We start from the raw sequence: 72,089 nt of genomic DNA, 5'->3' as shown, positions 1-72,089 counted from the left end.
GTTTTCATGGCTGGATTAATGGAAATGTCTGTCAAAATCTTACTACGAAGTGGCTGACTTCTTGGTCAATCATTTTAAGCACTACAGTGTGTTGTCATAAAACTGACGTCAATATAAGCCAGTTGAAGACATTTTTGTTAGCGCCCATGTTTGCATCCGTCTCTTGTTCTGTCCGTGTCGCTACTGCGCTGTAGTCTCCGAAATCTTAGCTTCCGCTTTTACTTACCTTTCCGCTTTTACGTCGCCTAAACGTCGCTGACATGGGAGGTAAAAGTATTCCATGCCTAATAGCAAAAGCTCTTGCCGAGGCGCCTTCATACGCTAACAGCATTATAGGCAGGGTACTTTTGGCGCCATTACCCCGAAAGTCAAAATCGGACTGACCTGTTTCGCTTCATTTATTGAGCAGGGAACACCCGCCGCAGCCGACATAGCCTAGCGCCGCCAGGCTATATTGTGATTTTGAATGCGAATCTCTTCTTCGCTGAACGTGGCGACCATTTTATAGGCCGGATACATCAGTGACAGTGACGAAGAAGTGGTTGATGGCACATTACGTCGCTACAAAATCAACAAATTACGGTAATGGTAAATGTGTGCCGGGCGGCTTCATACGCTAGAGCAGTCGCAAGCAGAATATCTTCAGCGCTACTGCCACGGAAGCCAAATTCAGACTGACCTGTCTGGCACCTTTCAGTGAGCAGTGGAGAGGATCAACCGCCGCAGCCGATGTGGCCCAGCGCCGCCAGGATCGAACGAACGCAACGGGTTTCATAGTGATGTTGGATGTAAACTTGCTCGCTGAACGCGGGAACAGTTTATAGCCGGGGAACAACAGTGACGCAGATAGAGAAGTGGTTCGTGGCAGATGACGTTGCTGCAGAATCAAAAAAGGTTTGTAATCGTAAAATGTCGCCCGGTAGGCTTGATACGCTAGCAAGGCCGTAAACAGAATATATCCGGCGCTACTGCAACCGTAGTCAAATTCGGACTTACCCGTTTGGTGCTGTCCAGTGATCAGTGAAGGGGAACCCCACCGCAACCGACGCGGCCTAGCGCTGCCAGGGTTGAAAGAAGGCAGCTGGCTCCATTGTGATTTTGACTGTGAACCTCTCTTTCGCAGAACGTGGCGACAGTTTCAAGCCTGCGTAAAGCAGTGACACTGACGGAGAAGTGGTTCGTGGCATAAGACGTTGCTACAAAGTCAATACAGGCCGGTAACGGTAAAATGTTGCCCAGGTGCATCCATAGGCTATAGGAGAGCCGTAAGTAGAATACCTTCGGCGCCACTGCAACCGAAGTCAAATTCGGGCTTACCTGTTTGGGGCCGTCCAGTTATCAGTACAAGCGAGCACCCGAAGCAACATATGTGGCCTAGCGCAGCCACGGGCGAACGAACGCAGCCCGCACCCTCGCGATTCTGTTTCTTCTTCTACCTTGATAAATGGCGCACACCCACGAAGGGGGATTTACCAGGGTTCAGTGTGGACTGCCAAATGTCCACATATATTGAATTAGTTTATTAAATAATTACCAACTAAACAAAAAACTTAAGATTTAGGATCACAGAATTGAATGAAAGGAAAAAAATATGGAGCAAAAATTTGGAAGTTTGTAAATTTGGAATACAATTAGGAAGGGAATTTGTCCGTAGCTGTGATGGTAGGTATGTAAATAGTGACAATTTGAGGCAACGCAAATCTTTTTTGCACTCGCACCGAATAAGAGTAGAAACGGGACCGACGACGTATATCCTAATTGTGCTATTGGAATTTATAAAAGTACCCTTCTGTGACGTGGAAACCTTCGGCAAGCGAGAAGGAAATGTTCAATATTTTCAATCTCACCGCAAGTCTCTCAAAGGGTTGTAGGGGTGAAACCGCATCTACAAAAGTAGAGATTTAGGCGGGGAATCCTGCATCGCATGAGAGTCAACGTTACCTCACACTGCCGCGATTGATATCAACGAACTTTCTATCAGTGCATTAGATGTTCGTATCCTGCTGTAGATAGCAAGGGATCATTCCATGAGGCTGCTATGTATTGATAACGCTGAAAACGGGACATTCCAAGAATGATGATATTAGGGATGGTACATGGAACAGATGCATCAAGAGCTGATTTAGCTCTTTCCGAGCCTTTTGCTATTGCCTCCTGAGCCAATTTTTACAGAATTGTCTCAAATAAAGATGAAAGAAAGAAAGAAAGTCGGCCGCTTCATTCTGGAAAATACCGCACTGACCGGGGGGCCCAGATGAAGCGTATTTCTTTCACCCATCCCGGTATGAAATACTACAGTACTTCATACCGGGATGGGTGAAGGTTACAGATACGGTCACAGGGGTTGGCCGTAGATTATCGTTGGTAGTATGGCTTCAGCCGCTGTGCTCTTTTGAGCACAGCGGCTCAAAAAAGCATCCTGTGCTGACTGCAGTAACAATAAAACAGAAAGAGAGTCGGATAGAAAAATTATTTTTTGCTGATCGCAAAGGCTTTTTAAAAGTGCAAGCCCAATTGCCATAAACTCTGCTAAAAACATGGGTGTGTAATCGGATATGCGCTCCGAAAAACTCCATGAAACAAACTGAAAAAATTCCAATCGCTGTTTTCTGCGCAGTCACCAACACATCAGGGGTGATTAGAGTGTGATCAGGGACCTTTTCAAGGTGACCGGGTAGAAGAGATATTAGACTTGAAGGTAAGTGCTTCATATTAGATGGAAATATAGAATCAAAATTGACATCCACAATGAACATTGTGTAACCAATAGGATTTATAGAACCGAGGTTCATACCAATACCTGTCTCCTGTCAGATGAAGTCTTTTAGCCTGCTGTATTTGCTTGTTTGAAATCGCGCATTGGCCTCTTCGTTTTTCAAAAGTAAGACTTTTTCAAAAGTGAGACTTTGGCCATTGAAGCTTCAGTAAGGATCGCATTCCTGAAGAGGTATCACTTGTCAGCTAAGGCGTACATTGAGTTGCATGAGCTTGAGTGAGTACACCTTCAGGCCTTTACAGAAGAAATCAATTATGTTAAAGCAGACCTTCAACAATTAAAGACTGAGAAATATAAGTTGACCTTAATAAAATTTCCAATAGGTTTCTAGAAGAACAGTCCTCTTGACGGGCCCTAGGTGATGACAGATAGACTGCTCTTTCCAAGAAGATATGGGAAATTCGGTATGACGGTTTCACCTTCAGTGTTGCACCTGTAATTCTGGATTCTTTCTTCGGCTATTATCGTAAGCTCTTTGGGAGCTGTGAGGGCCAAAAGAAGAGATCATATATCAATCGCCTGTTCGAAGCTTTTCATAAACTTATGATGAGCAGCATGCTGTAGTAGACGGACCTCTCACTTTAGAAGAGGTTATATCTGCTATTTCTGAATTTAAGGTTCAGAAATGCCCTGGAGAGGATGATATTACTGGCGAGTTTTATAAAACATTTTCTTCTTGCCGTGCACCTGTTTTGCTGAACGTTTTCCAAGCATCTTATGATGGTAGTTTTCTGCCTCCCACTTTCTATTCTGAATATACTATATTTGTGTCTGAAAGCAGACAGTAATAGCTTGAAAACTGTTGAAAGGTATCGTCCAATTTTCATCTGTAATCTAGACTACAATGTTTTCGTTAAGACTGTTTGTGGCCTTAATATGAATGCAGCAGGTCTGTTGCAGTAGAGGCCGCTGTATACAAACCCATATCCATACTTCTCGTTTGGTATTAGAGTATCAGATGAAACTGGCCAGGTACCTGTAATTCATATTGGCTTTGCTACTGCGTTTGATAAAGGCGGTAACGATTTCTTGTTCGCGATCTTGCAGCATGCAAATGTGTGTCTTTTACTCAGAAGCATAAGACTGTGCTATAAGAAGCCCAACACAAGGCTAATCGTAAACCGAAAGCTAACCAAACAAATTCCACTGAAATCATGTGTACGCCAAGGGTGTCCATTGTCACCTTTGCTGTTCGTCCTATATCTTCAACCCCTTTGTCTGAGCATTATCACTAATAATGCTCAATGCAGGGCTGCTATTCGAGGTTCGTCCCAGGGTCAATATGAAATTAGGATTTTCCTTGTGCTAGTGACGTCGTTTCTTTGTTGTGACGATAAGGGTGTGCTTGAAGCTCGGCTTTTACCTGAAAAGCTCTTGCGCGGTATTGGAGTGGCACTTTGGACAAATCTAAAAGATTCTGGTTTGATCAATGGGGCACGAGATCTAGTCTTTAGGGACATAATTTTGGCCACGTACACTACCTAGGGGTTCCTCTGCATCAGGTCCGTAACAGTGGGGCATATTGGTTTGGTTTGTGGAGTTTAACGTCCCAAAGCAACTCAGGCTATGAGAGACGCCGTAGTGGAGGACTCCGGAAATTTCGACCATCTGGGGTTCTTTAACGCGCACTGACATCGCACAGCACACGGGCGTCTTGCTTTTCGCCCCCATCAAAAAGCGGCTGCCGAGGCCAGGATTCGATCCCGCGTCCTTCGGCACAGTAGTCGAACGTCGTGACCACTGCGCCACTCCGGCGGGGCGTGGGACATATTGAGATTCACAAATCGTAGCTATTATGTGACTAACTCTGGCGTGAATACATCGGGAACTTTCGATGTTTGCTCGCACGCAAATTTGTACAACATTCTTGTTTGCAAAGCTCGCCTGCGTCCTACAAGTTCTGCACTTCGCGAGACAGAAGGGGCAGGCAATACACAGAATATTCATAACTTTCGTATGGTGTTCTCAGTGAGAACCCATGCGTCGTAATAACCTGTCACTTCCAAAAAAGTTTGGCGGTTTTGGTCTCGTTCACGTATTCGTAGCCAGCTAGTTTCGCGTTGTTTTTCTTTTTGAAATTAGCAAACCATATAAAATATCGTACATAATGTATGATGATGTTCAAGAAATTATCAGACCTTATGCAATTATATGCGAGTTGTATGTGATTTCGTATGTGAATTGAGTGAGATTCTGTGAGAAAATGTGAGCTTATTGACTCATACAATTTTTTCAGTAGGGTAGTATTGACGTCGGGTTAGTGCCACAGCCTTTCACCAAAAGTTATATTGTGCAAATACCAAACATTGATGATAAAGAACTCCGGTTTATGGACAGACCTATCACGGTTTGAAATGTTGATTATAAGTATTTCGCTAAAATAATCTCCAATCGGCTATAGATTATAATGTATATTTTTACTGGACATCATCAAACATGCGGCTTGAGAGGCCGGTCAATAGTCTAATCTACATGTGGCGCGTACGGTGTTGCAAAATTGCAGTGGCGCTCACGAGCAGCTGGCACTGCTGAAAATTGATCTGGCAAAGGCGTTTGATCGTGTGGCTCATTCTCTCCCCCCCCCCCCCCCCCACCCCCATCCTTCTTTTCTCTCTTAGATCGCGCCATCCTCGGTTCAATTTCTTCTACTAGGGTACGCCTCTGTTACAAAAAGAATCTTCCGCACGATTGATTGCAAATTATTGTCGATCACAACCTGGCCCATCGAGTCCTCTGTTAAACAAAGATGCCCATTGTCATCGCCCTTGTTCGCTCTATACTTGCAGCTTCTTCGAATAAGTCTCATAAACAGCAGAAAAGTTAGTGGTTTTGAAATTATGGGTCACGAACTAAATTTTTTACCTTATGCAGATGACCTCGTATTTTTCTGCGTTGACAAATCAAGTATTGATGACGTTATTTGCTTAACGGGAGACTTCGGTTCAGTGTCAGGTGTTCGAATCAACCGATCAAAGTGTCGCGGTCTCTGGTTAGGAATCTGGGGATCGATGCCCGCTGAATATGCTGGTGTGGCAAGTACATCTAGGCCCCTCAAGTACATTGGAGTTTCTTTGAGTGCCTATAAGAATAGTACACCTTACTGGAAAGACTGCGTGCTGACTCTTCAGCTCTACGCTCTAACTTTTATCCCTCATGGACTCTAGTTTTGGCAGAGCTACCGCCTCTTTCTCTGGTTCTGGGCAATAAAATTTATTATGTACAGCAAAGTAATTCTCTTTGCAAGTCTATATCCAGCGTTTCCACAAAGTGTTCGCTACTTTTGTGTGGGATTCATCTGTTGAACCAATGAGGCGTGATAACCTCTTCCGGCCTGTATACGCGCCGGCGGCCTTGTCCACCTGTATGTCCGGCAGATAGTTTGCGTTTCATGTTTTTATTGCGAAAGCAATACTACGCGCATTTTCAAGCCCTTCGCGTGACACGGCCGTTGACACGCGCTGCGCTTAGCCCGCCGCTCACCAGTGGCGCTACTGTCGGTGTGACATCATACGAGGCGCAGAGATAAGGGGCCTCAGCCAACACCACCTAGACTACTACAAGGCTGTGCAAGCTTATGTAACGTCATCGTAGAGAGATCATACTGAAAGTCGGCTTCACCCTACGCGGTTGCGTTTTTTTTTATTCAACGTTGCTCTGGAGCTACCTATTGAAATTTTTAGTGCTAGCGATGAAGAGCGTTATACTTGCGCTATCTGTGTTATCTAATATTGCCTATCTTTTGAAGTATATGAGAAGTTTGACACAATACACCTGGCATTTATTTCAATGGCAGAAATGAAGTTGCGAGAAAATTTTCACATTTAAGACAGGCACGAAATTAATCTGAGAGCACATTTATTGTTAGATGGATAGATAAAGCTAAGAATTGTAGGCAGAGATATTACTCAGAACGGTGACCTTGACGACACTCCGTGTAGCTTGTCGTGAATACGAGGTCAATTTCACAGACGTGCTGGTCACAAAGCTGTAACCTAAATATAACAAAGCTGCTTAATCTGGGAGCAGCGATTCCCATGACTATATTAACGCAGCGAGCAGTTAACTTGGCTTTAAACCAGTCATTTACTACGGCAACTATGATCACGTGGCCACTAGCCAAATAAAATTGTTTCCATAAAAAAATAATTTAGACTGCAAAACTATTTTGTTCCGGACACAAAAACAGGGCGAATGCTACTCGATTATTAGTAGCTGTGCTGCCCAAAATGTGTGCTCGATATGGGCGCGCCTACGCTTTAATACACTGTGCTCAATCAAATTGTGGTGAATAGCAGCACGAGTATAGGAAGCAAACAAGAACGCTTTCTTACCACAGTGCACTTCATCGGTAATAAGTTTTTCCACGACACAGCATTTGTCCTCGCTGCATTTTGAGCCGAGTCCGACGGAAACTTGTACACTTGTGCTTTGCATCCTTTGGCATAGTTAGAGCGACGGTTTAGCGCACAACACCCAGACATTGTAGATACCTTGCTTGCAAGCGCTATGCAGCGCGGATTAGGAACGAAGCAAACATAGGGTCAAAACAAGCACACTCAGGCCGAGTCGTTCCAGACCGCCTTGCTTTCGTACGCTTGCGCTCGGTTCCGCCGATCTATCCCCAGATCTCACTGTCGTGACGTAGGACTAGTGGAAAGGGGGACTTGCGCCCGCCTTATCTTAGTCTAGGGGATGTTGCCCCAGCTCGGCTCGTCGGAGAACGCCGCACGCCAGTGGGGCTACTGTTGGTGTGACGTCGTACCAGTTACAGAGAAAAGGCATAGAGCTCAGCTCGGCTCGTCGGAGAACACGGGAGGGGACACAGGCCGCGCTTGGTCATGCCATCGACTAGTAAGCAGAAGGAGAAGACTGCTCGCCAATGCAAGGCCAGGAAGAGACGAAGGACTGCGGAAACTGCTGAAGAAGGGGAACGACGGCTTTCTGAACGCCGGGCGCAAGATGCAGCTCGTCGAACGCTTTGTAGCTCTGGGGAGTCGGAAACCAGTTTAATGAGTGCACTTAACGCTCGTGAGGACCCAAGTCTTTCCAGTGCTGAACGTTGGAATGAAACTAAGCGGTTGCGACGCGCTCAAGACACTTCACAAGAACGAGAGAAACGTCTCGAAAAGGAGCACGTACATTGGACCAAGTTTGCTGTGGCTCAACTTGAGTAAGCCCGAGGAAATGCGAAATCAATAGCGCCTGGCTACGCTTGGCACAACTAGGCATAGCTTGAATGTTTAGCTGAACTGTTTGGTCTATGTATAAGCAGGACCAATTGCTTTCGCAATTCCCTGGGCTTAACCAAGCTGAGCGACATAAAACTTTTTTTTTTTTGTGACATTTTCCATCCGATAGTACGTGCATTTTTGCAAGGTAATCTCGTTCGTGTTTTACCAAATGTTTGTGTGTCTTATAACGTTTCTGAACGCCCGTGCTCATGTGGTGTAATGCATAAGGCGTATTTATCTCCTCGATTTCAACTTGTTGGTTTCTCCCCTGAGTTTCTGTTTTTCTGTATCGTGGAAGCGTATGTAGAAAGATTTAATTTCTATGCTCTTTCCTCCTCCCATACACGTTATATGTATTTTGGTTCACCGGGACATGATGTACTGAAAAGAGTACGGAAAATGCCGCTTTCGCCGTATACGAATGCTTTGTTTTTATAAGTTACACGCTGAGACCCTGCCTGTTAAAACGTGGTTAAGGAAAAGGGCATTTTCGTTACAGTAAATTGGCGCCTTTGTGATCCTCCGGAAACCAATGAACACTGTTTTATCAATTGTGAAGATGCAATATTGTTGTGGGATATTTGCATTGGACATTTAAAAAAAGACTAGATTTGACACCGCATTCTCTACGATATCTCATTGTATTGCCATTTGTTGATAAGTCTCTAGACACGTTATTTCTTACTGGGTTACACAGCCTCTGAAAAAAGCGCATGATAGAAAGTGTCAGCCTGTTGTTTCGACAAAACACCATTTCTGTAGCATGATTGTCCTTTTAATGGAATTGTATGCACAGGGTGACTTTGAACTGAAGTGGCACTCACTATTCGTGAATGTGCTTTACATTGACTCTTGTTTAGAATTCTGTTGAATTGGTGCATCAATTGCGTATCGTGTTGATTTGATGCTCTTTTCTAAACCATTTGTATATAGTCCATGTATATAGGACATTGTTTCAATGTAATCAGTATCATGTTAAAAAAAATATGTTACAGCGGTCAGAACACTTCGACTCTAAGTTCTTGACATCGGTAAACCTTTACTGACTTTCGTGCAAAGCCGTGTAGCGCATACTGCAGATGAGTCGAGTTGTGTCGGCATACATTTGAAAAAAAAAAATACCTGCATAGCTGAAGATTATGTGGGGCCACCTGGCGATTGGAACAAGCTTCACGCGCTCAACGTAATCTCCGGGATCTGCGGCCCCACCAAGGCGCCAGAGTCAAAGACGCCGTCTGCGTACTGCGTGAAGTTATTGCTCTAGCAACCTTTTAAACTTGAATACAGCAATAGTGGAGGAGGGAGGAGGAGGAGGAGAAAAAAAGGAGGGCGCAAGGCAGGGATGTTAACCAGAAAGATTGAATTCCGGTTGGCTACCCTGCACTGGGGAAGGGAAATGGGGGAATGAAGGGGGAGGGTAGAAGAGGAGAGGAGGTGAGAAAGCAATAGTGGACCAATGAACTATCATTACGGATTGCATGTCCATGGCACTACTTCTCGTCTGTTCCGCTTTGAGGAGGGAGTGAAAGCAAGCGCATGGTGTCTTTTTGACGGCTCGTTTTATTCGCATTTTGGCAATGGTTGCGAAGCCATATTTTCCTGGGCCACATGTTAAACAGGGCGGCCGAGTGATGCACTGGCTGCATGACTGTGAAGCATGAATCGATTTCCACCTCGTTTTTTTGTACGTCAGGGAAATTTCGGAGTATCACTGTGTAATAATTCCAATCAACACCAGCTAACCCGACCCACCAAAGAGGTCGACTAAGTGGAGACGAAGCCCGGCTGACACTTGAGAGCTGATTCGAGTGACAGTCACACGGTACACAGTCATCGTATACCGTGCTGACGTTCTAATAAACACCTTGCAACTGCTCCATTCTTTTCAACTTACTCAGAAGCAGTGTGGGCTATGATAGAAGGGTAAGCACTTGCGTAGTTCACCTAGCGCCAATGCATATCCAATGTATATCGGTAGTAAGGATATAGGTGGTTTTCTGAAACACGGGGCGTACACATGCCTATGCCCAGTAGGAATGGGAGAATATGAGCTGCAAATAGATATCGTTCACAGCTCGAAATTCTACACTAAGGGTGACGTACATAAATGTTATTTATTGTTTTTCTCAGAACCGTCAATAGCAGGAAGGAAAAATTGCCCGGGGCAATCTCTATAGGACATATGCCACGTGAGAAAAGATTTTTTTGGCGAGTAACAAGCAGCGCTTTTAATAAAAGCCAAACTTCATGCGTAACTAAAAAGAAAATCATTTGTTTGTAATGTCATCCCGTAATTTTATATGTGTAAATGTTAGAAGCCAAGATTGCATTCTGATCCTTTTTTCGTGTCAACATTGTGCGTGTAATTGAAAGGGTATCGGTGTCTATCTTAGTCGCTTAGCTGGTGCGTTGGCTCCAAAGCAGAGCTTGTATGGTAGATATTGTAAATATGTCGTATGGTAGATACGCTAAATGGCAGTAACCGCACGGCCATTCGGCAAATGGGGCAACTGCATAGCTGCAGGAACGCATTACCATATCGTCCATGCTACACTGAACTCTTATGATAGCCACACTGGCACACATCTGTTTTGGTGTATGACGCCAATGCAAAGCTGCACTTCAAAAAATGAAGTATAACGCAACTTCTTTCCTTTGTTTTATTTCTGTTTTTCTGAAAACGATCTAACGTTCCTGAAGATATTAGGAAATGTTTATTGGTCACAATTTTTTTTGCATTCGATGTGCATGCTTCTCGTTTCATTTCAGACACCATCATGCAGTGGGTCGACTAAACGCAGCCCCAAGCTATCGTTGACCTTTTGCTTTCCTTTGACAACAACGAAGCACTCTAAAAGCGAACATTAGGTGACATTTCAACACTGGCAATAGCCATCACCATAAAACCACAAGACAGCCAAAGAAGTCATCACACGTAGTGACGGACTCCCAACCAGCCTGCAGGGACTACCTGGCCGGAAAACCTCACAAATAAGCGTGTGCAATATTACGTTCCATCTCCCAGACGCACACAATTACATGGAGACCTGGACACGAAGGCCAAGAAGGAAATGAGGTAGCGAATGATCTAGCCCGAGCTCTCACAAACCGGGCGGGTCCCCATCCCTACCTCACCCCTCTCCTAGGACCCTACGGCGACAGGCTGGAACACCTACGGTTAGAAAGAAGAATTTTCTCACCACCACACAAACAACTTCCTTCCTCGGACGCTATAGACTGGAGAAAAATACAAACACATTCCCTAATCTTCAAATTTTAAATACGATAAGCCCAACAAAATACACGAGTTACTGTCCTTGGTGCGGTGCAAGCCCCACACTCTATCGCATCTCTTCGGAATGCCAGGGCAAACCTGACCCAACGTTAATAGTGCCATGCCCGACACACGAGCAGTGGGACGCGGCCCTGACCAGCGACAACCTGGACCAGCAAGCCTGGATTATCCAGCTAGTCCGCAAGTCAGCTGCTGCCAGCGGAGCCCTGGAATAGGGCCACCGACCACCCAGCTCCTGCGAATTTTTACTGATTATATGCTCATTAAAAGTTTTCTCTCTCTCTCTCTCTCAACACTTATAAAAAACACCTGTTGAGAGACATTGGCATCTCAATCATCAGGAATTATTTTGAGCTTTGTTAATAAAAAAAGGAGTCAGTATAGTCATTACATAAGACATTTTTGCTCAGAAAAGGCAGTCACCGTTTTGTGCCAATTCCCCAAACATTACAAACTCTGCTTTCAAAAAAAGGAAAATACTGATCTATTTCGGACGATACGCAAGAGTTCGCTAAAAATAGAACATCGTGTGAAATTTCGCCTCGGTGTGCAAGGCAAATAGTTTAAATTTGAGGTCAAGGGGGCATACAAAAGTGCATAACTTTCCGTTTATTCACTGGAATATCGGCCCGTGGGATAGGATAGCACAAAATAAAAACGCTAATTAGAGCAGTAATATTGCAAATTGTGTATACGTGGCGTCATCAAACTTGTTCCGTCACACGTACACTGTTGCACCGCTGAAACCAAACTGAACAAAAGAGGTATTTTAATAAATAAGCGTTTGTTTGTTTTTTATATAGGTGCAGGGAAGGTAGCTTGGAGCCGATATATGCCAATTGAATGCTCTAGGTGTGGCCAATAAGGCAGCAGGCCGAACGTCGATCCCCTTCCCTTTTCGCATCTTCGCTCTAACAGTCTTGCTCATGTCTTTAAAATGTTCTGGATGACATCGGGAGCTGCCCAGGAGAAACGTCACCTCCACGAGAGTGGTAGGGTTTAATGCGAACCACATGGGCGACTGCTTGCAGTTCTAGTATGGCTACGCCCAGAACACTGCCATCGAGTCAGGCTAGTCTATATACTCGCTGACTTCTTCGGTACATAGACAACAAGGTACCTAAGGTGCAGAGTTGCGCCGCAACATTTTCTGGCCACACTTCCTGTGTGTTCGCAGAAACTACGCTAAAGCATCTGGATGGATCTCGCGATGTGCTGGGCTAGTGTGTTGTGTCTTGTGCCCTGAACCACCTAAGCCCCCAACCACGTAACCATATCCCCTGTGTAATCCTAGTTAGTGCCGGTAAAAATATTCTCTTCATATAACCTCTCTCCTTCGCGGCTGTTGGAAGTAAACACGAGGTAGAGGTTTGGCAGTCGGTCCAGTGCCATCAGTGCACGTCCAGCACCTTTCATGACATATAATTCGAATAGTGGTCTCCGGCTTCAAACTAAACAAATGATGCCGGAAAATTTACGGAAATGTTACGCTAGCAACGTTTCCCAAATCAATCCACAAAAGCAGATAATTTAAATGAGTTTCGACATAGTCTTGGCCGGTGCCTGCTCTCCGCGCTCGCTGAGATTGGTGCGTATGACACGGGGCTTGCCGCCGTGAGGTTTTCCCGGACGATGGTGAGTAATTCGGGAATGACTGCATGAGAGGCGTCCCAGCATGAGTGACGGCAATAAAGGGCAATCCACATTCAGGTCATGGAATACGAACTCGACCATGGCACTGACAGTCTTAGACGACGATGCCTGAACTGTGTGCTGCTGCTGCGTACTGCGTCGCAGGGTATATAATGCCCGAGACCCCATTATTTTTGTTGCTCCGCCGACGTTGGGTACTCAGCGCATTGGTTTCGTTCGTGTGACGGCTGAGAAATTGTTCTGCATAGTGAATTCAATGCAGTCACTTTCTGCTTCGTGCTGCGATGTAAGAATCAATGATTCGTACTCAGTGCACTTCAACGGCATGACACATTTTGGCAACGTAGCCACTTTTATAACGAAGTAGTCTGCAGTCGCTCCTCGTTGAGGTATAGTCGAGATCACTTCCAGCGAAAAGCTGGGTGTGCTCTGTGCCCTCAGCTGCTGCTTCTCTCTTTAATTCACTAAGCATTTGCCTCTGAGATACCGCTTCAGTGGATGTCCCTGGATAGCAGCGCTGCCTTGTCGAATAGACTTGCCTTCAGAAACGCTGATGAATGTAACTAGGCTCTCATTGAGCATCAGGAAGCCCTCAAATATAAACAATATATGCATGGCATATTCATCCAGGTTGTTCCCGGCCGTCCAATGTGACCGACGGGGCTTGATTTTAGAAGCAGCCCTGCATCGGCGCTCTGCACGAATAATTAAAATCGCTGAGCACGTAACTTTGTGGACGGAATGAGTGCTCCATTGCGTTCGTGAATCCGTGAGCGAATTCAGCGTTGCATAGGACAAGGAGCACGTATCACGAGCGTGTCAGCTTATCATTCTCAATGAGTGTGTGACACGTAGGACATTGCGCTAGACGAGAAATCCACGTGCCTCGTGGTTAAGACTTTCTCGTCCCTTCATTATGTCTCGTACAATCCAATATCACCAATTATATCATGGATATGCCAGAAAGAGCTACGAGTTTGCACGCTCAGTGACAAAAGAGTATCGGGCTTGTTGACAAGCGATGCCTGCAAATGTACTGAGTGGAATATTTTGACAAAGCGTTATGTTAAACTAGCGCTAGAACAGGGGCAGATATAAAGAGACAAACACCTATCTATCCGTGTTCTGGCGCTGTTTTAACATAACTTTCAACCAACTCGCCCAACAAACCAATCTGCTTGACAAAGCGGTTGAGTGAAATAAAAAAAACTGTAGTAGTACGACAAAGGCGTTAGAGGATGCATATGAAAGCTGGAAGAGCATAGCAAGTTCGTGAGGAATAAGGTCAAGCCTTCACTACTAGGTATCGCACCAGGCATAGTTAAGCAATTCTGAACAATAGGGTGTGTTATTTGAGGCCTAATTGCAAGCAAGCGACACCTTAGGCTTTAACGATGAGATCTACGTGCCCAGACACGTCCCATCCCTGAATTTCCGAATTGAACATGGTTGCGATGCAGACATGTAGTGAATTCAGTAAAGCCTCAGGTGTAGAACGCATTTTTCACTACAGCCGATCCCAAACGAAACACACGTGCTTGCGTCAGGGCGTCCGGAGAGGTCGTATGGTAGAGCTTCATGCTGAATCAGGCTGTGCAGACAGTAATCCCTATGAGCATCTGCTGATTTTTTTGTACTGCGCTGACTCGCGCCTAGACACTCTTTGGCGATTGATTGACTTCACAAAAAAGTAGAGCCTTGGGATAATATAAAAACACATGACGTGCGTAGTGAGCTCGTAGTGGTGCTCCTCACATCCAACTGAGCTTCCTTTCTTCGTTTTCAAGAGGCCTATGAGATCTATCATGCTGTCGTGATGATGAAGTCTGCCACTGAAGCATTCGCACCCTCAAGAAAGGAAACGAAGTTAAAAGCTGCAGCGATGGGTATAAATCAGCCAAAATTGTTCTGCATTGTGAATTCAACGCAGTCACTTTCTGCTTCGTGCTGCCATGTAAGAATCAATGATTCGTACTCAGTGCACTTCAACGGCATGACTCACATTTTGGCAACGTAGCCACTTTTATAACTAGTAGTCTGCAGTCGCTCCTCGTTGAGGCATAGTCGAGATCACTTCCAGCGAAAAGCTGGGTGTGCTCTGTGCCCTCAGCTGCTGCTTCTCTCTTTAATTCACTAAGCATTTGCCTCTGAGATAACGCTGCAGCGAATGTCCCTGGATTCAAGAGAGTATTCAAGGTTGCTTCAACCGGGTTCCTCTTATCTGGTGAGCGAACTGAAAAAAACTTATCCAACTCATGGTCGCAAGGAACTGCTTAGGGGTTGGGTGGTCATTGCAAGCGCTGCACAACTATCCCAAATATGTTCTCCAGGAACTCTTGACTTAACCGTGCTGCCATTAGGTACCTGTAGCCTAAGGTTGTTGTGATGTAGTCCAACAAAAGGATAGGGCTTTTGATAGTAACCTTTAGCCTAATGGCAGTAGACTGCCCTAGAAACCCTATATCAGACAGTTTGTGTGCGCCTTCCATTCTCCAAGGTAAGCGAGGAATGCCGAAAGACAGTCAGCAGCCAGTGAGTTGCTCCGCTGCGCGTCCCTTGAGTGACGCGCAGACATGACTGCGACGACGGTGTTGACCATCCTGCATGGAGAAGGAAAACAGAAGTGCGTCATTATGTCTATTCGAAAAGTGTCCTTCGAAGAATATGCCTTTTGCAATATCGAAAACTGAGCTGTGCCTATTACCTACATATATGTCCCTCTAGAGCGTTTGGCGCAAATGAGGCCAAAAGTCTTCCTTTTTGCCTGTATACGGACTTAAGCATATATATATATATATATATATATATATATATATATATATATATATATATATATATATATATATATATATATATATATATATATATATATATATATATATATATATATATATATATATGTATATGAGAACGTCGAAGTGCTCTCAGTTTTATCCTGACCAGTGTCGTGTCGTATCCGTCATTTCACGTGTTGTGACACGGTCTGCTATGACGCGTAAACTGCCTGGCTTGTTTTGAAAACAAAAAATCTCACCAAGCTTCACTAAGCTCATTCTGTATCCCACGAATGCGCAAACCTCAGGCGAAGACCGAGATGTTTCGTCGCATGCATTCAAAAACGTATTCCCGATTTGCTTAAAACTACGGTCACTGCATTTATTTTATATATTTAATCGAAAACTGCAGGATGTGGCGAATACTGTCTTTCTTTCTCTGAAGAAACAAAGCCCATGTATGACTTGTGGGCCGAACAGCTGGTAGGCCATGCGCATCTTCTCGAAGTTGTTCGGGTTTAGATGGGTTTCGGTTATGCCCTGCATGACTCTCAGGGTCACCGCGCTACCGTCTATCTCGTGCACCCTCCTGCGTTTATCTTTGCGTACACGAGTTCACATCATTTTGACTGTAATGCATTTTCCCAGGCGTTCTTATCGAAAGAATAAAGAGCACAAAATCCTTATCAGCTGCGGAATGTTCTAATTAAGGTCGGCCGTACAGAACAACCACGTACGCACACAAAAAAAAACATGGTGTATATATATGAGGTTAACTTCCCCAAGGGACTCAGGCTACATGGGACACGTCGTAGTAGAGGGCTCCGGAAGTTTCGGCGACATGGGGTTCTTTAACATGCAATAACATCGCACAACTGGGCGCGTTGCGGTAAAAACATATGACTGACGGAGGTCAACTTCAGTGATCTTAGCAGAACTCGAAAGTACAGAATTTTATCCTGCTCAGACCTCTACGGCTCCTAATATATTCTAACTTCTCTTATTTCAGACAAACGTAACTGTATGTTTTCCCCACAGCAATTGCATAGCAATCGTGCATGCCCGGCACCTTTTTGTTTTGTAACGAGGCCCCGTCCTTTTTCCTCCGATGAGAAACAAATCTATAGTTAGGAAAGAAATACAGATATCAAAACACAACCAAGCCATCGTGTGTATTGCAATGATGTGAGAGGGGGTTGTTGCGCGTGCACTTCACCAAGTGGGGGAAATCGGACACGAAGTGCAGGAAGCGACCGCTGTCTTTTGGATGCCGGATCCTACCTGTAATTGAGGTAGCCGTCATGCAGATTCACAGAAATGTTCACGATCTTTCGATTCCACGATGCCCCGTCACACGTGACGAAGTCAACGTCGAGGCCTGCCTCATCTGCAAGTATCACGGCTTCGGCAAGAATCTTTACCAGAACTTCCCCTTTCACATTTCCATGTGTGCCAAACACAACAATCACTTGCGTTCACTTTCCCGCGAGCGGTAAAAACATAATAACCATGCCGTGGTCACGCAGCTGCTCTCGTTCACTGAGTGGCTTAAAGGGACCTAAATAAACCATGCCTTCGACGCGGCCTAATGACTTGGTCGACAACTGCTCTCAAAGTTTGAGTTCGTCCACAAAAAGGCCTCAATGTCTTCGAAAAACCTGCATCGTTCTTGTTTTTTCCTTCAAGGCGCTAAAAACATTATTCGATAAATCCTAAACTATATTTCTAGCACACTAATACTTCCGCAATGTGTTTTCACATTTCAAAACCAAAGGTTGGTTTCTTCTCATATTGTTATATAATTTAGGACTTGATTTTCCTAACAACTCACTCGAGTAGCGAATTCTTACTGAACTCCATCTCACGAGTGCTTTTCCTTTTTGCTGCTCTGTAGAAATGCAGCGCGGCTTCGCGGGAAGACCCACCATCCTGTTTTGAAATATCTTTTCGCTTAGGTTGCGGGCCTTTTCCGACATTGTTCTGACTTTCTTCCCCAAATTCAAATCCTGAGGCCTGAGCCTTCGCTGTTGCTGATGGAAGTTTTTCTTTTGCTGTTGCTGTTTAGGGCGCTCTATACGGCGGCGGATGCTATCTTAATTCAGCTTGTACTTCTTTCTTATCAGAGTCTTGCCTCTCTGCATGGGTGACACTGGGCACGTGCAAAAGAAACGCAACAGTTACGGCCACGTTTACAACACTTTGTAAAACCTACTTTGTAGATCCGTAAATACTATGGCAGGCACATGTACTTCACTTGCTGTTTTCTATATCAAATAAAAGCATTGCAATAGGCAGCAGTACCAGAAGCGTGTACGAAAGCAGATGACAGCGAATTTGCACCGTAGTAAATATGAAAATATTGATATGGGAGACAAAAAATATGTTTCCTCAACGAATTAGTAACGCCGGTAAAGAAGCTATAAGGAAGCTGCATGAACTCGGCTACTTCGATCGTTGTTGCTGCGTCATCAATTACGTGTATCTGGTTTCTGCAGAAATGCACATCGAATCTGCCTGCATATCCATTAAGACTAGTCGGGCACGTCCATAAGCGTAGGGGGGGAGGGGGGGACGCGGGCCGCCTAATATCAAACTCTCCATTGTTCAGTCGTGTGGCTGTGCGCTAAGCTATACAAATCCGCGGCGCTTCGAACTATAACATATGCAGCCTCATTAATATCCCCCCCCCCTTCACCCAAAGAAACAAAAACACAAAGTCGTGGCTACGTGCATGACAGCCGACAAATTTTGGGGGTTGGAGGTGGCGGCTCAATGAAGACCAATAGTTTTGCTAAATCAGTGTTAGAAATTCGGTAAAAAGCCGAGTATTCTTGCTATCCAGAGCATAACTAGCTGGGTGCTGAGCACCGCGTGGTTCCACTCGGTGAAAAAAGGAAGGAAGAAAATACAGCAGCCAGTGGAGAGATGTGGTGGTGGTATTGTTGCATAAGCCGTGCAAATGTATGATTTCAGGCAGGCCTTTTGACTCTTGTAGTCAGGGATGACCCCCTCTCGTTCTCTTGGCTAAGCACTTTTTTTTTTAAATTATCAAAGCATAGCGAATTTAGCCGGCTCAGTGGAGGCTTATGAACTGCCTATATTGGTGGCCGACACGAAATTGCGTATAAGCGTCACAAAAACGTATCACGACCTTGCTACTACGACGACTTGTACGTCTCCCCAATACATGCGTTTCTCCACATGGATACACCCTTCGTCTGGTCTCCTGCTCTGACTTCGAGTCTCGTCCTCTCCCATTCTGTCAATAAAAGCTCCAACCATTTTGCACACAGATAGTCACGGCATTGGCGCTGTTCTTCTGCAACGCCAAGACAGCTCTACGGAAAACGATGTTGCCTATGCAAGCCGCGCTCTGAGTCCCGCGGACTAAACCTATACTATTATGTAGCAGGAATGTCTGGCCGTTAAGACGTTTTGTCCATACCTGTACGGTCCTCACTGACCACCACACCCTATGTTGGTTATCCTCAATGGAAAACTTGTCTGGACGTCTCGGGCGTTGGATTCTCCATCTTCAAGAGTACAACTTCACAATTACTTACAAATCGGGCAAGCAGCACAAAGACGCCAACGCTCTCTCTTGTTGCCCACTGCTTCGCCATCAAAATATATGCCTTCGCCTTCCTCACCTGCGCCTTTGAGCCGCGCCATTCAGAGCCTACAGTCATGCAGCTTTTTATCTCCGCCTCCGTTACTCCCGCGCCAGCAATAGGCTGTCATCACCCTCACCACCTATGTGCTGACCCATACTGTCGCAAGCTGATCGATCGTCTGAGTGGCATTATCAGAACTCCAAATGCATGTCTCCGTCTACAGCTCCAAAATTTAAAGCTATGGAATGGCAAACTATTTTGGCACAACTACAGCCCGCTAGGCCACGCCTGGGTTTCCGTAATTCCCCGCTCTCCACCTTCTAAAATTCTGCAAGCCTTTCACGACGATCTCAGCGCTGGCCATCTTGGCTACATGAGAACCTACGACCGCATCCAGATCCTTTTCGTATATCCTGGCCTCTCAACCTCTGTATTGAAGTACGTCGCGTCTTGCATCCCTTGCTAACGATCCAAATGGTCCACGTCACTTCCGGCCGGTCTCTTGCTGTCTCCCCCGTGTCCTTTCACGCCTTTCGAAACGGTTGGAATCGACTTGTATGGACCTCTGCCTTTGACACTAGCGGTCAACCGCTGTGTCATTACTGCGGTCGACCACCTCACCTGATCCGTTTAAACCACAGCTCTTTCTTCCGGCTCTGCTTCTCAGATCGCCAACTTTTTTCTCCCCACCAGACTTCTTCGCCATGGCGCCCCGCGTCTCCTCCTCAGTGATAGTGGAAAGTGGTTCCTCTCCTCAGTGCTCGCAGCAGTGCTTCATGCTATGGCACGGTGCACAAACGTACATCCACTTACTAGCCACAGACCAATGGCCTCACCGAACGCTTTCATCACACGCTTTCCGACAAGCTGTCCCCATACATTCACCCCCGTCACAACAACTGGACCCTACTCCCCAGTCACCTTTGCCTACAAAACTGCCGTTCAACGAACCACCACCTATTTTCAGTTTTGGTTTTGTTTATGGCCGCACCTACTTTCTCGCTCGAAGCATCTTTCTTCTCAGCTACGACACCTTCTGACGCACCTTCTCCCGAATAATTCGTTTCTCACATTACTCACTGCCGTGAGTTTGCCCGCCTCCAAACTTAAGCCACTCAAGCTAAGAGAAAATGGCCTTAATATTCGACCCCCCTCTGAGTGCCCTCGCATCGGTGGCTTTTGTGCGGAAAATTGATTAGCCGATTTATTACGACGAAATGCATCGAAATGCCTTTAATGCCTCATCGTTGTCGACAGAAGGTTGTCAGCAGAGGTGTCACGCTTTTGAGAGCGAGAGTTAAAAATAAATTAATAAACCTTGTCGCCGCCGGAATCAAACCTCCGTTCCTTAGATACCCAGCCGGGCGCTTTACCAATAGCGCCGCGCTAGGATTTTTTTTTCAACATTCGAACACATTTTTTATTCGCTCAGTGCTGAGGTAAGTAGTGTCAATCCATTGCGCCACTGATGGTTTTTTTTTTCTTGCCACCGTTTTAGTGAAGTTGTGCTAAGTCGTATTTATAGTTATGTTGTGTTGTATGTTCCAAATGGACTTTTCGCCTACAGGCTGATTACTCTGTAAATAATGTATATAACTCTACGCCGAATTTAAAAGCATGTAATAAATACCATGCTGAAAAAAAAATGCGCCACGCTCGGATAGTACAGCGCTCTTCATAATTCTCCTTGTCTACCGTGAGGATGAACGCGGGGTTCCGCGAGTGACAGATGCTTCTGCGACTTTCCTTTCCTGTAAACGAATTATAGAGCGCCGGTGAACTTTGATGCGCTTCATTAAATGCTGGTTGTGTTCGACAAGGGAGCGATCGACGTACTGTCACGACAGGTCATGACGTCACCGGGTGATTCAAGCATATGCAAAGCTGATCCCGCCGGGCGTCCAATCCAGGCGTCCGTGTGGCGCCTTTTATTTGTCACTTTTTCGAACGCAGCACCACAATGCTAATAGAAGCAGACCAAGATGTTTAGGAGGCCTTAGTACAGCAGGCATGAGCGACGTTTGAAATTGATTTACAGGATTTAAAAGGCGCAGTATCTGTCACAACTCTCCGCTGACACATGTACGACGCCATAAAGGAACGGTGAAGGTGGGAGTGAAAGAAGAGAGGGAGATAGAGGTGTCGTAGTGGAGGGCTACGATCCACCGCGCAATAATGGATTTCGCCTCATCGCATTTTATTGGTCCAAAGTGCCCTCTAGAATTGCTTTGGTCCTTACACGGTTCTAAAGCAAGCATCACGTGTGAACTATCTAAACGCCCCTGCATCGCCTGTTCGTGACCGTCGTCTCTAACCGCTCACCATCTGTAACCTGCGACCACAATGATCGCTTTCGTCCGGGAGGTTGAAGATTGTAAGCACTGTGCGTGCACGTCATCTTCATCTGTACATATTCATCATCATCGTTGGTCATCTCGTCGGAGAGAAGACGAAGTGTGAATGAAACGCTGCTGGTTTGTAGCTGCTGCTTCAGCTGGGCTGGCAATAGAAAAGAGATCCTGCCGGTGCTTCCTGCTATCTCAGAATGTAATAAATATATGTGGTATATATTTTGAAATCATGCACATTTACAAAATAAATAAAAATGACGAAAAAATAAAAAAAGCCGCTGTTGGCTCTATGGAAGCTTCATGCTTCGCTGGTAGACGAGGAAGACATTGCACAGCGCGTGAGGACAGCTTTGGATTCTTGGTTCGCCTTGAGTCTGCAGTCATTTGCAGCTTGGGAGTTCTTTAAGCAACAAGTTTGGAACATAGCTATAGAGATTGGTTGAGTCAGGTCTTCAAATTTGGTGAAGGAAAACGGCTGCTGCTTAGCCTTCGTAATTATCAAGAGCTTGAATGTGAGGCTCCTGGCTTATACACTGAGGAAATTCCTATTGTAAATTACCACCTTAAAGAGTTCGATGCAGAGCGCTTTCGAGCGGGCCGTGTGCGGCCTCGTAGCGATCATGCTTTGCAGTCTAAGGAGGCAACTAGACAACCATTGTTTAATGAGCGTCGCCATGCAGCTGTCAAACCAGTATCTGAATTCTATTGTAGTGGTGGTGGTTGTTTGTGGGCTTTAACGTCCCAAAGCGACTCATGCTATCAGAGACGCCGTAATGAAGGAATCCGGAAATTTCGACCACCCGGGGTTCTTTAACGTGCACTGACATCATGCAGCGCACGGGCGCCTTGCTTTTCGCCCCCATCGAAAAGTGGTCGCCGAGGCCGGAATTCGATCCCGCGTCCTTGGGAACAGTAGTCGAGTGCCGTAACCACTGCGCCACCCCGGCGGGGGTTATTGTAGCGGTGCCTTGCTCACTAATTTTGATGCAATAGTAACCGAGTTTGCAAGTCGCTACACCTGTGTTTCTTCTGCCACTACAGGTAATGCTGTTGATGTTCATGTAGAGTGTCTTGTTTTAATGATTAAGCCGCTTCATGAGGATGAATGAAGGCAATAAGTCCTCCATTAACCTTAACTAAAATGGAAGACGCACTTGACCGTTTGCTGCTTTCCAAAGCTCCGGGTCCTGATTGTCTATCCGGTGAATTTTAGAAAACAAAATCTGCTCTATGCCCTGCCCTACTCCAAATTTTTGAGACTACCCTACTGATAAGCCAAAAGTTCTACGTGGGAATAACCTCATAAAATCTCATCGAATCGCATAGACTCTCATACGGTGCACATCGTTATCATAAAATATCGTACATAATTTATGATAATGTACAAAAAGTTATGAGACCTTATGCAATTATATGCTACTAGTATGTGATTTCTTTTGAGAATTGAGTGAGATAGTGTGAGAAAACGTGGTTATTGTCTCATACAATTTTTTCAGTAGGGCAGTAATCACCCAAACTTTAAAGATGCTATTTATAATACAAGGATAGGCCACAGTACACATCAAACGGGATCACACCTGCTGGCGAAGTCGGGCGATTCGTGCTTGCGTCGGATCAAAGTTGACAACAGGCTTGTTTTTGATCCTCCTAGCCCTGCCCGCGTAGCGTAATGTGCTGAGGGTCTCCGCCAGGTTGCTGTCTGCCGGGCTGATGCAGGCAATCATCACAGTGTGGCTGTTGCCCCCCAACGGATCTAGAGAAATAAAAATGATCGCGGAAGAGGAAACTCAGTGCTAGGAAGTGATGCATCTGTAAAGTAGTTACCATAAACCACGTATAATGCTACCTCCAATCGATAGGTTGCCTAGTCCACGAACATACAAGGGAGATCAAGAACAACGTTTTTAAATTACTTTTTAGTAAATATTGGTCCTCCAAGTCTTTCTGGCTATATTGGCAATAGTACAGTGGCAAAAATATAACTGTCGCTCTGAAAGCTAAACCTAGAAATATCCCATAAAAAGCGTCCTTGGAAAACAAAGAACAGACCGCCGCCGTCTAGAACTGAATTTCAGCGCACCATGACCTCGCGTATTCGTTTCTGAATTGTTTATTCACGAATGCATTTTGCTCGTAAAATTGGCTGGCACTGTAGTTTCACCGATATCCCTTTTCTTGTCTTCTAGTTTTAGAAATCTCCGAATTTGGCAAGGCTCGCCTCAGTGTCACTAGAATTTGGAATTATTTCGACGCAGACCAGTACGTACTCAGCGTCCTTTTAATCACTGTAGAGCTTCCCCAGTTTGTAGTCACCTTATTTTAGTTAAACCCTCGTAGAAATTAAATGCTTCTTATCAGAAATGATTCCCATTTTTGAGCCAGCTAGGATTTACTTATACATCCAAACTTACAATGTGCAAAATGAAGGGGCATAAACAATAAAATATGCTTTATCAGCCATAGTCTAAATCTCACAGCACCTTGTTAGAGGGTCAGAAAACTTTCTGCATATTTCGTACAGTCCCTAATAGATCGAGGGAAACATACGTGGTGATCCCATAAAAATGTTACTTGTCCCGTATCAGCCGAAATTTACGGTTGTTTAATGGTACTCAGAGACTCAGACGGCACTACCAAAATGTCTTATCACTGTGTTCTCACCATGGCACGGGTGATGCTGCACAGTTTTCCTCCTGAGTGTACTGTCACAGACATTAGAGCGTAGCTGATGTGTATACCATGTTTAAGCAACAGCGCAAAAGGACAGAGACGAGTGGAAGGAGGTACACAACGATGGCGGAGGTGCACAAAGCATTTGTGTACATCCTCTCACTCGTCTCTCTCCTTTTGTACTGTTACTTAAACATGGATGATCACCAACTAGCCCAAACCTCCGTTCTTCTACAGCTGATGTGTAACCCGTCCCACATTGGTCGCGTGCTCAGACTCGCATGATTTTACCATTGCTGTTCGTCGTCTGAAAATTTCTAACACCGGCTTCAACCCTTTCAGAATATAGTGTCCCATCTTTCTCCGTATACTCAGTCACTGGCAAAACCCTTCCCTGTTACCCTGGTACTTTCGTAATATGCATCTTCTAAGAATGCAATTGCACAAACGCCAAGAGTAGATCGGTGAGCTTTCACCAAGGCGCAGCTTTTAGACACACACACAGACAGGCAGCTGTCACTTCTAAAAAGAGCACATGGTGGGCGCATGGTAAATCCCGCCTAATCTGGAGCAGAACAGTGCAGTTTGCACTGGCGGGTCTCTCATGGACAACACTACCCAGCTGACGTCTCGCACCAGTCAACTGCTATGCCACTTTGAGAAATACTGTACGCCCACTAATTTAGTATGGGTACTGCCACTTCATTCACGGCGGAGTGTGAACAATTATAGACCTTTAGTATAGTAAACTATTGATTGCGGATCTAAGAGAAAATAGGTCAGTGTCCCGTAACTAATCATCCGAGTTGCATCATCCACAATCCCGCTATTGTAAACTGGAATATATTAAAGTGAAACTCAGCTCTTATTTTTTATTGCATAAGCGACTCTACATTTTTTCATTTATGCTAAAGCCGTTTGTATTTAGACATGAGTATAGTAAAAGGGCACCAAAACATAAATACCTCAGGAGATAGGACACCAGGCCTCCAGGGGAGCCCCAAATAACAAAATTTTATTCACCAATATCACGTCAATGTCGTAGGATAAACTTCTGTCTTCCATATTTCCCATGTATGTGTAGCCCTGTCTGTACGGTGAATATGTTGCTCTCGTCATTCTTACTCTGATTTAGCAATGTGCACACATAAAAATCACTAACAAATCAAATACGCTAAGAGTATGGTGCGGTACAATATAGTCGTAAGCAGCAGAGGTGCAGATTGATTGTTTCCTAATATCATGTGTGTGTATATTAACACCGTTCGAGGAAAATAAAAAGGTTGGGCATTACTATTAGGACACCCTTACTAAACACTGACTAACAATACCTCAATCTCACAACACGTAATTCTCGAAATACGTTTGAAAATTTTAGATCAAATGTCATTCTAAATTACAAAAACAAAGCTCTATGAGAAAACCTGACACCGACAATATTAAATTCTGGGTAGTTCAATGCGGTTGCAGCGCAGCTGATTGCTGCAGAATTGAGAGCTTCTCAATACCTGGGCCAAAGGACACAGCGAAAGGGAATAACATCAGTAGTCGCTAGTATAAGTCAAGTTATTTGAAATGAAAGACGTGAACTGGGATAAAAATATCCGTTAGCAGTTAGTGAACTTTACTTAACGATGTTTAAGTGGACTGAGAAAAACAACGTGAAAAATAAAAATTTTTGTGAACCTCGTTAAGGCACCCACGTTTGTCCTGCACAATTTTGTGGATGGAGCCATGACAGACAAAGGAAGTCGAAAATGTAGTCGTTAAATGCAAACCGCATTATTAACTCCAAGTATTGGTCAAAGCTGCGCTCTCTAAAACTTGAGATGTGGTGAAGAATGCAATTATTGTGCGCTTAGGAGTATACACTCATTCATCTTTTGACACTGATAATGAAATGTCAGGTAAGGGCCAACCAAACAGCTGAACCCTAGAACACGATATGATTTGATATCAAGCGCTGTATCTTTGAAAATGAAGTACTAAATTACAACCGTGTGCTGTGAGCGCAATGAATAATTTGCTATTACACGTAATTCACTTATCACAAAAGCCATGTAGGACACTGGTTAAGACGTCCTGAGTCCCTTGCGTGAGCAATGAAGCAAAGTATTGAACCTCGTAGAGAAATATTCAACCCTACATGTAGTGTATGAAATCTGGCTTTCAAACCAAATTATCGAAACGTCGACTATAAAAGCTGCATGGAGAACATGGCGGACTACAAGCTGCACAAAAACTGTACATTCTCGTCCAAAAAATTCGAAATCACTGGATATGTTACGGAGCGTAACAGTAGCGCACCCTCATTTGAACTATTCTGCAGCAGTTTGACTACTGTGCCTTTTTACCTTCCAGCTGCTCGCCCTTTCCCAGCATTAGAGCTATCCACCAACAACTAGCAGCTTAAACATTGAAGCAGTGGCAACAAACCTTCCTTGAGCCTTTCGCCAACTGCCTTAGTTTTTTAGCTCGTTCAGATCCAGCGAGATCCACTATATGGAACTTGGCTAGCCTTGTGGAGCCACCATCTCCTTTGTCCCTCTGCTCTACAATCATGGTGAAGATTGCGTGAGACCGAGATGACCGCAAGTTCATGTTGGTCGAAGCTGTGCTTCGAGATGCAGAGGCATTCTCGAGGAGCTGGATTGTCTCTTCGGGAGTTGTCACACTTACTTCCGTCAGGTTGGTCACCTGTTCATACAAGTTGAAACAAAAGCACAGACAGTGTATCAGGAAGCGTTCGCGCTCAACGTGAAAGCTGAAAATGGGATCAAAAGAAAGAGCGAACATTTCTAGTACCACCTTTTTTTCATCTGAGAATAAGCATGCAAGGAACATTGCACTGTTCAAAAATACCAAGGATAGAGATTTCATCATAAGTTCAAGGCGCGAAACCAAACACGGGCACAAGAAAGGCAACGGGAAGGAGCGCTTCGCCCCGTTGAATTTCTTGTGTCCATGTGCGTTTTCGCGCCTTGAACATGAACTCTCACCAACTAGCCCGACAAAACGTTATTTCAAGGTAGATATTTGGTCACAGTCCTTTTATGAGTTTAGGAGAAGGAAGAGAATACATTTATTGTGAGGCTCAAAATGATTTGTGAACGCAAAGTGGGGATGGCTATGGCGCTGGGTGGCAGACCCCATTCCAAGACGCCAATCGCCGCTGCCACTGCTCGAGCTCTCTGGACCCGGGCTGGCTCCTCCAGGTCCGAGCTGGACGGGCCGCCTTCCAGCCCTCCCTAGTTGGATGTTATAACTGCTATATTTGTGTTTTTCTGGCAAGCCTAGACCATGTGGGATAGGTCAGCATACTGCCCGCAGAATTTTCACCTACCAGTGAATGCCGTATCTACGTACGTATTTTAGTATGGCGAGATTTATAAAACACCCGGTTTGAAGCCGTCTAAGGTGGCATTCCTTATATCTGTCGAGAACCTTGGCGGGTCACGGGAGCTCCCCTCTGCAGAGGCGGAAATGAGTTTCCATCTTCGCATAAATTATGAGCGGGATTGTTATAGTTGCTGCGGTGGAACCGGATTATTTTAGCGGAACCACGGGTAGGAAAGCTCGGGAACCGCGTGAGTGGTCTCGTTCCCCTCCACCATCTGGCGACCGCACACCCACATCATGTTTTTTTTTTTTTTACAAGTAGCTGAATCTGAATTGCTCGTATGTGCCAATAATATTCTGCAGGTGAGTGGCGCTATCTTGCCCCGCACGTAATTTCGGCAAACCTGTTGCGAGTCCGACATTATATACGCTGCGTCGGAGTGGTGCGGACGCCAGTGCAATCGCCACTTCCTCCAACATCAGCGCGTCACTAGTTTTTACCGAGAGCCCGTTCACCTGTCTTTATTCGCGCACAACAGTGATGGTGCAGATGTCGTCCTCGCGGGGGACCCGCTGCATCCACGTAATATATGTGCCTCTCTTACTGCCATAGTTATTTTGCATAAATGTTGCTCTGCAGGCTTGCAGCTTCCCCTTATTATGCTCCCAATTCATGTTTTTAGAAAGCGGCTTAACCTTCCAAATAGTTTCCACATATCCGAGATGTCCACTATGTTTTCGATGACGGGGAGATGATGGGGAGAAGCCCGAGAATTAGGTCTCAGAGGTTTCGCCTGCCGATGCTGGTCACGGACAGCTTAGAAATATGCTTTGTTCTGCGGGCCTCTATCTGCTCCCGTATGCTATTATGGATCGCGATTTGGAGCAGGCACTCCGCATAGGTTCTGGCCGGGAGTTCTAGCGCCTTTTTAACCGCCGCCCGAATCACCGCGTCAAGGGTGCCACGGTCGCTCTTCCACAGCTTGAGATAGGGCGCCACGTACTCCCCACGAGTGACGCCGAACGCCTAGACCAGGCAAACGGTTTCTTTTTCAAGACGTACACCGCTCTTGCCGGAGATCCTGCCAATCATCCTACTAATTTCTCCGAAGGTGGACTTTCATTTTTCAGGGTCTTGTAAGTGTTACCCAGGTTATCAATTTGCAATCCCAATACCCAAAGTATGTCCATTTCTGGTATCGGATTGCCATTAACGTGAATGTGTATGTTTTGTCCTAGATCTTTAGGTTTTGCAATGTGCAAGAGTTCTGATTTATTCGGAGCGCACTCCTCTCTGAAGGCTCCCACCATCTGCCCTAAGTTACCCATGGAACGACCAGATGGTAACGTCGTACGCGTAGATGGCGTGGCGTACGCCATTCACTGGCGTTGAGCCTCTCTGGGATCGCTATGAGGGCAACGTTAAAGAGCAGCGGAAAAAAACAGCTCCTTGAGGCGTTCCCCGTGTTCCCATAACGATTGGCCCGAATTTTTATTGCCTAAGCAATACTACGCCAGGTTTCAGCCTGTAGCGTAAACCTAGCCGGTAGCCACTTTTGACATTTACAGCGACCGTAGATGGGGACCCTCTTCAAGCCGTCGGGTAAACCCGGTCGGTAGCCCCGCCGCGCCGCGGAAGCAGAAGAAGAAGAAAGAAGGAAGAAGAATAAGAACGGAAAGAGAAGCTACGTCGGCTTTGCTTACGCAACCTACCGGATTAAACAAAAGCTAAACCTCAGCAAATTTTTTTTATTGGCCATTCTGATATAAGATTTCGAATTTTCAAAGTTTTTATGTAGCTAAAATATTTCTCGCCGCAATTGTTGACGTTTGAAATTTTCACTTTTACAATATTTAACGTTTTCAAAGACCATCATCAGGTCCAGGGTCGAAATCGCCCTGTCTCTGAACTCCCTAAAAGGGGATGAATAACTTCCCCATTGCATTGATGCAGTACATCCTGAGCTGATAAATGTGGCCGGAAGCCGAACATGGAGGGCGGCAGCAGCCTATGCTGTTCCAAATAGTCGGACAGCCTTTGCCTTACTGCCACCTTCATGAGCTTACCGGTGCAGAACGTGAGAGTGATTGGTCTTACATTTTCTTTTTTATCTTTATGCCCGGCTTTGGGATGAACATTACTATGGATGTTTTCCAGTCATTTGGTAACATCCCCGAGTCCCAGCAATCACTACTGGCCGTAAACTCTTCCAGGGTTTGATCGTTGAGGTTGGCCAGAAGGCCGACCGTTATCAGGTCGTCTTCCGGTGTCGTATCTCGCCTCATACTCATTAATGCGGTTTTTATTTCTACGACGGGGAGTTCTACATCCTAATTATGGTGTTTTTTCTCTAGTGTATGTTCTAAATCCCTCATCTTCATCTACGGCCGTACATGAGTATGTTTCTTTTAGTTTGACGGCGAGCTGTGATCTGTGCCTTTGAAGTCATTGAGTACTCTCCTCAAGTTACTGCTTTGTTTGCCTTTGGATTTATCAGGTTCAATGAAGCACCTCCCTACCCTACTGAAATAACTTTATGGGGCAATAACCTCACATTTTCTCACACAATCTCATTCTGTTCACATAAGAAATCACATACAAGTCGTATATATTTGCATAAGGTCTCACAGCTTCTTCTACATTATCATAAATTATGTAAGATATTTTTTGATAATTATGTGAACCGTATGAGAGCCGATGTGATTAGATGAGATTTTAGGAGGTTATTGCCACGTAGAATTTTTAGTTTTTCAGTAGGGTACTGAAAACATGTGAGGCAATATCCTCACATTTTCCCACAGGATCTCACTTAATTCGCATAAACAATCGCATACAAGTCGCATATAATTGCATAAGGTCTCATAGTCTCTTGTATATTATTATAAATTATGCGAAATATTTCATGATAATGATGTCCACCGTATGAGAGTCTATGCGATTAGGCGAGATTGTGTGAAGTTATTGCCTCGTAGAACTTTTGGTTTTTAGGGTAGCTCAGATGGATTCGCATCTGGATATACAGATGGTTTTTGCTTGAGATCACGCTTATGTTTCTGCCTGTTTGGTTAGCTGGGAAATTATAATTTTAAGCTTACAGTTCTGTATTAAGGTTTAGGAGCGCAGCACAATGCAAAAGCACTACATCATTGCTAATGCGGGTACCCCAAAATAGGAGCAGCCTATTATAATCACGTAACTATATAATCATAGCCGACGTACTTCGAGCTGCACGCTCCTAATCATGCTGTTAGCCCAAAACAATTTAATGCACTAGTGAAGTCTTACCCTTATCGTGCCAGCGTGATCCTCCCGTATCGTCAATGGTTCTCGGAATGAACTTTTGGAGAATAAATCAAAAATATTTTCCTTGCATATCTGCGAGAAAGTAGAAATGACATTAAATCCATGACAAGCCAGTTGTACAACTACAAACCTGATGCCTCCTACGTTTAGGTTCAGTTTGTATCTCAAAGGCATGAAAGAAAATTCAGTTGCACTCGAATATTCGCCTGCTTATTCAAGGAATTTGCAGTAAAATAAAGAAAAAACCCTTGATGTAGGTATAACATACAGGGTTACTTCAAGAGAAATAGGCATATACACACAGAGCAGAGCATAGACAAGTAAAAGCTTGAAGGGTTAAGACTTCAAGCAAATGATTCATAAGCCAGAAGTTGACGACCGTGCTTGGTTTTCCCACAAAGTCTACTACGATCGCACTCGAGTCGAAACAGAGCTGGATCTTTTTGCCGCTCAGATTGCTAAAATAAAATAAACGCCGCTTATTCCGCCTATGTGGTGGTTGTGTAAAAGGTTAAAATCAATAATTCCTTCAGAAGCAGCATTCATGTCTTTTGACGACAAGCGCAATGGCGCAATCTCGTTGTGCGATGCTTAGGAAATGGTCGAATTGTGCAACACATTAGGGAACAAAGCTTCTCTATTTATAGGGGAACTCGTTCAAGAAGCACCACTTGGGAATGAAGTCTTCATCTCAACAAATATATCGGTGGCGTTTCACTCATGACCTGATTATCGACAGTGATATATACATACAGCAGAATAGCTCTCACAGCTTGGCTCTTTAAACTTTATTGGCCATATTTAGTACATTTTCGCGAATTACACGTCTCGTATTTGCTGTCTTCCATACAATGCACTCACCTCGAGGAAAGTAGCTCGCACAAGGAATATTTTCTCTGTGCTTGTCGTGATATGCTAGAAAATATTGTCAACTATCCTGGCGATAATGCCCGCATCGTCACAGCCGGTGTCATTGGACGACTAGCGCGTTCCCATAGTGAACGTTTTTCCAGAGCCCGTTTGGCCATAGGCGAGAACGGTGCCGTTGTAGCCTTGAACATAGAAGATACATTCTTCGTTTCAAACATAATCGCTGACGTGACTCATTGAAAATGTAAAATTGGATCTAGCAAGTATAAGCGGACGGGGGCCTCATAGAAAATTACCAAACGCACAAACTACACCTTCAACTAGGAGATGCAAGGGGGGCGCCTCATTTCCTGACAAATTTGGGTATGCCGACAATAAGAACACGAAGTTAAAAAATCTATAACGTGAATCTGCTCAAAATCAAAGGCCGAGACAGCCACTGCCTTAGCTTAGGCGTGCATGCGACGTGTGATGGATGTGCACGGTCTGGATGCGATGTAGAGGGCTTGGAAACAATGGCAGCAGTAAGGCTTTCTCTTTTCTTTGACAGCACTCCTGATGCAAAAATGATTACAGAAAGCGCACTCTTCAAAGAAAGCCCCAAAAAGAATAGAAAATCACTTTTGCCTAGGCCCTCTTGGTTTTCAATGCCATACGTCTTCTCTCGTGCACACACCTCGATCACTGCGATTTCAGCTTACAGACGCCTAAGAGAAATGTGCAACACGTACTAAACTGTTCAGTTTTGGTGCACAATATGATGCATATTGTTGCTACTTGAGAAGTGCATTACAGTGCCAGTGTTTTTGCTGTCTCCAGTTTGAACTCTTGCTGCATGTTGCACTTACGGTAGTTCAACAACTATAGGCAAATTAAACAGTTATATGGGCAGAGGAAAAAAGGTATTCAATCCTTTATGACTTTTTTGTGTCTGCTGTAATTTCAATTCTGACATGAGAGAAATCGAACATTTTTATTGCAAACGCTTAACCACACGCACTCTTCAAATTTGCCGGGCTGGCTCAATACCTCGCTACGTGTGGCTTTCAAACCAGCCCCAGGACAAGCTTTGCACGCCATCTCGGTAGCCGGTTTCTTCTAATGCTAAGTTGCCAGACTTTCGTGCAGCGCTTCGGATGTCGCCGCCTTCATACGTTTTGACAAGGTTGGACTCATCATCATCATCATTATCAGCCTGATTATACCCACTGCAGGGCGAAGGCCTCTCCCATATTTCTCCACTTAACCCGCTTCTGTGCTAGCTGCATCCACTTGACCCCTGCGAACTTCTTAATCTCATCCGCCCACCTAACTTTCTGCCGCCCCCTGCTACGGTTTCCTTCCCTTGGAATCCAGTTTGTTACCCTCAGCGACCATCGGTTATCCTCTCTTCGCACTACATGTCCTGCCCATGTCCATTTCTTCTTCTTAATTTCTACTAGAATGTCGGTAACTTGAGTTATTTCTCTGACCCACTCTGCACGCTTTCTATCTCTTAATGTTACCCCTGCCATTTTTCGTTCCATAGCCCTCTGGGTTGTCCTCAACTTAAGTAGAACTCTCTTGGTTAGCCTCCACGTTTCAGCCCCATAGGTGAGTACAGGCAAGATGCAACTGTTGTATACTTTCCTCTTGAGCGATACCGGTAAGCTGCTAGTCATAATCTGCGAGTGCTTGCCAAATGCGCTCCATCCCAATCGTATTCTTCTTGTTATTTCCTTTTCGTGGTCCGGACCTGCGGTTACTACCTGTCCTAAGTAGACATATTCGCCTACTACTTCCATTATTTCGCTACCTAATGTAAACTGCTGTTCCTTCCCGAGGCTGTTGAACATTACCTTAGTCTTCTGCATATTGATTTTCAAGCCTACCTTTCTACTTTTCCTGTCTAGGTCATCAATCATTACTTGCAGTTCATCCCCCGAGTTGCTTAGCAAGGCAGTGTCATCAGCAAATCGCAGATTTCTGAGCTGTTCTCCATCTACCCTTATCCCTAACTGATCCCATTCCAAGTCTCTGAATACTGCCTCTAAACAAGCTGTGAATAGTACTGGGGAGATTGTGTCTCCTTGCCTAACACCTTTCTTTATGGGAATTTTGTTACTTTCTTTATGCAGAACTATGGTTGCTGTGCAGCCACTATATATATCTTCCAGCACTTTCACGTACGGCTCGTCTACCCCCTGATTTCGCAATGCCTGCATCACCGCCGAGGTTTCAACTGAGTCGAATGCTTTTTCGTAATCAATGAATGCTATGTATAAGGGCTGGTTATATTTCGAGCATTTTTCTATCACCTGATTGATGGTATGGATATGATCGATAGTAGAGTACCGTTTCCGAAACCCTGCTTGATCCTTTGCTTGATTGCAGTCTAAGGTTGTCCCGATTCTATTAGCGATTACCTTAGTAAATACCTTATACGTAACAGACAGTAAGCTGATTGGTGTGTAATTTTTAAGGTCCTTAGAGTCCCCTTTCTTGTGAATGAGGATAATGTTTGCATTCTTCCATGGTTCCGGTACCGTCGATGACACCAGGCACTGCGTATACAGGGTGGCCAGTTTTTCTAGCACGATATCCCCCCGTCCTTTAGCAAACCTGTAGTTATCTGATCCTCTCCAGCTGATTTCCCCCTTTTCATAGTTTCTAGTGCTTTCTTGACCTCGTCCTTCGTCACTGGTGGAACGTCTGACTTTTTCCCTACCGCCAATCTCATTACGGTCCTGACTACTTTGGCTACTGTAGAGATCTGTATAGAACTCCTCGGCTGCTTTGACTATCTTTTCCATATTAGTGATGACGTTGCCCACCTTGTCCCTTATCACATACATCTGGTTTTTGCCTATGCTTAATTTCATCTTTACCGCTTTAAGGCTTCCTCCGTTCTTTACAGCATGCTCAATTTTGTCCATGTTATACTTCCTTATATCGGCCACCTTGCGCTTATTGATTAGCTTTGATATCTCGGCCAATTCGATCTGGTCTGTTGGATTGGAAGCTTTATTACTCTGGCGTTTCTTAATCAAATCTTTCGTCTCCTTAGACAGCTTGCCGGTATCCTCTCTAACTATCCTACCGCCTACTTCTACCGCGCATTCAGTAATGATATCTCTGAAATTATTGTTCCTTGCCTCTAGGGTAATGTCGCCATCCTCAGTTAGAGCTGAAAACCTATTCTGTAGCGAGATCCTGAACTCTTCTGCCCTCTCCATCACCGCTAATTCGTTTATGGGTTTCTTTCTTACTAATCTGTTGCGTTCCTTCTTCAGATTTAGGCTAATTCGGGACCTCACCATCCTGTGGTCACTGCATCGCACTTTTCCGATTACCTCTACATCTTGCATTATGGCGGGGGTTGAACACATTATGAAGTCGATTTCATTTTTAGTCTCTCCGTTAGGACTTTCCCATGTCCATTTCCGGTTCTTCCGTTTGCTGAAGAAGGTATTCATGATTCGTAAGTTATTGCGCTCTGCAAACTCAACTAGTAACTCCCCCCTGCTATTCCTAGAACCAATGCCATAGTCACCTGCTGCCTTGTCTCCTGCCTGTTTTTTCCCTACCTTGGCATTGAAATCGCCCATTAGTACAGTATACTGCGTCTTTACTTTTCGCATTGCCCATTCTACATCTTCATAGAAGCTTTCAACTGCCTGGTCGTCATAACTACATGTAGGTGCATAGGCCTGTACAACCTTCAGTTTATACCGCTTATTAAGCCTAATTACGATGCCTGCAACCCTCTCATTAATACTATAGTATTCATCTATATTACCCGCTATATAATTATTGAAGGTTGGACTAAATACGTTAATTAGGCCTCCATCCTAAGCAAATCCTAAATCACCCGTTACATACTTCGCTAAACCTAAACATACGTACAAAATACGCGAATTAAAATTTAATTCAATGAACGCTAGATCATATATTTATATCCATTTATGCTCTGAGCCAAGCTAAATCACCACTAAATGCTTTAGCTGCTACGCAGAACGTCACCTGAATGAACGAATCTGGCTCCAAGACCACACCAGGGGCCCTCCTTTTGGCATGGATTGAGAGAAAATGTAACTACATAATTTATAGGCTTAGTTTAACATTGGATGACACTAGAGAAGCAGATAAATGACGCTGTTCAGCAGATAATATGCGGCAGCGATATAGTGCCATGGCAAGTCTTACACCGTAAAATCCACCAAAGGTATTTATAGTGAGTTATAATCCTGGCATGCAGGACATTTACTCTTCCGTTCGCCTGCCAAGGCCTGCTAAAGTACAGAATATGACTCGTTTGGAATGTTTCAGCTATCAAAGAGCCCATTCCATCTCTCCCATTAATAGATGGGTTTATTGATAGAGAAGGCAGAGAGGCTGGCCGGAATGATTAAAATCTGGCCTGCTACTCTGCCCTGAGGAAGGGAAGAAGTGAGAGGATCACGATGGGTGACGATGTGGGAAAAGGCCTATGGAAAAATTATACAGGCACTATAGTTCGCTTTACAAGCTAGAATCGAGTCTGGTGGCGCACCAAAAACGGCAGACAGCCCGCACTGCCTGGACACTCTTCCCCTTGTCCTTCCAAGCGCACAGCAGCAGCTCCTCCGACAGAGGCCTCTTATCCAAAAGCTTCGAAGAAACGGAGAGAACAGTTCTTTCACGCGCATATATCAAAATATGTTCTGGGTCTGTACCGTTCTTTTAAGACAAAAACCTTTCAAGGATCACGTTGAAAATCTCGCGCACGCGATATTGGTTCGCCGGATTTGTCCGGCAGACGTCGCAATTGGTTCTAAAGTCGACATAATTTATCCGGCCAGGACGCCGAAATACGTTTTGACGTCGACATAATTTACCAATTCGGCTACTTAAGACTAGTTCCTATAAAAGCCCGGTATGGTCCATGTAAATCCTTTCAGTCTCGCGTGTCAAGCAGACGAGTCCTAAGATGCCGATGTCACCGACCACGACACCAAAGGAAAGAGAGAAACGAAATTATAACGAGTACACAAAGACAATATACAGGTAGAAGAGAAGAGGTAGAAGAAAAGAAGGTGCAAAGGCTCTCGCCATTAAGCTCTTAAGTGAAATTAATGCAATCCTGTAATTTTTTTGTAACTGTGTTTTTGTTGTATCAGAATGTCCATTGAATTTACTGGATAAGGAACCTCACTGTCTGACGATCGTCTTTGAGTCTCTTCACCTCTCAAAACAATAATACATGTACAGGTGCTGTTAAATTTTGTCTCCATTGAAATTCAGCGATTGTGCAGTCATTTCAAGCCACAAAATTTTGGTTGTTGAGAAAGTGTTTGCTACGGCTGCAAATACATTACAATGTTTAAATAAGGTAGAAAATGTTTTATTCTGCGTCTGGAGATAATGTAAACCAATGTAATGTGCATGCATGGAACCATTTCTGTTTGCTGTGCGTGTTTCGGAGCTACTCACAAGAAGACATTGTTGAAAAATTCCCACCGATTTTAATAAAGCAACTTCTTCACGCATTACTGTTGTTAAGAGCCTTTGTCAGCCGTTTCTTTACTCGCGGATTAGGAGCGCGCTGGCACACATTGGCCATCTTACGCATTGTGTTGTTGCGGTGCTTCATGATGCTCTACACAGCACCACAAGAACAGATAAGTGGTGCAGGAACAATGCGGTCTATCATTGCTTTTTGGAGCAAGACTGCAATGACCAGCGTTTTGTTCTTTACCCTTAAATAACGTTTAGCGTGCAAAAGTTCATTTTCTAATTCATCGTGCTAGGCAACAAAATAATTCAGCCTAATTTAGCTATACTATGTTACTACCTTAATAATGTCTTCTAGAAAATCAAGCACCTATACGTCACCACCATACCTAGCCACCAAGGCAAGGGAAACCAGGAATACTGGTTTAACAAGATTTGTAGGCGCTTGAAAAATGGTGCTAATCTCTCATTTCAGGAGGGTAGCGAGTTCGTCAGAACCTGACATTATGACAAACGTAGTCACAATTTTGGCACTACAACAATGCACCAACACCGTTGTTCTCTTTAACGGCCATGCAAGAAAGGTAAATAACGATGCTGCTACATTTTCGTGTCTCCAGAACCAAGTTTACCCGTGGGATAGAAATGAAAACTTTTAATCGTTATTTTTATGGGCAGGCTTGATATGCTCACCTTCAAATATCCTGGGCAGCAGGCTGGAGACGCATGCCTCGTAGACCTCAGCCTGGCTCGATTCTTCACCGAAAACGTAGTCAAATTTGAACATTTTTTCACCACGTGAAACTATAGTCTGTTCATTCGGCACTGTCCGTGTGCAAACTTGGCACCCTTCCAGTACTTCATTGGACACTAGTGGGCGGGAGCGCACCGCCACTTTCACGGGGATAGTTTTCTCCATTCCGGTTTTGATTGAGCAAGAGGTCTGCAGAGAAAAATCATAATCAAAGGGTAAAACTTTGTCCGAAAGCAGCTAACGAGGAAATGAAAGAGAAACTTTGGAGGTACAGCAGTAGCTTGAAACATTACTACAAAGAGGTGTGCTGCGCATCTGGCATTGCAATGAGTTGCCGCAATTCACTGCAAATTCAAAAATGAGCCGACGCATTCATTCAAGAGCCTCACAAATCCGGTACGTTTAAATTCATCTAGCTTCTCCAGCGCTTAAAAGCAGATGAATGTGGAAAAAAACATCTATGCTCGATTTTAATAAACAGGAACAGAGAGAGTGGTTGAAAGCAGCAACCAGCTGACGAATCTGCCCGTGCACAACTATGGCGTCCCTTTCAAGCTTTTAAAGTGAAAGCTTTACTGGCTTAGTTCCGCGAGTTTCGCCGTGGTCGGCCAAGGCTTTAATTGCGCATGCGCCATCGCTATGGCAACCAGCTGCGTCGGCTCTCCACACCGGATCTGCACAGCGACTCCGGGCTCCGGCATAACAACGTGACTAGCCGTGGAGCTTAATATACGCAGAAGCCTGCGCGCTTGGTAGGCAGACGCACCATGGGGGTGAACGTGGAGCGCATGTGGAAGGGCAAATCCAATCTGTTTAAGTTAGGCTTTGGAGAAGGAAGGCGAAGAATCTTGGCTAGGCATCTCGGAATCATGGACACAAAATCTTATTTAGGTCAAGGACCCTTGCAGGCCAAACTCCCGGCCACAGCAGCCTTGGCTTTGCTAGCGCATTGAAGCTCTCGCGTCTCTTAGATGTCAATCATAAGAGAAGAACGGCGAAAGCCTACCCCTCATCTCCTATCATTTTTCTCCCATCGCTAAGCATTGTTACTTCTTTTTAGTTAGTTGCGGACACTCAAGTCGTCGTTTGAAGTATTGGTCGTTTCGTAGTCATGACGAGTCATGTCTAGTCATTTTAGTGCTTACCATTCATAGCTAAGCATTTTTACTCATTTACAATTAGTGACGGTCATTACGATCGTATACTTTTGCATATTCACCATTAGAAGTCATTTTTAGTCATCATTAATTATCATTATTAGTCGATAGGAATAGCCATACTCTATCGAGGCCTATAATTTTTATTATTTACCTACCACCAGTAGTCGCTTTAATTCATAACCTCAATGATCGTGCGCCCGCTATTTGCGAGTGACACATCAGTGCACAGTTGCGATACACAGGCTACGCGCATAGCTTATTCATTTTTAAAACTGCTGGAATAAAACAAGGACCGAGCGAGAATACGGAAGCACACACAAGGGCTGCTTTTGCGCAGCTTTTCACTTCATGAGCCTAGAAAGGTTTTCGCATTAAAAAAGGTATTCGCATGCTGCCAAGACGTCAGTGACCGCTAGATCCCCAGGTGTTCGAAATGATTCGGTGGTATTCCACTGTGGCACAACTTTCAGTAACTCCTACCTCTCTTCCCTTAAGGCGAGGTTCCGGAGTGCACCGAGAAGTGCGACAAATACCCCGCCTTTACGTCTTATAATCTGTATGCTGTGCGATCTCAGTGCACGTCAAAGATCCGCAGGTGGTCAAAATTACTCCGTAGCCCTCTACTACTGCTCCCATTGATGTTTTCGTTCCCACATTTCTACTTTCTCTTACGATGCGGTCAGCTGTCCAAGGAGAAAAGTCACCGATACAGTGCCTTTTATGCTAAAGCGTAAGGGCCCCGTGTCGCAGAAAATCCGGTACCGGCGTTGTTTTTCTTCTTCGTTGTAACGCGAAAATCCAAAATGAACGAAAGAAATAAAAGTAAATGAAAGTACTCCGAACATACCAGGATTCTTTCTCCTGTGCTTCTTACTGTGAGACGAGCATGCCACCGATACATCAAAGATCCTCACTATTTCGTTTGAGTAAAGGGGTGTTTTGTGTAAGCTTTGTCAAACACTATGTCATTAGAAATGATCTGTTACGGAACTAAAAAGAAATTAAGCAAGTAACAGTACATTTCCGAAAATTTCGCGCATTGCTAACATAAGATTTGATGGCGATATCATGCCGGCGAAAACCAGAACTCTGTCTAGTACGACTTCTTTAGTGCAGATGGCGCCACCACGTAGCTAATGCTAGATTTCTTTGAGCGACACGATCTAGTTATAGGAAATAGAGAAACAAAATGTGAAGGGCAAATCGCGTGGGAATTCTGCAACAGGCAAACGACCATTGACTATTTTCTAAAGTCGCAGGAAATTTATAGCAAGGTCACAAAATTGGAAATAGACGAAGAAGGGGAGTATAGTCTGGGAAGTGATCATAAACGTATTAGTCTGCAGATGGGGCCCTTGATGAAAAGAGAAATGGAACTTATACAAAACGTAAACGCAAAATTAAACGACGATCAAATAGCGCAAATACCAGCAGACATAGAGGAAGCAATATAGAAAAGCCCCATGGAAGACTGGGATTATGAACCGGTAGAACTACTCATAAGGAGGAAAATTCAGGAGGTTAAAGTAGCAAACCGCTGGAATGGAAAGAGGAAGCCACGGAGCTGGTGGAATAAGGAAATCAGGGAAGCTATTGAACAACGACTGGCTGCTTCAAGAGAACATCGAATGGCAAAGAAAGCACAGGTATCTCAGGAGGAAATCGACCAAAATTGGGAATCATATCGACAAAAGAAACTTCAGGTGCAGGCCCTCGTCCAAAGTAAAATAAGGCAGTGCACCGATCGCTGGATGGCTGACATACACGATGCCTCTAGAGGTGAAGCAAGAAAATTCTGGAACCATATAAGCTGGCTAGGGAAGAAGAATCAAAGAAAGCAGGATCGGATTCAAGATAACGAGGGAAATTGTTTAAAGGGAGAAAAAGCAGTGGACTACATTACATCAGTTATAGCCGAGTCATTTAAGATCGACGATAGGGTAATCTCCGCAAATCAGGATGCAACACAAGGTAGCGGAATACAAAGCAGCTTAGAACTGACCAATCTAAACTGAATAAAGGCAGAAAAAAAATATTCCTAAAAACACATCTACAGGAGTAGATGGAATTCCGATCAAGCTGATTAATGAACTCGGTCCAAAAAGTAAGGAAACGTTGTTAAAAGCTCTGGAAACAGTCATAACGAATACGCAAATTCCAGACAGCTGGCGGCAGAGTAAAATGAATTTGATTTATAAAGGGAAAGGAGACAGGATGCACATAAAATACTACATGCCGATTATCATAACATCTGTTATGTACAGGTTAGCCAGGCAGGCGGTGAAGTTAAAGGTGCAAGCATGGGTAGAATGTAACAAGACACTCGGAGAACTTAGAACGGCTTTAGAAATGGTAGGCGCTTAGATGATAGCCTGTTCGTCCTTACCCAAAGCATCGAGATATCTAGAGTGGAAAATAGACCTTTGTAAATAGACATAAACGGGGCGTACGACAACGTAAGCAGGGAACTCCTGTGGAACATAATAAAAGAAGAAGGTATCGGTTATGAGATAATAGAGTTCCTACAGAAAATATACCAGGATAATAAAGTAGAAATTACGTGGGAAGGGATAAGAAGTACGGACGATGTCAAAGTATGCAAAGGATTAAGACAAGGTCGTCCTCTATCACCGGTGCTGTTCATGCTTTATATGATAAAGCTGGAACGGAGGATACAGAGAGTAGCCTAGGTTTTAACCTGTCATATAGATTAGGTGGAAAGGTGGTAGAGCAGCGCCTCCCCGGTTTGATGTATGCAGACGATATTGTGCTGCTAGCAGATAGTCTGAAAGAATTGCAAACTCTAGTTAAGTATTGCGGAGACGAAGGGGACGCTCTATGCTTCAGTTTCAGCGCAATTTAGTCGGGTCTGATGATTTTCAACGGCTCAACTGATCAGGGTCTTAAAATACAAGACCATGAAATACCTAGAGTAGCAGAATATAAATATCTGGGGGTATGGGTAAACGAAGGATTGGCATACATTGAAAAGCATGAGCAATCACTTAAGGCCAAAGGGCGAAGCAATGCCTGGATAATGAAGCATAAGGCATTGTGGGGATACAATAGGTATGAGGTTTTGAGGGGTATTTGGAAAGGAATTATGGTGCCCGGATTTACCTTCGGAAATGCGGTTTTGTGCCTAAAATCAGAGGTACAGTCGACATTAGAAATAAATCAGAGATCCGTTGGACGATTAGCACTAGGTGCCTAGGGCAAAACTACAAATGAGGCGGTACAGGGAGATATGGGCTGGGCATCTTTCGAAGTACGAGAATTTCAGATTAAAATATTATATGATTAACGCCTGAGGAAATTGGACAGTAAAAGATGGACAGCTAAAGTATTTAAATACCTGTACTTAAAAAGCGTTGACTGACAATGGAGTAACAGTACTAGGAAACTAACTAGTAAGTATGCTAGACACAAGCACGGAGAAATTGAGAGCATTAGGCAACAGGTGAAAAACACAGAAAGTAAAAATTTAATAAATTTGATGGAAAAGAAAGAGAGTATGGAATTATACCGAAAGTGGAAAACGCAGATCAGGAAGGAAGATTTCTTTGATAACTCAAGAGGCAGTGCCCTACTTTTTGAAGCTAGATCAGGGTGCTTTAGAACACGCAGCTACAAAAAGAAATTTAACAATGGAGATGACGCATGTGCTGTATGTGGAAACTCCAGTGAAACAATTGACCATATTATACTCGAATGTAATGGTATCCATCCGGAAGTTGATGCAGGCGCAATCACAGTTCCTGAAGCTCTGGGGTTTAGAGATAACAGTGGCCGGGTGAATAAACCAGCGGTCGAAACTACCAAAAACGACTGGAAGATTGGTGGCTTAAAAGCAGAGAAGTGACATAATGTTAGTAATGTAGGAACAAAAATTTAATATATAGAATGATGGTTTAGTTAACCATTCTAAATCAATAATTAAGATATAGGGAGAAAAGTGAGCATGATAGCTACTGCTACCACCCCGTTTCAAAGGGGACGCTACTATATTCCATCCATCCATCCATCCATCCATCCATCCATCCATCCATCCATCCATCCATCCATCCATCCATTCCATCCGAGACGTGCTTCGCACTCTTTCCGTACTCTGGTGCCACCAGCTCACTATCACAACTATCACCTGCCGGCCGGCCATGCGCAGACGCTGTATGCTGGCTGTGCAAATTTTAGTGGACGCGGAGCATCCTTTCTCTGTGACTACGTGTGTGATGGATATACGCTGCCGACTAACAGGGTGGGACGTTCGTATGATTCGTCGTCCCCATCTACAAGTACCGACTGGGTATATATGCCTGCTCCTGCTCGGAGGCTTCTACGAGTGCGGACAGTGCATGTACTGGTGCGGACATAAACAAACGAAGCACGCTTTGCCGTTCAAGTTGTAATCACGCTTTCTGTATTTGAGATAATAAAACATTATTTGTCTAAGTAAATGCGCACTGGTGTCTACTACAACTATGCACATACTATGACTCTCAATTTCAATTATGCAGCAGGCGAAGTTTAACTAATAGCGCGCTCCATTTACTTTTGTCCGCACCGGTACGTCCGGTCATCGTCGGCGTAGTCGGCAAAGTCTGAAGCCGAGGAGGTGGAGACGAACGCTACGCGAGGAGAGGCGATGAGGGTTAGGCGGCGCGAAAGTGCCGAGATGCGCGCACGAGACGCGGAGGCAGAGAGACAGAAGCGTACCCGAGAGGCGGAAGCAAAGCGGCGCAATCGGGCCGAAGATGTTGACTACCGAGGGAGGGAGGCGGACGCCATGCTGTTTTTCAATCACTAAAGATTAGTCTGGGAGTGGGTGAGGAGACTGTTAAGGAAATTGCGGCTTCATCTTCCTTTAACGAGAATGTAGCTTTAATCTAACCAGAAACTATAGAGTGAAGTGTGTTGGAAACTACGCTCAAGGCATAGCCTATATGAGGAGCATATTCTGCGGCGTCCACATGAACTGCACTGATATCTGCGTTATATCTGTGCCTGATAGTGTTTGCTCAGCGCCTGGTAGTGCCTGATATCACTGCCTGATAGTGTTCGCTCAGCGCAGCGGCGTTGGCTCCTCGGCGAGCTAGGTGATGGACCAGGTGGACGATTCTTGGGAGTGGATGGATTGTTAAAAATTTGGAGGACGCTTAAGCTTCGCCTTCAAGAGTGGAACGCGATAGCGTTATTGCACCTCGTTCGCACCGCCCACTCATCAGCTCGGGATGCTCTTGAGTCACACAAAGACAGTTTTCATACTCAACACTTCTAAGTGCACTGTACAACTTTTTCCTAATTATTTGTTCAAACAAGTGCTTCTCACAATCTACATTATCGCACTGTGTTGTGCACATTACAATGTTCCTTGCTCCCGTGTTCCTCTGCTGGGACGCTTTCCCAGCAGAAGCGCTACGGCGCAGCGATCACGTCAGAGGCGTCCGGCATCAGACGCTGCACCTAGCAATCGCGCTGTGAGCGGAAAGAGGAGCCGCGTCGCCTAAACACCACTGTTCGAGTGACGCACGCTGGATGTTGGAAGGGGAGAGAGCGAGAAAACTTATTAAACGCAAGGGTATTAGGGCATCCTCGCACCGGTACCCGCGCGGCCCGATGGGGAAAAGCGGGTGAGCGAAGATAGTGATCTAAAGAAAGGAAAGACGCTTATTCTACAACCCGTCAGGGTGCACGGCGAAACGTCAGGGGCGAGTGGCGCGCCACGTGTCGGGGCAGCGCAGCACATTGCGAGGAGGGGTTCTTCTGTGTTTGCCGCAAGATGGCTCTGCATGTGCGCAGAGCGCAGAAGAAATGTAGCGGAAACGTACTTCACTACTCGTGTAACTGCGACTTCTGTAAGTAACATGCTCATAATTACCGATATACACCGCAGTATGACGTTCTACGGCACGTTTCTATGGCAAAACCGCATTCACTAGAAGCGCTTTTGTACCGATTCCGAGCATCGAACTCGTTGCTGAGTGGTAGCGTCTCCGTCTCACACTCCTGAGACCCTGGTTCGATTCCCACCCAGCCCATCTTGGAAGTTGCTTTTCATTTATGAAGTGCATGCCGGGATTTATCGCTCATGGCCAACAACGCCGACGACACCGGCTTTTCTGCGACACGAGCTCCTTAACGCTACCGCGTAAATATTGGAGTACATGGGTCTGAGGGAGCTAATAGGGTTGACGCCTAGGGAAGTGAGAATATGCCTCCGTATTGCGGTGCATAATAGGCGTTCAACTTGTGCTGTGCGAGTAGCCTCGATAGGATCACCTAGGGTATTGTGAATCCCTATAATGAGCAGACGGGTATTTGACGTGTGTCCGGGGCGATTGAGGGCCGTTTTATAGGCCTGCGTGAGTTGTGAATTTACTTTTTCTTCCTCCTCCTTGGAAGGAAAAAAGTATAGAAGGAAGTACACCACTTGACTCACCACGAACGCTTGTATAAGGTGGCGGAGGTCATGCTTCCACATTCCCTGATGATGGTTCGCAATTCGTCTAATCAGTCTCATGGTCTGGCGGACTGTGTTTGTGAGCCTAGTAATAATGGCATTATTCTTGCCGTTGTTCTGAATAATTCTGTTCTGAACCCTCGGGAACTTGTTGGATATCAATGTTGACTCAAATATTTTGCACAAGGCAGGATTCACATGCCTGCTTTCAACATTTTCAATTCTGTTCAACCTTTGACCAGATCAGTTGAACTCCTATGGGTACCTGCTCATGCGGGCAACCCTGGGATTGAAGCTTCCCACAACACAGCTCGAGCGCACGTCAACCGACCAGAACCATCTACAGACTCAGGCAGTGTACGCGAATGCCTGGTTACCTATAACGAAATTATCCCCCACTACAGGGAGCGACGACTCAATCCTTCAAAACTCCATCAGGTGACCTTGAGCCAGCTGCAGTCTTGTACGTTTCTACCTCCCGCACACCTTGCCCATATCCACCCCGTCCTTTTCTCCCCTGTATGCACCCTCTGCGGAGCACCCAAAGCAGACATCCATCACATATCCTCTACATTTGTTCTAAGCTCCAGCCACCCAGCAATTGGCAACTAACAGACATAGAGCGATGGGAGATCGCGGTGTCCAGCTCGGACCAAGCTGCACAAAAGGAGCTGGTGGGCTGTGCTCTAACAGTCGCTGAAATCCACAAGCTCCCGGCCACCCTACGCGATATTGAGCGGACCCATCAGTGAAGACAATAATAAGGCTCAAGAATCAATAAACCTTCTCACCACCACCAGGGACGCCATGTGCCAAAAGTGGGCTTAAGACGCTTGCAACAAAACGCATGAAATGCAATGCGAGCGGTGTTCACTAACGCTATCGCATGCCACTCTCAAAGGTGGAGGTGAAGCCTCCTACCGATTTTCATTCCAGTAAACTAATTATTGTAAATTATAACTCATGAGCCTCCTTTCAAGGCCCATTTGAGGTGTCCTTCCAGAAATGGATAGTTATGCGGATTTCATTATTGCGGCTCGAACAGTACGCAATCGGTAATCACTCGCTTGGATGGCACTGAGCGTTAGTATGCCGGCAAGGAGGAAGGAAAGAACTTAGGAGAGGCCCTGACGTCACTTTTTTGAAGTCGGCGCGGCCGGACGCTGCAACGTCTCTCCTCCTCCATTACCCTGCGCATTTTTTTCTCCGCACGCTCACGTACCTAGGGCCCATAGCAACGCTGTTGCTAGTGGCCCGAGTTTTCATAGCAACAGCGTCGCCGTTGCTAATGGCCCGACTTCGCTAACCCTAAATTTTGACGTCACTTCCGCCAAACTTTCTCCAATAGAATGGCAAGGGCCTATCCTAAGTTGTTTCCTTCCTCCATGTATGCCGGAGCCATACGAGGGATGAGAGCGAACTCTTCTGTTTACATCTCGTTCGGAACTGAGAGGACCTCGTTTTCATGCCTGGATTAATGGAAATGTTTGCCAAAATCTTACTACGAAGTGGCTGACTTCTTGGTCAATCATTTTAAGCACTACAGTTTGTTGTCATACAACTGACGTCAATATAAGCCAGTTGAAGACATTTTTGTAAGCGCCCATGTTTGCATCCGTCTCTTGTTCTATCCGTGTCGCTACTGCGCTGTAGTCTTCGAAATCTTAGCTTCCGCTTTTACTTCCCTTTCCGCATTTACGTCGCCTAAACGTCGCTGACATGGGAGGTAATTGTAATCCATGCCTAATAGCAAAATCTCTTGCCGAGGCGCCTTCATACGCTAACAGCATTACAGGCAGGGTACGTTTGGCGCCATTGCCCGCAAAGTCAAAAACCGGACTGACCTGTTTTGCTTCATTTATTGAGCAGGGAACACCCGCCGCAGCCGGCGTAGCCTAGCGCCGCAAGGCTATATCGTGATTTTGAATGCGAACCTCTTCTTCGCTGAACGTGGCGACCATTTTATAGGCCTGATACATCAGTGACACTGACGAAGAAGTGGTTGGTGGCACATTACGTCGCTACAAAATCAACAAATTACGGTAATAGTAAGTGTGTACCGGGCGACTTTATACGTTACAGCAGTCGCAAGCAGAATATCTTCAGCGCCACTGCCACGGAAGCCAAATTCAGACTGACCTGTCTGGCACCTTTCAGTGAGCAGTGGAGAGGATCAACCGCCGCAGCCGACGTGGCACAGTGCCGCCAGGATCGAACGAACGCAACGGGTTTCATCGTGATGTTGGATGTAAACTTGCTCGCTGAACGCGGGAACAGTTTATAGCCGGGGAACAGTGACGCAGATAGAGAAGTGGTTCGTGTCGTGTTAGCCCAGGCAGGGGGGGCGCCGTTGCACCCGCGCCGGAACGCTGCCAGAGAAAGCAGTCCAGACACCGAGCTCCCAAGCGACGAAATGAACCCCCGTTTTTTCTCGCACTCCGCTTTTATACACTTGCGCCACACTTGCGCCACAGATACACTAGCGCCACTATCGCAGTCGCAGCTGCCAGCCAAGCCAAGCCAAACCAAAACAGATGATAACAGCACATCCCCCTTTCAAGCACTATTAACTTTACATGCATACACTTCAAAATAACATTGGAACACACCCAATAAAACACGACAGAACACAGTCACTACAGCATCAGTCGTCCACGCCGAGCCTTATGGGTTTGCGAACAACTCTTCCAAATCTGGTCGTAGTTACAATTCTAGCTTGAGAATTGCCACCGTCAGTCTCCGTCTGAGTTAGAGGCACCAAAGCTTCCGGAGCTTCGTCAAATTGGTTGTCTACTCCAGTTACCAATCCGGCCCTGCTGGGCTGTTCCTGACTATCCGGAAATTCGTAGTTCCCGCTATCTACCCGGTCTTTTGGGAGACGGTTAAGCATTCTCCTGTTTCGACGGACTTCAACCCCGTTTTCCGTTTGAACACGGTATGAACGCGGCTGTGGTGCTGCTCCGAGCACTGTACCTTTGGTACGGAGATCAGTCACCCACACCACATCACCTGCTTCCAGCTTTGGGAGATTTTTAGACCGGTGACGTCGGTCGAAGTGGCGGCTTTGCTCCTTTCTGACTTTACAGTCCTTGGCTGCCGCTTCTTGCAGACAGCATTGTCCCGGATTGCGGTGCGAAGGCATCATTGGGACTCTCGTCCTAAGCCTTCTACCCATCAGTATCTCCGCTGGGCTGACGTTCAGAACACCAGGTGTGGCCCTATAAGCCAGCAAGACTAAGTAAGGGTCGTCCGATTTTAGAATGAGATTCTTAACCGTCTTTACCATACGTTCGACTTCCCCGTTTCCCTGGGGGTGCCTCGGACTCGAGGTGACATGACGGAAGCCATACAGTTTTGCAAATTTCTCGAACTCGGCACTGACAAATTGGGGACCATTGTCGGTCACCACACACTCGGGAATGCCATGTCTCGCAAAAATGCTTTTCATTCGGCTTATCACGGTAGCAGACTTTGTTGACGGAAGAATGGCAATCTCTGGGTATCGCGAAAGATAGTCTACTACGACAAGATATTGCCGTCCCTGAATTTGAAACAGATCGACCCCTACTCTCTCCCAAGGAAAAGAGAGCGTTGGCGATGCAATCATCGGTTCGATATGTTCTGGCGCATGCCTCGCGCAAACGCTGCACTGTTTCACGAATGACGCTATCTCAGTGCTAAGTCCCGGCCACCAGACAGAACCTTTAGCCACACTGCGGCATCGTGAGATGCCTTGGCGACCGTCATGCAGTTTGCTTAGCGCTTCCTTGCGAAGGGTCTGAGGAATGATAAGCCTCATACCTTTGAGCAGAAACCCGTTCACCAAAGTAATGCATGCACGTTCCTGCCAGTATGGCAGAAGATAATAGGGAACATTTTGTTTCCTGGGCCACCCTTTTTTGCACACTGTGCGCAAGCTTCGACACACTTCGTCTTTTGCTTGACCTTCTTTTACTCTTTTCAAGAAATTGTCGCCTGTTTCTGAACACAGTAAACAAGCTTTCGAGTAAGCGGTTACCTCTGAGACAGTTAAACAGCTTTCCACTTTCGTACGAGCTAACGGCGAAAGTGAAAGAGTATCAGCACTGGTTAGCGATTTGCCTGGTACATATAATACAGAAAAACTGTATCGTATCAGGCGCAGACGAAAACGTTGAATTCTTGGCGGCATAGCGTCGATTGCCATGTGACCCAACAGCGACACCAAGGGCTTGTGGTCAGTTTCAAAAACAACTTCCAGACCACGTATATACTCATCAAACCTTTCCGCTGCCCACGTCAATGCCAGCGCCTCCTTTTCGATCTGGGAGTACCGTTGCTCGGTTTTGGTGAGCGAACGAGAAGCGAATGCAACTGGTCTACGTTGCCCGTCTTTTTGCTTTTGAAACAAAACTGCTCCCAGACCGAAAGACGATGCGTCAGCTGAAAGAGTGGTTTGTAGCGAAGCGTCGTACAAAGCCATGCATTGCGCTGAACAAATGAGCTCTTTGAGTTCTTGGAACGCTTTTTCCTGATTGCTGTCCCAGACCCAGTCCCTATCCTTGTGCAAAAGAACACGCATGGGAGCAGTCACTTGGGCTAAATGTGGCAGGAAGCGGACCAAATGATTCGCCATGCCCAAAATGCTTCTAAGCTCAGTAACGTTTCTGGGTGCTCTCAAATCTTTTATAGCACTGACCTTCGCTGGATCAGGATGAATGCCTTCCTCATTCAAAATGTGACCAAAAAACGCACTTGCCTAACCCCGAATGAGCATTTCTCTTTGTTTAATGTCACATTTGCCCTTGCTAGGCGTGTGATCACGTTACTTAAACGCTCATCGTATTGAGCTTTGCTTTCGCCAAGCACTAGGACATCGTCCATGAAATTAACGACCCCCGGCAGGCCACCTAGTATCTCAGACATTCTCTTTTGGAAGTATTCCGGAGTGGAGGTAATTCCAAAGGGTAGTCGCGTGAAACAGTATCTACCGAAGGGTGTTAAGAACGTGGTTAGCTCTTCCGAGTCTTTACTGAGTCGCACCTGGTGGAAGCCTGAGTTGGCATCGAGCTTTGAAAACCATTTCGCTCCCGACAGTGACCCTAGAGCTTGATCCACAGTTGGTAACGTAAATCGCTCTCGAACTACGCATTTGTTCAATTTAGTGAGGTCTACGCAAACTCTCAGGTCTCCTGAGGGCTTCACTACCGGAACTATTCCGGCGCACCATTCGGTGGGCCCATCCACTTTCCTGATTATGCCTAAACGCTCCATTTTATCTATTTCGCGCTTCAGGGACTCCCTCAGGGGAATTGGTACCCTGCGTGGAGCGCTTATGGCATGCGGGATAGCGCCAGCTTGTAGCCTGATGGTGTACTGCCCTGGCATCGTACCTAGACCGCGGAACGTTTCTGGAAAACGCGTCTCGTACTGCAGGTTTCCCGACTCGACCGCGTCTGCAAATTTCACGATACCTAAGACCTCAAGTGCAGGTAATCCTAGAAGGACGTCGCGTAACGGACTGACAACGTAGCATGTTTGATACACAGTTTTCTCTTTCCATGCGATCTCTGCTACGAATTTGCCTAGTACGTTAAGCTTACTGCCTCCTGCACCTAGCAAGATTTCATCGGTTTTTACCAGTCGGGACGGTAATCCCGGAAACGTTGCTGGTAATACTGACACTTCAGCACCTGAGTCAACCTTTGCAAAAATGGGCACAGAATTAATGCGCACCCGAACAAATCGCGCTTTTCTGCATGCATCTATTGATCCCACGAAAGTCTCCAGTTTCCTGGTTGACCGCTGAGACGCGTAGCTCTCCAGTTTCCTGGTTGACCGCGGAGACGCGTACCTTTCGTTGAGCGGAAGCCGTTGCTTTCTTCAATCAGGCCTTTGCGAAATGTCCCTTCTTGCCACAGTGGAGACACTTGGCAGCTCTGGCTGGGCACATTGTCCTGGGGTGGGCGTCGCCACTGCAGAAAGGACACCGCACCTCCGGCGTTCGTTGCCCATGCAGACGTCCCTTGTGCCTCTGTTGAACCACCGCGTCCACATTGGGGTCCTGGTCACGAATTTCCGATGACTGATGGCTGTGTTGTCCTCGTAGAGTACTTTGCTGCTGTTGGACGCTTTCCTTTAAGCGAGCCTTCGACAGCGCCGAAGCCAGCGTGAGCTGAGAATTCATTTGCAAAGCTTCCGAGAGCTTTGCGTCGCGGAGCCCGACAACCAGTCTGTCTCGGATCATTCGTTCTTTTAGTTCACCGTAGTCGCAACGTTCCGTCAAGCCGTGTAGCGCAGTGACGAACTGGTCTACCGACTCTCCTGGCATTTGTACGCGTCTGTGAAAACAGGCGCTTTCGTACACGATGTTCCTCTCTTTTACGAAGTGCCCGTCGAACTTTTTCTTTACGGTTTCATAGTTCTTGGCGTCTTCGTCAGATAGTGAAAACGTCTTGAATATGTCACGAGCTTGCCTCCCCATTGTGTACAACAGCGTTCGTACCTGAGCCTCCCGGGAGCATTCGTTGAGTCCCGTTGCATATCGGACGTCGTCGAAATGTTCGATCCACGCCGGCCACTCTGACGTGCGGTCAAAGTCCAGCGGTGGCGGTTGCTGCAGTCCATGCAGCCGTATTGAAGGCGTCTTCGACATCGTGGATGTAAGGTGCCTAGCTCAGTGCGAAGACTCTTGACCATCTGACCTCATGTCGTAGACGGCCACTTCTGACACTATGTCGTGTTAGCCCAGGCAGGGGGGGGGGGGGGGCGCCGTTGCACCCGCGCCGGAACGCTGCCAGAGAAAGCAGTCCAGACACCGAGCTCCCAAGCGACGAAATGAACCCCCGTTTATTCTCGCACTCCGCTTATACACTTGCGCCCCACTTGCGCCACAGATACACTAGCGCCACTATCGCAGTCGCAGCTGCCAGCCAAGCCAAGCCAAACCAAAACAGATGATAACAGCACAGTTCGTGGCAGATGAAGTTGCTGCAGAATCACAAACGGTTTGTAATCGTAAAATGTCGCCCGGTAGGCTTGATACGCTAGCAAGGCCGTAAACAGAATATATCCGGCGCTACTGCAACCGTAGTCAAATTCGGATTTACCCGTTTGGTTCTGTCCAGTGATCAGTGGAGGGGGAACCCCACCGCAACCTACGTGGCCGAGCGCTGCCAGGTTTGAAAGAAGGCAGCAGGCTCCATTGTGATTTTGACTGTGAACCTCACTTCCGCTGAACGTGGCGACAGTTTCAAGCCTGCGTAAAGCAGTGACACTGACGGAGAAGTGGTTCGTGGCATAAGACGTTGCTACAAAGTCAATACAGGCCGGTAACGGTAAAATGTTGCCCAGGTGCATCCATAGGCTATAGGGGAGCCTAAGTAGAATACCTTCGGCGCCACTGCAACCGAAGTCAAATTCGAGCTTACCTGTTTGGGGCCGTCCAGTTAACAGTACAAGGGAGCGCCCGAAGCAACCTATGTGGCCTAGCGCAGCCACGGGCGAACGAACGCAGCACGCACCCTCGCGATTCTGTTTCTTCTTCTACCTTGATACATGGCTCATACCCACGAAGGGGGATTGACCAGGGTTCAGTATGGACTGCCAAATGTCCACAGATAATGAATTAGTTTATTAAATAATTACCAACTAAACAAAAAACTTAAGATTTAGGATCACAGAATTGAATGAAAGGAAAAAAAATATGGAGCAAAAATTTTGAAGTTTGCAAATTTGGAATACAATTAGCAAGGGAATTTGTCCATAGCTGTGATGGTAGGTATGTAAATAGTGACAAATTTGAGGAAACACAAATCTTTTTTGCACTCGCACCGAATAAGAGTAGAAACGGGACCGACAACGTAAATCCTAATTGTGCTATTGGAATTTATAAAAGTACCCTTCTGTGACGTGGAAACCTTCGGCAAGCGAGAAGGAAATGTTCAATATTTTCAATCTCACCGCAAGTCTCTCAAAGGATTTTGGGGCTGAAACCGCATCTACAAAAGTAGAGATTTAGGCGGGGAATCCTGCATCGCATGAGAGTCAGCGTTACCTCACACTGCCGTGATTGATATCAACGAGCTTTCTATGAGTACATTAGATGTTGGTATCCTGCTGTAGATAGCAAGGGATCATTCCATGAGGCTGCTATGTATTGATAACGCTGAAAACGGGACATTCCAAGAATGATGATATTAGGGATGGTACATGGAACAGATGCATCAATAGCTGATATAGCTCTTTCCGAGCCTTTTGCTATTGCCTCCTGGGCCAATTTTTACTGAATTGTCTCAAATAAAGATGAAAGAAAGAAAGTCTGCCGCTTCATTCTGGAAAATACCGCACTGACCGGGGACCCAGATGAAGCGTATTTTTTTCACCCATCCCGGTATGAAATACTACAGTACTTCATACCGGGATGGGTGAAGGTTACAGGTACGGTCACAGGGGGTGGCCGTACATTATCGTTGGTAGTACGGCTTCAGCCGCTGTGCTCTTTTGAGCACAGCGGCTCAAAAAAGCATCCTATGCTGACTCCAGTAACAATAAATCAGAAAGAGAGTCGGATAGAAAAATTATTTTTGGCTGATCGCAAAGGCTTTTTAAAAGTGCAAGCCCAATTGCCATAAACTCTGCTAAAACATCGGCGTGTAATCGGGTATGCGCACCGAAAAACTCCATGAAAGAAACTGAAAAAATTCCAATCGCTGCTTTCTGCGCAGTCACCAACTCATCAGGGGTGATTACAGTGTGATCAGGGACCTTTTCAAGGTGACAGGGTAGAAGAGATATTAGACTTGAAGGTAAGTGCTTCATATTAGATGGTAATATAGAATCAAAATTGATATCCACAATGAACATTGTGTAACCAATAGGACTTATAGAACCGAGGTTCATACCAATAGCTGTCTCCTGCCAGATGAAATCTTTTAGCCTGCTGTATTTGCTTGTTTGAAATCGCGTATTGGCCTCTTCGTTTTTCAAAAATGAGACTTACTTAAATAAGAGAGAAAGAATTTGGCCATTGAAGATTCAGTAAGGATCGCATTCCTGAAGAGGTATCACTTGTCAGCTAAGGCGTACATTGAGTTGCATGAGCTTGAGTGAGTACGCCTTCAGGCCTTTACAGAAGAAATCAATTATGTTAAAGCAGACCTTCAACAATTAAAAACTGAGAAATATAAGGGGGCCTTAATAAAATTTCCAATAGGTTTCTAGAAAAAAAGTCCTCTTGACGGGCCCTAGGTGATGACAGATAGACTGCTCTTTCCAAGAAGGTATCGGAAATTCGGTATGATGGTTTAACCTACAGTGTTGCACCTGTAATTCTGGATTCCTTCTTCGGCTATTATCGCAAGCTCTTTGGGAGCTGTGAGGGCCAAAATAAGAGATCATATTTGAATCGCCTGTTCGAAGCTTTTCATAAACTTATGATGAGCAGCATGCTGTAGTAGACGGACCTCTCAGTTTAGAAGAGGTTATATCTGCTATTTCTGAATTTAAGGGTCAGAAATGCCCTGGAGAGGATGATATTACTGGCGAGTTTTATAAAACATTTTCGTCTTGCCTTGCACCTGTTTTGCTGCACGTTTTCCAAGCATCTTATGATGGCAGTTTTCTGCCTCCCACTTTCTATTCTGAATATACTATATTTGTGTCTAAAAGCAGACAGAAATAGCTTGAAAACTTTTGAAAGGTATCGTCCAATTTTCATCTATAATGTAGACTACAATGTTTTCGCTAAGACTCTTTGTGGCCTTAATATGAATGCACCAGGTCTGTTAGCAGCAGAGGCCGCTGTATACAAACCCATATCCATACTTCTCGTTTGGTATTAGAGTAACAGATGAAACTGGCCAGGTACCTGTAATTCATATTGGCGTTTGATAAAGGCCGTAACGATTTCTTGTTCGCGATCTTGCAGCATGCAAATGTGTGTCATCTTTTACTCCAGAGCATAAGACTGTGCTATAAGAAGCCCAACACACGGCTAATCGTAAACCGAAAGCTAACCAAACAAATTCCACTGAAATCATGCGTTCGCCAAGGGTGTCCATTGTCACCTTTGCTGTTCGTCCTATATCTTGAACCCCTTTGTCTCAGAATTATCACTAATAATGCTCAATGCAGGGCTGCTATTCGAGGTTCATCCCTGACTCAATGTGAAATTAAGATTTTCCCTATGCTAGTGACGCCGTTTTTTTGTTGTGACGATAAGAGTGTGCTTGAGGCTCGGCTTTTAACTGAACAATTCTTGCGCAGAATCGGTGTGGCACTTTGGACAAATCTAAAAGATTCTGGTTTGATCAATGGGGCACGAGATCGAGTCTTTAGGGACATAATTTTGGCCACCTACACTACCTAGGGGTTCCTCTGCATCAGGTCCGTAACAGTGGGGCATATTGGTTTGGTTTGGTTTGTGGAGTTTAACGTCCCAAAGCGACTCAGGCTATGAGAGACGCCGTAGTGGAGGACGCCGGAAATTTCGACCACCTGGGGTTCTTTAACGTGCACTGACATCGCACAGCACACGGGCGTCTTGCTTTTCGCTTCCACCGAAAAGCGGCCGCCGAGGCCGGGATTCGATCTCGCGTCCTTCGGCACAGTAGTCGAACGCCGTAACCACTGCGCCACCCCGGCGGGGCGTGGGGCATATTGAGATTCAGAAATCGTAGCTATTATCGGGAACTTTCGATGTTTGCTCGCAGGCAAATTTGTACAACATTCTTGTTTGCAAAGCTCGCCTGCGTCCTACAAGTTCTGCACATCGCGAGACAGAAGGTGCAGGCAATAACAGAATATTCACAGCATTCGTATGGTGTTCTCAGTGAGAACCCATGCGTCGTAATAACCTGTTACTTCCAAAAAAGTTGGGCGGTTTTGGTCTCGTTCACATATTCGTAACCAGCTAATTTCGCGTTGTTTTTCTTTTTGAAATTAGCAAACCATATAAAAAATCGTACATAATGTATGATAATGTTCAAGAAATTATGAGACCTTATGCAATTATATGCGACTAGTATGTGATTTCGTATGTGAATTGAGTGAGATTCTGTGAGAAAATGTGAGGTTATTGCCTCATACAATTTTTTCAGTAGGGTAGTATTGACGTCGGCTTAGTGCCACAGACTTTTACCAAGAGTTATATTGTGCAAATACTAAAAATTGATAATAAAGAACTCCGGTTTATCGACAGACCTATTACGCTTTCAAATTTTGATTATAAGTATTTCGCTAAAATAATCTCCAATCGGCTATAGATTGTAATGTGCATTTTTACTGGACATCATCAAACATGCGGCTTGAGAGGCCGGTCAATAGTCTAATCTACATGTGGCGGGTACGGTGTTGCAATATTGCAGTTGCGCTCACGAGCAGCTGGCACTGCTGAAAATTGATCTGGCAAAGGCGTTTGATCGTGTGGCTCATTCTCCCCCCCCCCCCCCCCCCCCCCCCCCACGTTCCCCACCAACCCTATCCCTTTTTTCTCTCTTAGATCGCGCCAGCCTTGGTTCAATTTCTTCTACTAGGGTACGCCTCTGTTACAAAATGAATCTTCCGCACGATTGATTGCAAATTATTGTCGATCACAACCTGGCCCATCAAGTCCTCTGTTAAACAAAGATGCCCATTGTCATCGTCCTTGTTCGCTCTATACTTGCAGCTTCTTTGAATAAGTGTCATAAACAGCAGAAAGGTTATTGGTTTTGATATTATGGGCGCCAGCCAACACCACCTAGACTACTACAAGGCTGTGCAAGCTTATTTAACGTCATCGTAGAGAGATCATACTGAAAGTCGGCTTCACCCTACGTGGTTGTGTTTTTTTTTATTTAACGTTGCTCTGGAGCTACCTACTAAAATTTTTAGTGCTAGCGATGAAGAGAGTTATACTTGTGCTATCTGTGTTATCTAATATTGCCTATCTTTTGAAGTATATGACAAGTTTGACACAATACACCTGGCATTTATTTCAATGGCAGAAATGAATTTGCGAGAAAAATTTCACCTTCATTCACAGTTACTCGAATAAACTTTAAGACAGGCACGAAATTAATCTGAGAGCACATTTATTGTAAGATGGATAGATAAAGCTAAGAATGGTAGGCAGAGATATTACTCAGAACGGTGACCTTGACGACAGTCCGTGTAGCTTGTGAATACGAGGTCAATTTCACGGACGTGCTGGTCACAAAGCTGTAACTTAAATATAAAAAGCTGCTTTATTTGGGAGCAGCGATTGCCATGACTATATTAACGCAGCGAGCAGCTAACTTGGCTTTAAACCAGTCATTTACTACGGCAACTATGATCACGTGGCCACTAGCCAAATAAAATTGTTTCCATAAAAAAAGAATTTAGACTGCAAAACTATTTTGTTCCGCACTCAAAACAGGGCGAATGCTACTCGATTATTAGTAGCTGTGCTGTCCAAATTGTGTGCTCGATATGGGCGCGCTTACGCTTTAGTGCACTGTGCTCAATCAAATTGTGGTGATTAGCAGCACGAGTATAGGAAGCAAACAAGAACGCTTTCTTACCACAGTGCACTTCATCGGTAATAAGTATTCCCACGACACAGCATTTGTCCTCGCTGCATTTTGAGCCGAGTCCGACGGAAACTTGTACACTTGCGCTTTGGATCCTTTGGCATAGTTAGAGCGACGGTTTAGCGCACAACACCCAGACATTGTAGATACCTTGCTTGCAAGCGCTATGCAGCGCGGATTAGAAAGGCAGCAAGCACAGGCTCAAAACACGCACACTCAGGCCGAGTCGTTCCAGATCGCCTTGCTTTCGTACGCTTGGGCTCGGTGCCGCCGTTCTATCCCCAGATCTCACTGTCGTGACGTAGGACTAGTGGAAAGGGGGACTTGCGCCCGCCTTATCTTACTCTAGGGGGTGTTGCCCCAGCTCGGCTCGTCGGTCTTCTCCTTCTGCTTACTAGTCGATGGCATGACCAAGCACGGCCTGTGTCCCCTGCCGTGTTCTCCTACGAGCCGAGCTGACGCTCTATGCCTTTTCTCTGTAACTGGTATGACGTCACACCAACAGTAGCCCCACTGGCGAGCGGCGTTCTCCGAGAAGACTGCTCGCCAATGGAAGGCCAGGAAGAGAAGAAGGACTGCGGAAACTGCTGAAGAACGGGAACAACGGCTTTCTGAACGCCGGGCGCAAGATGCAGCTCGTCGAACGCGTTCTAGCTCTAGGGAGTCTGAAACCAGTTTAATGAGTGCACTTAACGCTCGTGAGGACCCATGCCTTTCCAGTGCTGAATGTTGGAATGAAACTAAGCGTTTGCGACGCGCTCAAGACACTTCACAAGAACGAGAGAAACGTCTCGAAAAGGAGCGCGTACATTGGACCAAGTTTGATGTGGCTCAACTTGAGTAAGCGCGGGGAATTGCGAAAGCAATACCGCCTGGCTACGCTTGGGACAACTAGGCATAGCTCGAATGTTTAGCTGAACAGTTTGGTCTATGTATAAGCAGGACCAATTGCTTTCGCGATTCCCCGGGCTTAACCAAGCTGAGCCGCATAAAACTTTTTTTTTTCGTGACATTTCCCATCCGATAGTACGTGCATTTTTGCAAGGTAATCTCGTTCGTGTTTTACCAAATGTTTTTGTGTCTTATAACGTTTCTGAACGCCCGTGCTTATCTGGTGCAATGGATAAGGCGTATTTATCTCCTCGATTTCAACTTGTTCGTTTCTCCCCTGAGTTCCTGTTTTTCTGTATCGTGGAAGCGTATGTAGAAAGATTTAATTTCTATGCTCTTTCCTCCTCCCATACACGTTATATGTATTTTGGTTCACCGGGACATGATTTACTCAAAAGAGTACGGAAAATGCCGCTTTCGCCATATACGAATGCTTTGTTTTTATAAGTTACACGCTGAGACCCTGCCTGTTAAAGCGTGGTTAAAGAAAAGGGGATTTTTGTTACAGTAAATTGGCGCCTTTGTGACTCTCCGGAAAGCACTGAGCACTGTTTTATCAATTGTAAAGATGGAATATTGTTCTGGGATTTTTGTATTGGACATTTAAAAAAAGTCTTGATTTGACGCCGCATTCTCTACAACATCTCACTGTATTGCCATTTGTTGGTAAGCCTCTAGACACATTATTTCTTACTGGGTTACACAGCCTCTGAAAAAAGCGCATGATAGACAGAAAGTGTCAGCCTGTTGTTTCGACAAAACACCATTTCTGTAGGATGATTGTCCTTTTAACGGAGTTGTATGCACAGAGTGACTTTGAACTGAAGTGGCACTCACTATTTGTGAATGTGCTTTACATTGACTCTTGTTTAGAGTTCTGTTGAATTGGTGCATGAATTGCGTATCGTGTTGATTTTATGCTCTTTTCTAAACCATTTGTACATATTCCATGTATATAGGACATTGTTTCAATGTAATCAGTATCATGTTAAAAAAAATATGTTACAGCGGTCAGAAGACTTCGTCTCTCAGTTCGTGACATCGGTACAATTTTATTGACTTTCGTGCAAAGCCGTGTTGCGCAGTACTGCAGATGAGTCGAGTTGTGTCGGCATACATTTGAAAAAAAAAAGACCTGCATAGCTGAAGATTAAGTGGGGTCACCTGGCGATTGGAACAAGCTTCACGCGCTCAACGTAATCTCCGGGATCTGCGGCCCCACCAAGGCGCCAGAGTCAAAGAAGCCGTCTGCGAACTGCTTGAAGTTATTGCACTTTCAACCTTTTAAACTTGAGTACAGCAATAGTGGAGGAGGGAGGAGGAGGAGGAGGAGAAAAGGAGGGCGGAAGGCAGGGATGTTAACCAGAAAGATTGAATTCCGGTTGGCTACCCTGCACTGGGGAAGAAAAATGGGGGAATGAAGGGGGAGGGTAGAAGAGGAGAGGAGGTGAGAAAGCAATAGTGGACCAATGAACTATCATTACGGATTGCATGTCCATGGCACTATTTCTCGTCTGTTCCGCTTTCAGGAGAGAGTGAAAGCTAGCGCATGGTGTCTTTTTGACGGCTCGTTCTATTCGCATTTTGGCAATGGTTGCGAAGCCCTATTTTCCGGGGCCACATGTTAAACAGGGCGGCCGAGTGATGCACTGGCTGCATGACTACGAAGCATGAATCGATTTCCACCTCGTTTTTTTGGACATCAAGGGAAATTTCGGAGTATTGCTGTGTAATAATTCCAATCGACACCAGCAAACCCGACCCACCGAAGAGGTCGACTAAGTGGAGACGAAGCCCGGTTGACACTTGAGAGCTGGTTCGAGTGACACTCAATCACTCGGTACACAGTCATCGTATACCATGCTGACGTTCTAATAAAAGCCTTGCAACTGCTCCATTCTTTTCAACTTACTCAGAAACAGTGTAGACTATGATAGAAGGGTAAGCACTTGCGTAGTTCTCCTAGCGCCAATGCATATCCAATGTATATCGGTAGTAAGGATATAGGTGGTTTTCTGAAACACGGGGCGTACACATGCCTATGCCCAGTAGGAATGGGAGAATATGTGCTGCAAATAGATATTGTTCACAGCTCGAAATTATACACTAAGGGTCACGTACATAAATGTTATTTATTGTTTTTTTCAGAACCGTCAATAGCAGGAAGGAAAAATTAGCCGGGGCAATCTCTATAGGACATATGCCGCGTGAGAAAAGATTTTTTGGCGAATAACAAGCAGCGCTTTAAATAAAAGCCAAATTTCATGCGTAACTAAAAAGAAAATCATTTGATTGTAATGTCATCCCGTAATTTTATATGTGTAAATGTTAGAAGCCAAGGTTGCATTCTGATCCCTTTTTCGCGTCAACATTGTGCGTGTTATTGCAAGGGTATCGGTTGCTATCTTAGTCGCTTAGCTGGTGCGTTGGCTCCAAAGCAGAACTTGTATGGTAGATATGGTAAATATGTCGTATGGTAGATACGCTAAATGCAGTAACCGTACGGCCATTCGGCAAATGGGGCAATGCATAGCTGCAGGAACGCATTACCATATCGTCCGTGCTGCGCTGAACTCTGATAGTCACACTGGCGCACATCTGTTTTGGTGTATGACGCCAATGCAAAGCCGCACTTCAAAAAATGAAGGATAACGCAACTTCTTTCCTTTGTTTTATTTCTGTTTTTCTGACAACGATCTAACGTTCCTGAAGAAATTAGGCAATGGTTATTGGTTACATTTTTTTTTGCATTCGATGAGCATGCTTCCCGATTCATTTGAGACACCATCATGCAGTGGGTCGACAAAACGCAGCCCCAAGCTATCGTTGACCTTTTGCTTTGCTATGACAACAACGAAGCACATTAGAAACGAACATTATGTGACATGTCAACAGTAATAAAAAAACTCCTGTTGAGAGAAATTGGCATCTCAATCATCAGGAATTATTTTGAGCTTTGTTAATAAAAAAGGAGTCAGTGTAGTCATTACATATAACCTTCTTTTCTCAGAAAAGGCAGTTGCCGTCTTGTGCCAATTCCCCAAACATTATAAACTCTGCTTTCAAAAAAAGGGAATACTGATGCATTTCGGACGATACGCAACAGTTCGATAAAAATAGAGCATCGTGTGAAATTTCTCCTCGGTGTGCCAGGAAATAGTTTAAATGTGAGGTCAAGGGGCATACAAAAGTGCATAACTTTCCGTTTATTCACTGGAATATCGGCCCGTGGGATAGGATAACTCAAAATAAAAACGCTAATAAGAGCAATAATATTGCAAATTGTGTATACGTGGCGTCGTCATCAAACTTGTTCCGTCACACGTACACTGTTGCACCGCTGAAGCCAAACTGAACAAAAGAGGTATTTTAATTAAATAAGCGCTGGTTTGTTTTTTATAATGGTGCACGGAAGGTAGCTTGGAGTCGATATATGCCAATTGAATGCTCTAGGTGTGGCCAATAAGGCAGCAGGCCGTATGTCGATCCCCTTCTCTTTTCGCTCCTTCGCTCTAACAGTTTTCCTCATGTCTTTAAAATGTTCTGGATGACATCCGGAGCTGCCCAGGGGAAACGTCATCTCCACGAGAGTGGTAGGGTTTTATGCGGGCCACATGGGCGACTGCTTGCAGTTCTAGTGTGGCTACGCCCAGTACACTGCCATCGAGTCAGGCTAGTCTATATACTCGCTGACTTCTTCGGTACATAGACAACAAAGTACCCAGGCAGCACAAAGCATTGGGCCAATGTTGTAAGTACGACGGCAAGCAGTGGCCCTACATTGGGCCAGCCTAACCAGCATGCTCCCAACATAGGACATGCCAGTCAACACAATGTCCAACAATGGCCCAGTCTAGCCAGTGCTCTCCCAGTGTTGGCGCTGCCAGTAGCCAACATTGGCTAGCTTGGGCCAAGATGTACAGTGAGTTCCCGATATTGGCACTGCCGTGCATACAGAATGTCTATGTTGAACCGAGATTGCCGTTGTTCCTCCAATAATAGTCGCACGGGATTTAAAACTGGCTATAATGGGCCAAGCTGTCCTGCCTTCCTCCGTCATTGGGTTTTCCGTTTTTTAAAACTGGCTACAATGGACCAAGTTGTCCTGTGTTCTTCCGGCATTGGATGTTCCGGTTTTTAAACATGGCTACAATGGACAATGTTATCCTCTGTTCTTCCAGTATTGGATGTTCAGTTTTTTAAAGATGGCTACAATGAACCAAGTTGTCCTGTGTTCCGCCGTCGTTGGCCGTTCCTTTTTTAAAACTGGCTACAATGGACCATGTTGTCCAGTGTTCTTCCGGCGTTGTCCGTTCAGTTTTTAAAACTGGCTACAATGGACCCAGGTGTCCTGTGTTCTTCCGACGTTGACCGTTCCGTTGTTTTAAACTGGCTGTAATGGACCATTGCAATTTGTCTTGTGTTTTTCCAGTATTAGCTATCCCTGTATGAAAACTGCCCACGATGGACCACTTTTTCCCCTGATCTCGCAAATGTCATTGCCATCCTAAAAACGCAGCTTTAATGGGCTGCCGAAGTGAATATTTTCAGTTGACCATTCAATCAAAACAAATTCTCCATTTTTATGGTTGAAAACACGTGCGCTGGACGCCAAACCGCGGCATTTAATTCCGACAACATTTCAGCCGATCGTTCGGACCTCACCAAGTACCACGTACGGGACGACAATTACTATAACGCATTCAAGCACGTACCGCTGCAACTGTCTGGATTCGTCTTTTCGGTGCGCTCATATGCGGCGCACCTTTGGGGGTCAGCTATATGTGTTTATGGTTTTAGCCTATTGGCATGCATGCAGATTTCGTCGCAGGCGCATACGTTTGTCGCACAATTATATCTAATGATAGCCCGACCGTGCGACCACATATGTATACCCTAGACCGGCTAGCACTCTCGACCCAATATGCCTGTATTGGACGCCGATTACATCCCTGCATCTATACGTAACCTATAGTACAAATCCAGTTGTCAGTGAGAACGCGCATAAAAACGAAATCGTGTCGCCATAGCATGTTCATGTGACATTAAATTAGTGATTAGAAGGTAGCTTTTTCATTGCCGAGAAGGAAAACGTTGCCTCAAGTTGAAGGAACAAATGACCATTTTCTCAGCGATGTTTTTGTTCTAGTGCTTTTGTATTATCCATAAGGAACTACGCGCAGCATTGTCTGTTTACCTGGAGAAAGGACCGAATACGATGTGTGTACTTTCTAGACGCAATCACTAGAAAATGAAAAGCCGGAAGACTCGCGAGGTTGCCAATTTAGTTTTGGGCATTCACATGGTGGTAAAAAAAAAAATGTCAGTTTTTCGTGCAGACTGCGAGCATGAAGGCCCCGGTACATTTATATGGCGCACAACATATATATCGCCAATAAACAAAAAAAAATAGTTTTTTCCGCCTATTAGTTTAGAGTTTGACCATTCCAACCGCGCTAGGCGGTGGCAAAGGAATAAAAAAAAACTGTACAGGAATGAAAATAATGTGCGCTGTCTAGTCATTCGAAAAAACGAATGCAGCCTACAAACACTGTTTTAATGAGGCAGTTTTCCATGCCCTTTCCAATTCTTTCATTCTACTAAAATGATTTGGAATACGTTGCTTGCTCATTGAACGTTATCGTCTTTTTGTGCAATCCGCGTTAAGGTGAAGGGGATTGCGAAAAACGTCTGTGTATTGCCTGATGCCACAGCGCTTCAGGACCTCGACGCGCACAAAATTGATTCTGAATCATTCATTGCTGTGTCTGTCACCGTCGATTTGCGAAGTCGAGACAAAACATGAGCGAAGAAATATTGTTACAGTTGGAGAATGATGAGGACGAAGTGGCGCGCTCGTTTGTGGAAGATTAAGAAAAAGAAGTGCGTCGAATGGGCGGCCCTCGTAGCCTGGCTCCTTGGCTGTTCCTCAATGTATATATCTTTAATCCTCTTTTGTAAATATATTTCTCCCTGTTACAAAATTATATGCCAAAATTTAAAAACCTTGAACAAATCACAAATTCCGTAGAATGTTCAGAACCGCGCGGTGCGCTATAATTGGACAAAGGCTTTATCGATATGGCCATAATTACTTGCGCAACAAAATTATGCAAGGTATGTTAATGGTTTTGAAAGATGAGGTAGTGTAGAATAGGTGGAAAAAGTTTAAACAATGTGAAAACTGTTTTTGTTTTCCTAAAAATTTTCAATGTTCGCTGTTTTCTGTAAACCCAGTCGAAAAAAACGACAGAACTGTGTCAGAAATACGACAAAATATCCTGTAGTTCTGTTGTAACCATAAGATTTTTCTGTAGTTCTGTAGTTTTTCTGTAGTACATTTCTGTTGTCTGTAGTTCTGTAGCACTTTTTTGTTGTAACTACAGGAATTTCTGATGTTACGACAGAATGTTCTGTTGTCACAACAGGTTTCCCGTCAAAAACCGCACAGAAATTCTGTCGTAACATCAGAAAATTTTCTGTAGTTTTTTCCGACTGGGAATTAGCGCGATCGTATCTCTGTATCCAAATGTCATAAAAATATGAGCTTTAGCTGTTTGAGGATAATTATGCTGAGAACATATTGTGGAATTATTGCTGCTCTACCATGAACCTTTTCTGAAATAAAGGCCTGCAAATTAGGAAAATTTTCGTTTTCTGGGCCGATGTTTAGAATTTTTATAAAAACATCTACTCATACCCCAAAAAGCGAACATTAACTGAATACAAATAAAAACATGTATATATTTAGTCGGATAATTTTCAGCTAGCTAACTTGAGCATAATTTGTATAATCTATAACCAAAGTTGGCCAGAATAGAAGAGAAGCTCGGAACTCCGCCTCTTTGACATTATTAATCAGTCATCACGCAACAGTATATAATATTTTGAAGTAAATATAAAAGGTCGAACGACCATCCTTTGTTCGATCATAGGTGGCGAAAGGGAGGGGACGCGCGCATTTGTCGATGCACCAGTTGTATGGATTTACGCAAGAATGTGGATGGTAGATGGGGAGGCTTTCTATTTTTTTAGAAAATGTTTGTCCGTGGTTGGCTTGAAGAAACAATGCGTTTGCGAACACACAAAACAAAACTATTTATTAGAACTCGACTCGAGCGGTGCGCGCTGGCGGCCGCTCATCGGCACGGTCCGAAGTCACGGCTGGCCGGTGCAAGCAGAAGAGGGCTGGGTAAAGGAGGAATGGAATGTTGAGAGGGTCGTTGGTACTTCGTTCCCACGCGCAGCCCTTGCGAACACAGCACCGCGGCGGGAATCACGCGCTGGTTGAGCGGGTCGTTGTTCCCCCTCGCCTACGCGTCTACGTGCAAGACACAACAGACAGCATCCCCAGCTGCGCTGCTGTGCGGCCTCCTCCCGAAGCGTTCATTTCAGAGCTTGTTGGAGACGCTACAAGACTTGTGACAGCTTCTGAAACCTTTCTTTAATTTGTTCCCTCATTAATTTTCTTTTTCATTGTGCTGTGCACAATTTTCTCTTGCGCCTATACATGTCCATGTGCTCCGGTTGGTGCTTGCTACATATCAGTGAATAGCTGAGCTGTGAAATGTCGCCGGAGTACGGATTACAGCAACGGCGGGATACCATCGGCATTATCAGACTCAGTGAACGCCGTCATCTTAGACCGTGAGTATATATCTTTGCAGCATGCCATTGCTTCATAATTGGTTCTATATAATCTCCTACCAGTCCCAAATGTTCTCTTTCCTTATTCTCCTCGAAACAACTGCGCGAAGCATGACTTCAAGAACTAAGCGAATTTTCCTCCGGGTTACATGCAAGCAAGTGCGTGGACTTATTTGCTGGCTGCGATATGAATAGCATTTGCGCCGAAAATAGAGGAGCCGTGCGTAACAGGTGTGTATGCCACCAACACGTGACAGAACACTGCAGGCAGCCATTTGCGCAGTTTTTTGACTGTGCAGCACTCCGCAATCAATTAGTAACCAGATACTATGCGCCCGGCTTTGTACATATATTTTGGACAGCCTCTCTTCTGCGCGCAGGAAGCCATGTTCACACAGTTTTTGGATTTTGTTAAGAGTTAAGGGCAGTTTTTTGTTTTCAGATGTACAGACGAAGTTTTGAAAACTGTTCGTGCCGTCTGTGCAAGCAAATTTTACAGTGGGGCAGACATGTGCGTGATGCCGCTTGATGACTAGGCTATAATTAAGTCATAATGAACCTCCACTTTCATAATGGTTAATATCATATTGAGGAACTGAAAGCCGTGAACAGCGCAAGTGAGCCCCTTTTAAAATTTTCTTAATCGACGCCCCCCTTCTGAGCACGTGCCTTCAGGTGAGGGCGTTATCAGAAAGCGGCGACAATAGGAGAGCGATTTCGCAGACGCGCTTCGAGGGCGGGGGAAAATAACAATACAAGCAAAAAGGCACATCAGCCGTGTGTGCACTGCGTCCCTGTCACTGCAAAGTAAACAACGTGCACGCGCGACACAATGTACAAAACATTGACGGCCGGTATGAGGCAACCATATCGTCCGAAATATATTGCTCGCGAAGCGCTCGATGACGGCGCGCACTTTAGGCGAAATGGGACAGGACGTCAGGTCCGCCTGTTCGGCAATTATAGCTCTTTGTACCTCACGTGCCGTACCGTATGCATGAAGTGCACGCCATAGCCATCGTGCAAGAATGTTGAAACCGAAGCAGCGATCCACGTATTCTAATTCTATAGGAAATCATTTGGGAGTAGAAAAGAGCAACTTAATATGATGTGCATGGTTCTTTAATTAACGATATGTTTAAATGGACGGTTGAATAGTTACAGTAATGGAGTGTTCCGCTAGAATTGTTTACGGCCGTGACCGCAATAAACATTACTCATATTGCTCTTAGCTTTAAGCTCTGGCATTGATAAGCCTATCTAAAGAACCGACTGGCAGTGACAGTTTGTTTACAGCTGTTGATCAAAAGGTAGGCCATCATGCTATTATTGCAGGCATATTTGCTTCTTTTTGTACCTCTGTTTACTAAAACTTAATTTTGTTCCCATTCCTAGGGACGCTGCACCTCTTACAACACTCACTGTTCAGCCGCTTTTATTCAAGTATACAAAAAGGAGGTAATGCGCATGCACTCATAGGATAGCCTGTCTTTCCGTTAACAGCTGCAAATAACACGCCACTGCTCCTCGGTACCTTGGATGAAGTTTTCAATGGGGTTACCTGAGATGCCTAGCAATTGCTGTAATATTTATACCAATCACTGCAGTGAAACAGAAAGGTAACACTGCATCACTTTAACTGCTGCATGCACCTATAAACGTGCCTTAATTTATTGCCTATTCTTATAGACTTAGGACCTCTTACTATAGGCTTTGTTCAGTAAGCAACCGTCTTTCATTGCTTCAATTTCTATCTCTACACCACTTTCTTGTTGCTCTGGGTGCGATCATTTGATTTCATTGTTCAAATCATATTGTTTTATCATGTGTGAATGATTTAGCCTGCACATACATGCTTTCATTTTTTTAGATGCGCATCGGGAGCGTTTTCTACGTAGAAGTGGATCGAATGAGTTGTATCACTGGTGCGAAAACCGACAACCCCCAGAAGATATGTGTCCTGTGGTTGGAAGGGCAATAAAGAAGAAAAAAATCAGCGGAAAAGCCTGCCTAAAAAAAGGTAGCACTGCATCACTGTAACTGCTGCATGCACCTTTAAATATGCCTTATTTTTATTGCCTATTCTTATAGACGGTGGACCTCTTGCTATTGGCTTTTTGCAGAAAGCAACCGCCTTTCATTGCTTCAATTCCTATCTCTCCACCACTTTTTTGTTACTTCGAGTGTGATCCTTTGATTTTATTGTTCAAATCATATTATTAAATCGCCGGTGAATGATTTCGCCTACACATACATGCTTTCATTTTTTTTAGGTGCGCATCGAGAGTGTTTTCTACGTATAAATGGATCGATTAAGTTGTATCACTGGTACGAAAACCAACAGTTCGGCGCCCCCAGAAGATTTGTGTCCTGTGGGTGGCAGGGGTATAAAGAAGAGGATAATCAGTGGAAAAGCCCTCCTAAAAACTTACAAAGATGGCGCAAAAGCGAAATGCTGATCAGGGTTAGAGTCTGATTACTTCTGTTATCCCAGTTCACTTGCTAGGTGATGTGACATATATGAAGCACCTTAGTATAATTTGTGGTATACTCACTGAAAATTGTGTAGACATTAACTTTTTTCTCGTTCAATTATTTTGAGTGACGCACGAATTGGAATAAAACGAAGTCATCCACACGTCTAATGCCATAGACATTAGATGCGTGGATGAGCTCATTAATTGTGTTCCTATGTGAGCATGCAATAGTTTGTCGAATATATTAATATGTTAAAAGTTGATTTTTTTACTGTTAACCGGAGTAATACATATGCTCCATATCATAGCATTATTCGCCTGTAGTTTGTATCTGCTCTTTCCTAAATTGTATTCTACAAAGTATACGTGTGTCATCTCGTACGTCTATTTAACTAGCGAACAATTTGCAATCGAATCCCTTTTGTGATGTTTCAGCTACAAATAATGTATGACAGTTGTGACATTATAGGTAGCTTTAGGTATAACATATAGCGCGAAAATCTTTAATATATGCGATGATATTTTTATTCACCGCATTGGCTAAACCAGCCTGTTGAAGAGACGAAATGAGAACAAATATGGATGTCTTCGGACAGGAACAGTAATCGTGGTGCCATGACCATTTTTTTAATTAAATTTTCATATGTCGTGGGCTAATGTCTCGACACAAAGGAATGACCCTTAGGTTTGCCAGATGCGGCGTAGTATTCTCGAAAAAAAAAAAAAAAAACGCCTATCACTAAAGCTGGAAAACGCCGTTTTTGTCGTTTCAAAAAGTTGCACGTTTGGAGGCCGGCTGGTTGCGTAAAATTTTGTCATCCACTGTTTTTTACTCACCGCATTTGGGTAACGTTTACTTGTATAAGAAGTATTAAAAGTGTGTTTCATTGATGCAGTTGATTTAGTAAAAAACCGCAAACTTTGCTTCAAGAACAACGCGCTACAAAAATGTTAATGTTCAACCTTACATACTGGCGTGACGCATTGCGTTGTTTGCACTAAAATATTCTGTGTTTATTACGCAGGTCATATTGTTAATTTAAGGCAGAATTTGGAGCTCTAAGCTGCTATGTGTGTTCTCTGTAACGCCACCAAAAGTATTATGCTGGGAAGCGATTTGCTTAAGATTGTAATTATAAAAATTACACATTGAAAAATCATCTACAAAAATATAGTATTGTTAGTGGTGGTCAAAGCTGACAAATGGAATAATATATTAATAACCTAGATAGAATACTATTGCACCTAGCAATAAAAAAGAATGCAGGACAGAGAAAAATTTCAGCCTTCACTTGCGCTCTGCCATGAAATTGGTAGAAATAGTGAATTAATACCATTTTAAGCTATATTAAGTATTTGTCCCAGAAGCAGAAAATCGGTGTTAAGCGCTGACAATGTTTTAAATTTTACTTAAGGTAAAATGTAACTAAATTAAGCAAATACTAAATTGAAGTTTTGATGCCTATTCCATAAGGGGGCGCCATATAAGCACATCTATAGAACAAAAACAAGCATTTTTATATTTCTAATATTACATTTTGCAGAATTCAATATATTTACTGACTAAAATTAACAAAGTACTTTGCACTGTTTCCACAGATTTTGATAAAAATTGATGTTGCGGCCGTTTCTTCAATTCTAATCAGTTTTCCTTATTTTACCATTTTCTTACTTTTGTCCAATTTCAAAATAATATGCAGATACACACACAAATCTAGAGCTTCAAATTTTTTGAGAAATAAAGAATGGAACCTAGATAATGTAGAAAAATAGTTTCTGTGCCAAGATATTATTGGATCTTGCAAGAATGCAGGCTGAGTTTGGCCGTTATCAGCACAAGCACTCGGTTTAATATTTAATGTTATATTTTTAAACAGTATAACGCAACACTTTTTAGTCCGTGATATTTTTGAGGTAGTGAAGATTTTTGAGAGGGATTTGAATGAAAATCGAAGATGATCTTTTCTTAATTGCAGCAAATTTGCCCTTTACTGCTGTTTTCGAATTCTGAGCAATTTTGATGCGTTGTGGAGAGCACACCTAGTGGTCTGGAGCTCCAGATACTGCCTGGAATTAAGAACATGCGTCAGGAAGTGAAAACATATTTAGTGCAACCAACCTAATGCATCATATGCCAGTACATAAGGTTAAAAATGAATATTTTTGCAGCGTATCGCTCCTGAAGAAAAGTTTGCGATTTTTTAATAACACAACTGCAAAAACAAAATGGGTTTCTAATAGTGTTTGTAAATATAAAACCTGCATATATTTAGTGAGTAAAAAAGAGCAGATGACAAAATCATGGTATCCAAACTTGCAACATTTTGAAATGGCAAAAACAGCGCTTTCTACCTCTAGAGATATACCATACAATTGTTTTTTTAAAGGAAACTACGCGTATCTTGAAAAACTAAGGTTAATTCTTTTGTGTCTAGATACTTGCCCACCACATATAAGAATTTCATTGGAAACGAAAGATGGCCATGGGACCTCGATTATGTTTCTTATCTAAGGCACCCATTATACGCTGTGAGAAAGCCAATATCAAAGGCTTTTTTTAATATTCTATATTTCGAACGGTTGTGCCATCTAAGAAAATTAGAAAGCTAGGCACACCTTAAGTGTAGCCAGCCCTCACTTTCTGTTACAGCTGCATTTGCTAAGCTGAATTAATGCGTTGATTACTTTATTTTAGCCACGAATATAGCGCTATTACGTGTCAATTTTAAAGAAAGGCCGCTGTGACGCGATTCCTGTAGAATTTGTAAGTGAAATCTGTAAATCTTACAAATCTACCCATATATATGATCTCTTGCAGGTT

The 72,089-nt window shown here is 44.7% G+C and overlaps 1 protein-coding gene across 1 annotated transcript; it reads right to left on the bottom strand.

The window, feature by feature from the left end:
• Positions 1 to 23,265: 23,265 nt before the first annotated feature.
• On the bottom strand, positions 23,266 to 38,268 carry LOC146184105 (chromosome-associated kinesin KIF4-like). Its single transcript, XM_084608488.1, has 5 exons — positions 38,043 to 38,268; positions 27,122 to 27,183; positions 26,801 to 27,061; positions 24,356 to 24,419; positions 23,266 to 23,447 (listed from the first exon to the last, which is right to left on the bottom strand). The coding sequence occupies exons 1-5, from the start codon at positions 38,266 to 38,268 to the stop codon at positions 23,266 to 23,268; spliced, it is 795 nt and encodes a 264-aa protein (XP_084464614.1).
• Positions 38,269 to 72,089: the final 33,821 nt, after the last annotated feature.

Source organism: Amblyomma maculatum, chromosome 7, assembly GCF_055883805.1.
Source record: "Amblyomma maculatum isolate TAMU_Amacu chromosome 7, ASM5588380v1, whole genome shotgun sequence".
NCBI classification, from domain to species: domain Eukaryota; kingdom Metazoa; phylum Arthropoda; class Arachnida; order Ixodida; family Ixodidae; genus Amblyomma; species Amblyomma maculatum.
This window is presented reverse-complemented; position numbering and strand designations above follow the sequence as displayed.

Excerpts from the sequence above, each read along its gene's own strand:
- LOC146184105 (XM_084608488.1), bottom strand. The coding sequence starts at position 38,268 with ATGGAGAAAACTATCCCCGTGAAAGTGGCGGTGCGCTCCCGCCCACTA. Across the intron at positions 27,184-38,042 it reads GCTGCCCAGGATATTTGAAG|ATGAAAAAAAGGTGGTACTA; the intron begins GTGAGCATATCA and ends GCTTATTCTCAG. Across the intron at positions 23,448-24,355 it reads GCAGCATCACCCGTGCCATG|ATCCGTTGGGGGGCAACAGC; the intron begins GTGAGAACACAG and ends TTATTTCTCTAG.